The sequence below is a fragment of the Gastrolobium bilobum genome, unplaced genomic scaffold (genome assembly GCF_033153095.1).
Source record: "Gastrolobium bilobum isolate Gb01-03AN ecotype WA unplaced genomic scaffold, APGP_CSIRO_Gbil_v1 utg40273, whole genome shotgun sequence".
NCBI lineage: Eukaryota > Viridiplantae > Streptophyta > Magnoliopsida > Fabales > Fabaceae > Gastrolobium > Gastrolobium bilobum.
Genome location: NW_026899320.1, coordinates 1,147 through 73,235, shown reverse-complemented (window position 1 = coordinate 73,235; position 72,089 = coordinate 1,147). Strand labels below are relative to the sequence as shown.

The 72,089-nt window shown below is 35.8% G+C and overlaps 4 protein-coding genes across 4 annotated transcripts; 3 read left to right on the top strand and 1 right to left on the bottom strand.

Moving 5' to 3' along the window:
• The first annotated feature begins 26,117 nt into the window (after window positions 1-26,117).
• LOC133289618 (uncharacterized) lies at window positions 26,118-27,641 on the top strand. Its single transcript, XM_061487600.1, has 4 exons — window positions 26,118-26,188; window positions 26,275-26,540; window positions 26,654-26,978; window positions 27,077-27,641. The coding sequence occupies exons 1-4, from the start codon at window positions 26,118-26,120 to the stop codon at window positions 27,639-27,641; spliced, it is 1,227 nt and encodes a 408-aa protein (XP_061343584.1).
• Window positions 27,642-52,575: 24,934 nt separating this feature from the next.
• Window positions 52,576-61,787, bottom strand: LOC133289619 (cyanidin 3-O-galactoside 2''-O-xylosyltransferase FGGT1-like). Its single transcript, XM_061487601.1, has 2 exons — window positions 61,778-61,787; window positions 52,576-53,954 (listed from the first exon to the last, which is right to left on the bottom strand). The coding sequence occupies exon 2, from the start codon at window positions 53,941-53,943 to the stop codon at window positions 52,576-52,578; it is 1,368 nt and encodes a 455-aa protein (XP_061343585.1). The 5' UTR covers window positions 53,944-53,954; window positions 61,778-61,787.
• LOC133289617 (uncharacterized) lies at window positions 58,627-59,073 on the top strand. The gene has a single exon (XM_061487599.1). The coding sequence runs from the start codon at window positions 58,627-58,629 to the stop codon at window positions 59,071-59,073; it is 447 nt and encodes a 148-aa protein (XP_061343583.1).
• Window positions 61,788-63,299: 1,512 nt separating the features above from the next.
• On the top strand, window positions 63,300-63,869 carry LOC133289620 (dirigent protein 21-like). The gene has a single exon (XM_061487602.1). The coding sequence runs from the start codon at window positions 63,300-63,302 to the stop codon at window positions 63,867-63,869; it is 570 nt and encodes a 189-aa protein (XP_061343586.1).
• Window positions 63,870-72,089: the final 8,220 nt, after the last annotated feature.

Sequence of the window (72,089 nt, the reverse complement as noted above, 5' to 3'; positions counted from 1 at the left end):
ATTTTGTCAAGCCCGGCCTACAGCCTTGTAGGCTGGCCTATTTAATTTATTAAAATAAAATAATAAAAAAATATTTATTTTATGTGACAAAGACACAAAGTACCAAATACCAATATCTCTTACTTTTTGTGCTATTTTATTTTATGAAAGGAAAACTTGTATAATGTCTCCAAATTTTACATGTTGTTGCAGCTTAATACCATGGAGCAATGGGTACCTTGCTGGATTATGATGTTACTGATGAAGATCTTTCAATAATACTCTTCTTTCCCTTGTCTTGATGGTGGTTTAAAGATTTTTAGATGAATGACATTCTCTTGTAGACTTTATTTCAGCATCCAGTAATTGTATTTTTCTTATTTTTCCCATTTCTTTGACTCTATTCCTCTATGATATACATTCTAGAACAGAGGTATTATGTTGACTCTTTCTTGTTTGTCATTTTTTTCTTATGAGAAGTACTAGTGCATTCATCAATGGAACTTTCTTTGCTCTATACAATTTTTTTTTTTGCTTAGTATATATAGTGGGAGGCCTACAAGGCCTGTAGGCCATGTAAGGCTTTCTTATTTTTGATAATGGGCCGGGCTTGGCCTACAAATAAAGCCTTTAATAGGCCAGTAGGCCAGATAGGCTGAATTTTTTTTGACGTAGGCTTGGGCCAGGATGGCCAAAGCCCAGCCCAGCCCAGCCCATTTACACCCCTAGCCACAACCAACCTATGTTCTGAAAACGGTAAATATTGTATGAGTTTTAGCCATGTAAATCATCAGAACCTCACTTACTTGTTCATATATGCACTAGGAAAATACGATTGGGCAGTATGGTCAGCTAATAGTAAGTGAGGTTCTGATGAATTACACGGCTAAAACTCATGCAATATTTACCATTTTCAGAACATTGGTCGGTTATGACATTCAGTGTATCTCCTGGCTTCAAACTATGGTTTGATGCTTTAACAAGGATAAAAGTAGTCCAAAACTCCCACAAGTATGTGAAAACAAGCAAGAAATGAGATTTCCCTTTGTTGAGATATATGGTCACACATTAGCCACAGGACAATATTTACCAAGGCTCTGATACCATGTGAGGGGGCGTGTTGAGATATATGGTCCCACATTGGTTGTATGAGCAACTAATGTGGAGTTTATAAGGCCTTTGGCACTCCCACCCTTTGAACTAGCTTTTGGGGTGGTGTATCCCAAGGTTCTTTGGTTCTTTACATGGTATCAGAGCCTCGTGTCCCGGGTTCGATCCTCGCCGCCCTCCACTTTCTTTCAAGTGGAATTTCTTTGTTCGCATAGGTAGGTGGGCTTGTGCATTGTCCACCCTTCAAGCCCCGTGGGCTCTCGTGTGAGGGGGCATGTTGAGATATATAAAACCATTAATGTAGCCTCACCCAACAGCTTAAGCTTTTGGGTTGAATTGGTTCTTTACACCCTTGTTTACAATAGACCATCTTCACATACGGTAAGATCAAATTGCAAGATGGTTTGTATATGGAATGACAGTCTATCAAGAAATGAGACATGCAACGTTAAGACAAAACTAAGATAAATAGAAGACATTTTTGTGGATGCAGACAGTTTTGTTGAGGAATTTATGACTCTTGTCCTTGAGTCATAAGTGGAGAATTGTGAAACAATAGATTCGAGCACATTCCAGGGGAATTCAAGTACCAAATTTTCTCAAACGATAATGAAGACTACTTCACATTGACAACTCAAAATGGAGAGTTTACAAGATGGACTCTTCTAGAAGCTGGTCAGCTGATGACCACAGAAGGAAATTATGTTGCAAGGACTGATAAGTGTTATGCCTTGATTAAAATCACATAAATGTACCCAAGCTTAGAAATCAAATCCCTTGATTAAATCTTGAAGCTTCTGACAGAAACTATCAACACAGACCCACTCCAAATCGTGGCTTTGTAAGAAGTTCATCACCTTAGTATGATTTTCCTCACCTTATAAGAGGTTCCCCACTCCAAATCTTGAAGCTTAATGGATGAAAAGAATTTGGACAAAATATTTTTTGACAGAAATGTGTTCTGTTGAAAATTTTGTTGGAAATGTGTTTTATCAAAAAAAGTTGACGGAAATATTTTCCATCAAAAAATTTCGATGGAAATGAGTTTCGTTAAAAATTTTGACAGAAATTTTTTTTGTCAAAAGTTTCATGAAAATATTTTTGTCGAAAACTTTCGACAAAATTTAAATTCTGTAAAGAATTTTGATGAAATTTTTTTCCGTAAAAAATTTTCGGTGGAAATGTGTTTCGTTGAAAATTTTGATGGAAATATTTTTCGTCAAAAATTTCGATGAATATGTTTTTTTGTTAAATTTTTTGAGGGAAATATTTTGACGAAATTTAGATTCCGTAAAGAATTTTGACAAAAAAAAAAATTTCCTTAAAAAATTTTCACAGAATTCTTTTTAGTCACAATTTTGAAGGAAATATTTTTCGTCAAATATTTCTGCAAAAAATTTTGATGAAAGTTTTGACAGAATTTAGATTCTATCATTAATTTTAATTGAATTTTTTTTAGTAAAAAAATTTATGTCACTGATTATGGCAAAATCTGGTTCCGTCTCTAATTTCGTATTTAGTTTTGACGAAAATTTTTTGACGTATATGATTTTAATCAAAAATTTCATCACTATTTTTGACGAAATATTTTTTGTCGATAAATTCTGTCGGTATTTGAGACTTTTCTAATAATGTCACATTTAAAAATTATTCACATTTATGTAGTTTTCACATTTTAATGATAAGGGTAGATAAGTAAGTTTTAATATTTTCCCCTTCAAACCTTCCAATTTGGGGGAACTTTATTTTTAATAAGAATGAGGGTTTTGGAGGGTTTAGTAAAAATGTTCAATTCCTCCCCCTCTTTTTTTTAAACTCACAAAAAAGGGAACGGCTTTCTAAAATCCTTCCTTTCATTTTCTTCCCCTCTTAAAACCAACTCCCATACGAAGCCTTAGGCTTTGTTTAGAAGTTTAGAGGGGAAGGAAAGAAAAGCGTTTCAAGGGAAAGGGAGGGGAAGGAAGGGAATGTAATTGAAGGATATTTCATTTCCTTGTTTGGAAGTTAAAAAAATAGTAAGGGAGAAATTGGAGGGTCAATGAGATATTTTTACAATTTTACTCTTTTTTAAAAATTAATATAATTATTATATTTTACAAATAAAATTAAATTTAAAATTTCTAAACAAAATTATTTATGTGTTTTTCACACTACTAAAAAAGATTATATTTTCGACGAAAATTCTACGTTGCAAACGACAAACATTTTGTCAAAAAATAATATTTTTCCGTCGGAATACTTTTCATCGAAAGGCGGCAATTTTTATCCAATGAAATTTTTTACAAAAAAAAATTTTCGTCAAAATTTTCGACGAAATTTACTTTCTGTCAAAAGTTTTGACGAAAATGATTTGTTAAATATTTTTTACGAAAAAGATTCCATCAAAAGTTTTGACGAAATATTTTTCGTCCAAAATTTTCGATGAAAATATGTCACAATGAAAATTTTGACGGAAATTTTTTGTCAAAATTTTTTAGGGAAATGTTTCTGTGAAACTTTCGACGGAATTTAGATTCCAAAAAAAAATTTCACAGAATATTTTTTTCGTCAAAATTTTTTACAGAAATGTTTTTTGACGAATTTTTTTACGAAAATATTTTCCGTCAGAAATTTTTGATAGTAATGTTTTCTGTTGAAAATTTTGATAGAAATAATTTTTATCGAAAATTTTGTCAAAAATATTTTCGATTGAAAATTTTCGATGGAAGTTTGTTACGTCGAAAATTTCGACCAAAAAAATTTTTCGTCAAAAATTATGATGAAAATATTTTCGTCGAAAACTTTGGACGAAATTTAAATTCTGTAAAGAATTTTGACCAAAATTTTTTTCGTCAAAAGTTTTTAAGAAAAATTTTCAATGTATATGTGTTTCGTTAAAAATTTGGAGGGAAATATTCTTCTTCGAAAATGTTGTTTTGTCAAATATTTTGAAGGAAATATTGACAAAAAAAATTGTCAGAGTTTTTTACAAAAATATTTTTCGTCACAAATTTTTAAGGAAATATTTTCCGTCAAAAAATTTCATTGGTAATATGTTCCGTTGAAAATTTCGATTGAAATGTTTTCTGACAAAAATTTTTACGGATTTGTTTTCTTTCGGAAATTTTCGATTGAAATATTTTTCCTTGAAAAGTTTGACGAAAATATTTCCTTTGAAAGGTTCACGAAATTTAGATTCTATTAAGAATTTTGACTGAATTTTTTTTTAAAAAAATTTATGTCAGTTATTATGGTCAAATCTTGTTTCGTCTCTATTTTTGATGTAATGTGATTTTCGTCAAAAATTTCGTCACTATTTTCGGCGAAATATTTTCCGTTAATAAATTCTATCGGTATTTGAGACTTTTTCAATAATGTCACATTTAAAAATGATTCACGTATATGTAGTTTTCACATTTTAATGCTAAGGGTAGATATGTAATATTCAATATTTCCTCCCTTAAACCCCCCAAATTGGGGGAACTTTAATTTTAAGGATGAGAAGGATTTTCGAGGTTTTGCAAAAATTCTCAATTCCTTCTCCCATTTTTTTAAACCTACAAACAATGAAAGGGATTAATAAAATCCTCCCATTTCTTTCCTTCCCCTCCAAAAACCACTCTCAAACAAAGTCTAAAAGGACACAACTTGTGTCCTTTTGAATAACACACGCTAAACCCCTTTTTGTGTGTGGTGAAGGCACGCTAAACCCTTTTATATTATAAGGGAAAAGCATATTCTAACAACTATTTAGTGTTATTATCGATCGATTTTATCGTTAGATCGGTTATGTTGATTCAATAGTTATATTTATTTCCATCTTTGTATGGTTATAATTTTTCATATTTAATACTTTATATTTATTTTCACCTTTGTATGATTTTTTAAAATTAAATATGGAAAATCATAACATACAAAGATGAAAATAAATATAACTGTTAGATCAACATAATCGATCTAACAGTGAAATTGATTGGTAGTAACATTGGTAGTAATACTAATTAGTTGTTAGTTGTTACAATATCCTACCCCTATTATAAGATAATAAGATATTGAATATATTTCATAATAATTATTTTTATTTAAAATAATTATAATGACGTGGAAGATTTATAAAAGAATACATAATACTTATTAACATCAGCAACGATTAATAAGAAAACTAATAAGTATGGATCCGGATCCTCTAATGTGAAAATTCACATGACCATGTAATGTCGGGAATCATAACCATACAAAGGTGGATCAATGGTAAAAAAGGAGGAGAGAAAAAAAATGATAAAATAAATAGTTTCAAAATCATAACTGTTGATTTATCTTTGTATGGTTGTGATCTTCCCACATGACGATATCATGTTTTTTTGGAACATTAGAGGATCTATTTCCAATAAGTATTATGTCCTTTAAATAGATTAGTAATTAACTCAGGTAAAGTATTAGGTGCATATTAGTAACAATCGTTTTTTTATTTTTTTGGAAAAACAATCATTATTAAAAAATAGTTTAGTCTCAAAATTAATTAATTTAAACACAGAGTAGTAACTGGATTAATGGTTCAATTCATAAATTAATGATTAAGTCTTACAAATCAAATAAACATATAATAAATTTATATACGTGAACTAATTAGGAGTTGCCGAAACAAGATTGGATTTCAAACTAATAAATTTAAGTTACAATCATAGAGAATTTTTGATTTTATGTGAAAGATAATGTTGAAAAGGCTAGCTTTTGTTTCATGTTTTGTTTTTCTCCCTTTTGATTTATATTATTTATTTTCAACATAAAATAAATATCATGTTGACTAATTAAGTCAGGATACCAAACCTCCTCCGTGATTTATTTCTTCGTGTAAAAGTTTAGTGCTGGTACTCGTTGCTAATATTCGAAGGCATTATTCTAAGCAAAAGAAAAACCCCTACAAATAACTGCCTTTACAAAAAAGAAGAAGAGGAAATAGAAACACAAGAAAAGGGTCCTATACGGGGACCATTCTAGGCGTCGAGACACCCATCAAATACTTGAAAACAAGGTGATTGCATCATGGACCACCACTGCATTTCCTTCTTTGAAAGAATGGAAAATCTCCACATTTCAATGTCTACTGATAATGCTCTGAATTCTCCTCACTATGGGGAAGCAAGGCTTGCGTCTCTCACAGCCCTACTTGACCCAAATAAGTGCCTTTTGACAACTCACGTCATTGCACAAATTTAGTTGAATAACTTGGGGTCAGGTTCTGCTTTAAAAGCTAAATTGTGGGCCTCTTTTCTGGGATCGGTTTGGATGCACTTTCAAAAACGTATTTTTGTGTTTTACTTTATAAGTATTTTTTTATAAAAGTTAAAATTATTTAAATTTAAGAAAAAAAAAATTTGGTTTTTGGAAAAAAAATTTGGCTTTTGGCTTCTTCTTTATTGTGGATATTTTAAAAAATTGAGCACACAACCTGTTCTGGATAACCCAACCCCTAAGAAGCCCAATAAACCCTTTCCCCTAAAAGGGCCCAACCATGTGGGCAGCCCAATGGCGGGGGCCCAATGACCCCCCACTTGTACATGTCAGCCCTACCAGCATCGACCAAGCGCTGGTCCCTAGGTGGCTCGCGTTCCTAAGCGAGACACTAAAATCCCTCTCCTAAGAACCCCAACCCTCTGTAAGTCGCCCCAAATACCATTATAGGTAAACGCCCCTCTGTCCCATGCTGCCACCGCCAGAAGCAGGTACTGTATCACTGCCTACTACAGCTATGGGAGCTAATCATAGCAGGCCCCAAGGAGCGTTGACCTCCAGAAGAGGATCCCTCAACGGATCAGCACACAGGACCTCTATATCACTCCCCCCACACATAGTGAGATAGATTAGTCTCATTATTGCTCATTATCTGCCATTATTATTAGCTCACCAAACCCTTGGAACATTACTATTTAGCCAGGTCTTTACCGTGGCTGAAGGTATTATCCATATATTGATATTACCCTATCAGGGTACACAGTGGGCTTACTGATTCCTTCAGTACACAACCTATTACATAACTACTCATACCTCTCACCACTAATTAAGCTAAATCTAGTGGCTTCACTTCTGTTTTTATTTTAAATCTAAAATTTTAGCTTTCAAAAAAATGTAAGTTTTTGACTTTTTTTTATGACTTCTATTTTTTTTTAAAATAAAAATCCAAAACAGACTTTTTCTGATAAGTGATTTTTTTTTTTAAAAAATAGCTGTCTCTCGAAAAAAAAAACCTATTTAAACGAGCCCTTAAATCTAGCTTGAAGGCTTGGCTATTGCAAGGTGTGGGTTCATTGACCAAACGAGTTTTTTGAACTCTTAATTTTCCTATTTCGTATTTGTTTCCCACTTTTTATAAAGGGTTTTCGTTTTATCCTTTAACATAACACAACAAACTTTTCTACACTCACAACATTTTATGGGACCCACACTTTTTAAAACAAAAAAATAAATAAAAAATTAAGACATGCAAAATGAATCTCTATAACATTACACAATCACTCTTCCTACAACATAACTCTTGTAAAACCCTTTATAAATGGGATGCGTTTGATTCCACGGGCGTGGGGGCCTAGGGGATTTGAGTCCCGCCCCTCACCAGCAGAACGCTATTACTTTTTTTATGGTCAAACAGTCTTGCCCCAACCCTTTTCTCTTCTCGGTACACGTTTGAATTTGAATTTTCTTCAATTAGTACCGCCCCTCCTCTCCTAAGAAACTGTTTTAAATTTGATTTTTAATAGTGAGTGTCCCCCACCCCCGGAACTCGGACGGCGTGCCAAGTATCACAATCCGAGCCATCCGAGTCCCATTAAAAAATCTATAATACCCCTTCATTCCTCATTTATTCTCTCTTTGTTCTCTTTCTTCAATTCTCTACTCTTTTTACCCAAAATTTCTTCACAACTCATCTCTCTACACTAATCATTATCTCTACATTCTTCAATCCAAGTAAAGGTTAGTACTTGTTTAAATTTATTCTTTTAATTATATAGTGATTAATTCTTAGTTATTGTTTTAATTAGTTATTAGATGCAATAATTTTTTTATGTTATTCTAACATATGCATGCGTAATTAATTATATTTAGATATTTTACATAATAGTTATTCATTGACGAGTAATGTTTAATTTTTAATATTTTAATTTAGAATAATTTATTTGTGATTAATATTTAGGTTTATTTTAATTGGTGAATAGTTGTTATAATTTTTTAAATTAATTCTCTTGTGTTATCCTAACATAGACATGTATAATTAATTATATATAGAGATTTTACATAATTCTTAGTGGTTAATGAGCAGTTTAATTTAGAATAATTGATTTATGATTAATATTTAGGGTTTATTTTTATGGATTTGATATTTCTCATGTTGTAGAGATAAAATTATCTCTCACACACACACACACACGTAAAAGTGTGTAGTGTAAGAACTCGCACCGTTAATTTAGAAAATTAATTAATTAATTATGAGATTAATGGGATAATTTCATAATTGACCCTAATAATTATGAGAAGGCTTAAATAATTATGGTAAGTGATTAATAATGTAGAAAGTCACTTTTCTGACGAAAAGTGCAGATACCGGTTCTGCTCCACGGTATAAATGCGTACCGGTGAAGTATCCCGAAAAATTATAATAAGTGTGAGAATATTCCTAGAATAATATGTAAGACTATTATGTCAAGTTTCAAGTCAAAATAATGAGAACTGGTGTCAGAACTGATACCGGCTACGTAAAAGCGCGTACCGGAAAGAGTTGCAAAAAATAAAATAAAAATATGACAAATCCTAGAAAAATGGCTAGGTTCAGAATTCCAAGTTTGAGATTAAAACAATAAGCGTAGCTATTAGTGCTAATACAGTGTGTTTAAGTCTAAACGGGCTATAAATACCCTTTGGCCTAAAACCCTAGGCCATGTTTGAGTTCCTACGTGACTCTTATTTCAGAATTCTGAGTGCCTCTTGCCACCCTCTCCTCCTTTCAAAAATTTGAGCTTTCTTCCATGCAAAACCTTCAAGTAATCACCTTTTCTACCTAGTTGCTTCATCTAAACACTATCACTAGGTGTGTACCATCTTTGTGAGGGAGAGAGGCTGCTGTGTGTTGAGTTTTGTGGCTGTGAGTGGTGGTTTTGTGGGCTGAGTTGGTGGTCCTCTTTGGTTAGAGCCATTTCATTGTCTTTGGAGGCTTCAAGGAGCCACCTTTTGGTGTAAAGGATCCATCTTTGTGTTGCATTTTCGTGGATTGGCAAAGTCAGAGCCTTGGTGTTGTGTTGGAGGCTTAGAAAGACTATAAAAATAAAGACTACAATAATCCTGAAATAAATTAAAATTACAAAAACACTATGATTTCTGCCCCAAAACGACGTCGTATTGGGCTTATTGCAGATAACTTATCTGCAGTAACTGCAGAAAAAGAAAACCCATTAATAATATATAATTTATCACAATGATATAATCTATACTAGCAGATACCTAATACTAAAGAAGCAATTAAAGTTTAAAAATAAAGATTATAGAGTTTATTGTGTCGGGGTCTTGTCTTATTAAATAATTTTGCTAATTTTGAGATCATGTGGGTTCCTTTTTCTAATTTTGCTTTCTTAATTTGGAGTGCTCTCCACACAAATTTTTTCCCCATGATCATGACATGTATTGTGTCGGTGTTTTATCTTATTAAATAATTTTGCCTCCTACTAGTATATTTTCATAATTTAATATTTAAACTGTCATCTCCTTATATAGTTATAGTATTAGTTTTTTTTTTCTTCATATCAATCGATAAATTTCTAAAAAATATAAGAGAAAAAAAATTTTAATATTATAATTATATATTCTTCAAAATATACTTACATTATACTTATTTCCTGTAACATTATACTTACATTTTCCCCTTAAACTGTCATCTCCAATGTCATAAAGATCGAGATTTTATCTAAGATCGGGAGCGAATAAAAAAATTGTAAACCGTAAGATCGAAATGGATCGTAAGATCGTACATGTGCATATAAAATATTATCTAATTTTTAAAAGCGGTTATTTTTCTAAGAACATGGGTAACCTTTTATATTTAATATTTTAAGTATGAGAAATATTTAATTAACTAAAACTGTATTTATATTTTATTTATTTGAAAAATAGATAGAAAATATTTAAAATATATATAAAAACAAAAATTATATTATTCAAATGACTATTAATTTAATTAAAAACTTCAAATTATAAATTTTACAATAAATTTTTATTAGTTATATTATAAAAATTATCAAATAAAAAAAATAAAAAATGATTTAAAGTTAAAATTTGTAAAATTTGATAGTAATAAAGTACAAAGAATTCCGCTTACCAAAAAAAAAGTACAAAGAATTCCTATAGTAAAAGGCTCTCTAGGGTTTCGAGAAAACTAGATGTCTTCAACCGCCGACCATGCTCGATCACCGGAGGAAGCATATATCCTCTAAAGAAGTACCAAGAAAAGTAAGAGTGGTGATGATTTCTTCAGCAATGATCAGACTATAGTCCCAAGAGAGGAAGGCTGGATGTCAGAGAATATGTCATTCAAAGAAATGCTCATGCAGCACAATGGAGAGTGGGAAGATGAGATCGAGCAGATGCCTGAAGATGAGAAAGAAGAGAATCAAGAAAAGCAAGATGGGAGACCGAAAGTTGTTTTAGAAGAAGATACAGATGGAAGAATGAATTTTAAACTGTCAGCTGATTTCAAAAAGAAAGCTTGGGAACCATGGCACAAATCCATTTTCGTCAAACTAATGGGGAAAAAGGTATCGCTAGTATTTATGAAAAAAAGATTAGAGAATATGTAGGCAAGAGAGGGTCGAATACAGGTAACTGATTTGGAAAATGATTTTTTTCTGGATCGTTTTGAGAAGAAAAAAGACATGGATTTCGCTCTTATGGCGGGACCATGAATCATTTTTTATCATTACATAGCGATCAGATCTCGGGAACTTGGGTTCCAGCCTTTCTAGGCAACAATCAATCGAATTATGGTTTGGGTTCGGCTTCATGAATTTCCTATGTAATATGTGAACACTGTTTTGGTAAAGGACATAGGTAATTGGCTGGGTAAATTTATTAAATTGGATGCAGCTACTACTTCTCTTGCTAGAGGTAGATTTGCAAGAATGTGTGTTGAATTAGATCTTAGCAAGCCTCTGCAAGTAGAGTTCAAGGTGGATGGAAGAATCAACAAGGTTGAGTATGAGGGGCTGCACCCAATCTGTTATGAGTGCGGAAAGAATGGTCATAGGATGAAGAATTGCCCAAAAAAAAAAAGTAGTTGAACATGTTTCAAACACATATGATGGTAGTTTGGAGGATCAGAATAATCAAGATGATTCATCTGTAAATTTAGGGGAGGAAAAACCTAAATTTGGTCCCTAGATGCAAGTGATAAGAGGAAGGAAAGGTAGAGGTAATCAGCTAAATAAAAATGAAGTAGCTAAAGGGAAAGAAAGTCAGAGAACCAAAAAGGTGGCTAATAATTTTGAGGTGTGTTGGGTGTGAACTCGTTGGTTGCTTAAAATTTTATGATGAAGGACGTTCCTTTACTTTAGTTCATTAAAAGAAAATATATTCGTTCTCTTAACTTCAACCCAAGTGCGCAAGTGCACGCATCAAGTAATAAGTGGGACTATTAGTGCCCAGATTATCGTTCCCACGAGGATAGTACTATAATAAATGCCTTAAACTATTTTAAAAAGAATGAAAATGAAAAGAAAAGTTAGTAATTGACCTGTTTGGACAAACGTTCCCTACTGTCTTGACAACGTTCCTCAAGAACAATAGGTACAATCTGACAGCAAACAGCTCCTCGCGTCGTTATATATGAAATCCTTCTTGATGAGAGAAGGAACGAGAATATTCATTGGAGATTTGTAGATACAAGATTGAATAAAGCAAAAATAACAATAGAAATAACAATATTTAAGAGACAACAATATGGAGGGTTTAAAACAGTTTTAACACAAGAAACGGATCCACTATTCCATTCTTAAATAGTTATAATCTCCACTCAGGACTTAAGCATTCTGTATTTGTTTAGGTCTTTTCACTGCCAACTCTGATTCCTCAGCTCATGGACTAAATTGCTCATATGTTTTCATATTCCTATGGCTCCCTTGACTCCAACAGTTACTTAGCACAAGACCTTTAGTGAACGAGGTGGTCCCTTATTCCTAAGGCAACCAGCAGTGTTTTCCACAACACTGCCTTCCCCCTCTGGTTAAGCTGTCTAAAATCCCTTCCTTATGGAAGTTTCTTTCTCAGTATGCGTTCAATTTCCATTGATACACAATGAACATAGCACACTTAACCAGAGAAATACAAAAGCTTCAGTACAAGAGTTTTGAAAATAGTTCTTTAAGAACTTCCACAGTTTTTTCATTCCACAGATAGCTAATCCCATGGCTACTACTTTAAACATACTTATTCCAAACTGAAATCCCATAGACCCGAGATTCAGTTCAGAGATAACGAGTTAAAAAGAAGAGAAATAACACATTTACTTAACTGGAAACAAATTAGGTTATAATAAAATGAAAAGTGAAGAAGTATGGTTGCTGCTCGTGAGGAGTCTCAAGTGGGTGATACAGAATAAAGAAGAAGTTGTTGTCGCTTAACTAATGCTAACTCTATACAACTGAAATGTAAAAACTACAAAATAAACTAAGTGATCTCTTCTTAAGGAATTCGATAGTTTTCTTCGTGCTGGAACGTCCTATTTATAGGCAGAAGAGTGGATGGTAATGCTTGTAATTTCCCTGGAGTTGTTTTCTTGACTGCATGAAAGGGGCGGTGTGAACAGTGCTCAGAGGGACACAAGATGCAGGATGGGACACTTATTGTTGAGATTTGTCGTTTCTTCTGCAGTCCCCCATGCCTTGCTTTCTTCTTAGCCAATGAGAACTCTTTATTCCCTGCTGTACACGTTTCTTCGTGCTTGATTGTTGTACCCCTTATGCTTTATGGAAACGTCTTTTCAACGTTTCATGAAAAGTGGTCAGAAAGATAGAGTTAGTGGAGCAGGTGTATTTAATGTTCCCAATTCGTTCCCTTTTTTATATTTTCCAAAGGATTACGTCATCATCCGTTTCCCACTGTGTTTTTGTTACAAAGACATAAAATATGTGTTTTTAGTGCTAAAGTTGCTCATCAGATGAGGGAACAGATGGTATTTTGCCATCAAAATGGGCTTAGATAGGAACAAATTTTCGTCACATCAAACACCCCAAAACTAAAGTGTTGGTTTTCCTCTAACAACTCAGAAATAGTGGCTTAGGCTGCTCAATTTCAAAGAATAGCTCAACTCGGAAACGTATCCAATGAGTAATCATGATCTTTTCAAAAAATGAATTACTCTCCATAGATGACAAATAGAAAGAATTTGTTCCAAGGTAAGGGAAGTTTGCTGATCTTCTGTCTCACTATCACTCAGGACTTGATGTTTCTCTATCCATTTCTGGATGTGATTCTTCAAACTTGCTTATCTGCTGCTTTCCTATGTAGTACAGGTGACTTCCATTTCAAAGGATCTTTGTGGAGGAGAGTTGTGGAGCGGTTTAGCATGGAATGAACTTAGGTCTTGGGTTAAGGAGCATTTTTGCTTTTCTGTTAAGCTTTGACTTTTTTGTTTAGGGAACACCTTGTCTTTGTACCTTCTTTTCTTCCTTGGAAGGAATCTTGTCTGGTATTTTCTTCTGAATTCTTTTGAATGGTTGTTCCCATTTTCTTTGATTTATTTCTTCTTGTCCTGTTTGCTCCTGTTGTTGTTGTTCCTTGACCTGTTTAGTTGACTTGGTGATATTTAGGAATGTTTGTGATTGTGCTGATATATGGGATGGAAGTGTTGGTTTGACTGTGGTGGGGTGAGTGCTTGATGGTTGATCCTTGTCTGTGAAATTCACCTGTTCTTCTGCAGTACTTACAACATCAAAGCAAGGTCAGAAGTTTCATTATGGTTACACCTTAGGAACACTATCATGAGTAAGTGTTTGGCATTTTTCGTTCCTCACCAGTTTTAGCTCACACAGATCAGCATCCTTCAAAAATCTGAAGATTAAATTCACTTCTCTTTCTCTACTTCTAGCATTCAGAGGAAAAATAGTTCAGATTACTCATTGACTTTATGTTTCATGCCATTGGTTATCTAAATTTTTACAGCCACAATACTATAACTGAAGTGTGTGTTCCAAACAGTTTGAATCAAAAAGAAATTTTTCTATTAAAAAAAGGTGAAATTTACACTAAGGAACAGAAAAGAAAACAATTGGAAAATTGCAAAAAGAACTAAATAACAGAAAATAAAAAAAATAGGAGGGTCTTTCTCCTTTCAATGTGGACGCCTTTTGTCCAGAGTTGAGTTCCTCTCAGTATCCATCTCCTCTTGTGTGGGTGGTCTCCTCTTTAGCTGATCTCTTATCTTCTTACTTCAGCTTCAGGGAGCCATTTTTCAGCATCCTTCAGTAGATCGCTGATCACAGCAGTGAGGTGTTCAATGGTGGCCCTCATCATTATCCTGCCATTGTGGATGTGCACTAGCTGCCCTTCAACATCGAGCACTCTATTTTCCAGCTGGTAGATTCTCTCCTCTAGGTACATTCCAAAGGCCTTGAGAGCTTCTTTGGTTTCTTTTCGTTCTTGAGTATTTTGATTGAGGAGACGTCTAAGCTGTAATTCAGCTCTAGTGTTGTGCATGGAGTGAGCATGTTTCAGGGAGTCAGATGCATTTCTGATTTCGCTTCTGACAGCTTGTAATGTTGATGCAGAGATGGCAGCACTGATGCCTTTGATGCTGACTTTGATAGTGTTGAGGAACTGCTCTCTATCTTCCTATTATTGTTCCTGGAATTTGATGAAGGTAGATGAGAGTTGTTCTAATCCGTTCCTCAGAGCCTTCAGCTCTTCAGTAGTGTTGGTCATATCAATATGAGGAACGGATGGTTCTTTAGGCAGCAGCTTCTCCGTTTTCTTCCCTATCATTTCAAAAATCTCAGCAATCCCTATTTGGGATTTTCTCCTTGATGCAAGGGGAATTGCTAAAATGGGGGAGACTGACTTCTTCTTCTTCTTCTGGTTGTTGTTTTGAGAACTAGAAGCTGGAGGTTCTTCAGGTGCTTGCATGATCACAACCTCCTTTATTTTTGAGGTAAACGGGGCTGCTGTAGTTTGTTCCTCCATCAGTGGAGGAACTTCCAATCCCTCTTTTTCTGCTAGAGACCTAGCAAGGGCCTCGTCCCCAGAAGTATCAGGACGGTTAATGGGATAAGAGAGGGGTCCCCCCAGGCTGATTTTCCTAGGAATAATTGGCTTTTTCTTTTTAGGGGGCTCAATAGCAATCCCCTTTCCTTTGACAATCTTTTTCTGTGGTTGAGCCCCTTGCTCAACCACTTGTTCTTCTGCAGCAGGTGCTGCTTCTGTTTCTTTAATCCCCTCTCCTTGTTGTTGCCTAGGAAATGGTTGTTATGGTTGTGGTGGTGGTGAAAAATGAGAAGGTGATGCTGGGGGAGACGGAACTTCAGAAGACAAAGATGCTGCAGAGCTACTTGGGGACTTCTCCTTTGTAGCTGGTGGGGGTTTTGGCGTTCCTCCTTTCTTCGGCCTCTTTGAGATAGGCTCATTGTCTTCACTGTCCTCCTCCTTGTAAGAGAGGGTGATAGGTTTCTCAGAGGTGGCTCCTTCTGGTCTTTTGATGCTGTTGAATGCTCTTTTCAGCCTCTGACTGGAATGTTCCCCCTTTATGTGGGGTGCTTTGGCAAGAGATTTAGGAGGAGGTTTCTTGTCCTGCTTGCTCTCAGTAGCAGTAGGGACTTCTTTCTTTACCTTGGAAGGAGGGGAAACAGATTTTTTTGCCTGGGTGTGGGAGGAAGAGGTTGCAGATTTTGAAGGTGTTGCCTTCGTGGTTTTCTTTTGTGGGGCATCAGTGCCCTCTTCTTCATCATCCAACTCATCAACGTCACGTCTGATGTTGTACCCTGTAGGGAATGGAATGTCTGACTCAATGTAGGTGCTCCTCAGACCATTCCATGTTTTGAAATCGATGATAGACCCAACCACCAGGCCTTCATCGTCAGAAGTCTTTACTCCAGCTGATAAACCCTTAGTTTATAAGGTTTTAAAGCATGAATTAGCTTAATTTTTGTGATTAAATAGATGGAAAAGAGTGTCAATGTCCTAGAAAGACCTAAATACAAGTTCTGGAAGTTATGTTGAAAATTTACATTGTTCTTGTAAGAAAATAAAGCTCAAGAAGCAAAAGAGAGAAGGGAGAAGATTCTGAAGAAATTGGAGAATTCTAAGTGTTGGGCGCAAAAACGGCCAAAGTCAAGCGTTTTAGCGCTCTGCTGCAAAAGGAAGCCCAAAAGTGCTGGTGCTGAGCGCTAAAACGGCCAAAGTCAAGTGTTTTAGCGCTCTGCTGTTCAAAAAGATGCGGGTTTCGAGTGCTAAAACGGTCAAGTCAAGCATTTTAGCGCCCATGTCAGTTTTTGGATGTTATTTCAGTTTTGAAATTGTAAACTATAAATAGGGCAAGGGGCCTTCACACTTGGGGGGGATCTCTGATACTTAGGAAAGGGAGATCAGATCAGATCTTTTATAGACCTGATCTGACTTTTCATTCTCTGAAATTTCCAAATTCCTTAGGTCTTAGTCTTGTATTAGTTTAGTATATCTTATGTAATTGTGATTGAAGATTGAAGATTCAACAACATGACAATGGAGTTTGATCTTTCTTCTTCTCTTGTTATTTTTCTTTCTATGTCTGAGTAGAGTCCTTTGTAGTCTGATTTCAATGGAACTCAATGATGAATTTATGTATAGTTGATTGAATATTATGATTATCTTTTATGTGATGATACGAAATTATCTTTATCAATTCTTTCCATTAAAGGAGTAGTGTAGAACAGAAATGTTTACATTATTTCTGTAACTAGCAATTTCATCATCAGTGTTCTAGTCACCAAGGGATTGGGACTAGGACTCTGATGTAATCTTTAAAATCTTAGTGCTTAATGTATGTATTAAGAAGAGAATCACCAAGGGGTTGGGGTTCTTGATTAATGTATCAACCAGGATAGTAAGGGATTATATCTTGGTGATAAGAAAAAGGTTGATTGACATCACATGGGAGATAATTCATAATAGGATTGATTCTTACATAAGTTTATGGTTGAGGGATACTTGTTTTTAAAATTCTAATTCACATTTTAGTTATTTTGTCAAGTCTTAATACAATTCAATCCTGGTGACAATTATCAATGCTTTCAACAAATTATTGTTTGATTCAACTTAATTATAAATGGTTAGTTGGTGCTTGAACACAAATCCTCGTGGGAACGATCTTTTCTCATCATTTTATTACTTGTACGACTAGTACACTTGCTAAAGTTGCAACAAGTTTTTGGCGCCGTTGTCGGGTATTTTTTCTTTCAACATTGACAGACACCATTAATAATTGAGATTGAATTTTTATTATTTTTAGCAATTCTGGTCCAGAGCGCTAAAACGTTCAGACGTGACTGTTTTAGCGTAATGCTACGCAGATCAATGTGCACGTCTCTGGAGACCAGCGCTAAAATGCTTGATTTCAACGTTTTAGCGCTGGTCCGTTTATATGATTTACACGGTTATCTCATATGTTTCACACACTCTCATATTCTACTCCCTTATTCTCATTTCACACACTCTCAAATTCTTTTACCTCTCTTCTGCATATGTTAGGTTTTTATTGTTAATAACATGTCCATGGAATGTTGTATCAATCTGGGTAGTTTTCTTTTAGTTTTATTTTGCTATTAGTTTACTTTTGTAATTCAATTAAGTACATTGGGATATTCACTGTTTTTGCATGATGCATATTGCGATAGTACTGATGCTATTGGGTTATATATGAATGTGTTTCAGAGATCAATTGCTGTTTTAGATTTAAATTAGTTGCTAGGGACAACAACGTTTAAATCTAGGAATTGGGTGTGATTGAATGGCATGCAACTTCATGGAGATGTCACACAAATTGATGAGCCAAAACAGGGAAACATCTCAATCCTTTTCTTTTCTAAGTTTTCTTGTGTGATTTAGATTTTAGTTTTGATACAGAATTTGGATTTCAGTTTTGATATTGAATTCCATGAGGATTTGACTGATCAATATTTTAGATGATTGATCAAATTAAAGATATAATCTTATACCTTGCATGTTGAGTAAAATGAAATGATTGCATGACTCATTCAATGTGTAAGAGTAGAGAGATTAGTTTGATATATATAGAGAAAGTCAAGCATGCACTCTGAACTGTGAGAAATTGATCCTACACAGAAAATTTTGTTTAGAGAGCACTTCACTGCATGAACAACTCTAGAACTTGCCCTGTTTATTGCTTGAAATGGTTTATGATGTATAGGGTAGAAATGATTGAGGTACTTCCTTTTTGAACCAGAAAATTTACATGGCCAACCTTAATGTTTTTGTTGCATGAAACCCTTGAGCTTAAGCCTGTTTGTCTATAAACCAAGATCCCACAATCATTCCAATCCTTCAGATTAAAAGGTTCAGATAAGTGATAATGGATGAAGTGTTCTGTGGGGAGAAAGGTGTTCTTGCAATAAATGAATACACAAAGTGTTGGAAATATAGGAAGGAAGAAAGAAAAAGAAAGAAAAGGGTATTAAAGACACAAAGTGTATAGAAGAGACAGAAGGAAGTATTAAAGACACAAAGTGTCTGAAAGAAAAAGAAGGAAAAAAAAGAAAAAAAAGGATTAAAGACACAAAGTGTCTGGAAGAAAAAGGAGGAAGAAAGGTTTAAAGAAGGTACAAGGAATGAAAAAGAAGAAAGTTGGGGGAATTAAGAAGAATGTGATAAATACTGTGATCCTCCTCTTATCTGAATCTGATTCATTTAATCTGAACTCTTCTTCTTTAAGATAAATCCTTACCTCTTGTCAAGCCACATACCAAGCCATATTGCCAACTAAACAAAGACCTTTTTGATCTGCTCTATGGATCATTGTTACTGTAGAAAGTGAGAAAATAGGCAAGCCTATGGTAGTTTGAGTACAGTGAAGATTGAAGAATAAGTGCATCCTTAAACACTAGAGTGCAAATGAGTTAAATTCTCATAATTTTTGAGAAGTTCCTAGTGAGGGGGTGTTTTGTTTGGAAGTCTCTATATATCATCTCTACTGATCTGTTGAAAAGTCACAAATGATGTTGGGCAAATCATAAGAAATAAGAGATTGCATGGTTATAAGCTTGTATCATGAAATGTTGATATTTTGTTAACTGAAGTCAATCCTCATGAGTTTCATCTTTAAAGAATCTTAAGTCCTTCTCTGTTTTTAATTCATTACTGAGGACAACAATGTTCAAATCTGGGAATTGTGATAAATCCCTGGTTTATAAGGTTTTAAAGCATGAATTATCTTAATTTTTGTGATTAAATAGATGGAAAAGAGGGTCAATGTCCTAGAAAGTCCTAAATACAAGTTCTGGAAGTTATGTTGAAAATTTACATTGTTCTTGTAGGACAATGAAGCTTAAGAAGCAAAAGAGAGAATGGAGAAGATTCTGAAGAAATTGGAGAATTCCAAGTGTTGGGCGCTAAAACGACCAAAGTCAAGCATTTTAGCGGTACTGAGCACTAAAACGGTCAAAGTCAAGTGTTTTAGCGCTCTGCTGTTCAAAAAGATGCGGGTTTCGAGTGCTAAAATGGTCAAGTCAAGCGTTTTAGTGCTGAGGACAGTTAATAGTGGTTAGGCATCCGTCAAGTTGAGCGCTAAAATGTCCAACAATGAGCGTTTTAGCGCCCATGACAGTTTTTGGATGTTATTTCAGTTTTGAAATTGTAAACTATAAATAGGGCAAGGGGCCTTCACACTTGGGGGGATCTCTGATACTTAGGAAGGGGAGATCAGATCAGATCTTTTGACTTTTCATTCTCTGAAATTTCCAAATTCCTTAGGTCTTAGTCTTGTATTAGTTTAGTATATCTTATGTAATTATGATTGAAGATTCAACAATATGACAATGGAGTTTGATCTTTTTTCTTCTCTTGTTATTTTTCTTTCTATGTCTGAGTATAGTCCTTTGTAGTCTGATTTCAATGGAACTCAATGATGAATTTCTGTATAGTTGATTGAATATTATGATTATCTTTTATGTGATGATATGAAATTGTTTTTATCAATTCTTTCCATTAAGGGAGTAGTGTAGAACAGGAATGTTTACATTATTTTTGTAACTAGCAATTTCATCATCGGTGTTCTAGTCACCAAGGGATTGGGACTAGGACTTTGATGTAATCTTTAAAATCTTAGTGCTTAATGTATGTATTAAGAAGAGAATCACCAAGGGATTGGGGTTCTTGATTAATGTATCAACCAGGATAGTAAGGGATTACATCTTGGTGATAAGAAAAAGGTTGATTGACATCACATGGGAGATAATTCATAATAGGATATATTCTTACATAAGTTTATGGTTGAGGGACACTGATTTCTGACTACTTGTTTTTAAAATTCTAATTCACATTTTAGTTATTTTGTCAAGTCTTAATACAATTCAAATCAATTCTGGTGACAATTATCAATGCTTTCAACAAATTATTGTTTGATTCAACTTAATTATAAATGGTTAGTTGGTGCTTGAACACAAATCCTCGTGGGAATGATCTTTACTCATCATTTTATTACTTGTACGACTAGTACACTTGCTAAAGTTGCAACAACTCTTAGACAGAGCTCTGTAATCAGGCAGGGAAGGCAGACAGTGGTTTTCCTGATCTTCTTCTTCAGACTGCCATAAATTAGGGGTACTGCACCAATGGGGATATTTTTCATGATGCAGTATAACTGCACCTGTAGTGCCCACTTGACATTGACATCATGAGTTGAGGGGGTGAGGTTGGTGTTAGCAAACAAAGCCCAGAATCTGGCTTCGTCCTTCAGACTATCCTTGCAAAGAGCCCCTTTGGCGTATACAGGGTCACCAATGGTGATCAAGTTCTTGATTTCCAGTACGAACTCAGGGTTCTCCCTCTACTCTATATACTCTAAGTAAGGGCACTTGCTGATGGTTGGAAGGTAGAGTACCTCCTTGATGGCTTTAGAGGGGAAGAAGACCTTCTTCCCTCTCACAACTACCTCATCAACCTTGTAACCTTGAGGTAGTCTCTTTGCATGGTACAAGAATTCAGCCACCAAGGAGGGGTAGAACTCTCGTGCATCTGTGGCAAACCAGGTCCACTTGAGTTTGCTCAAAGCCTTCCGCACGAAGAATGGCAGAGGAACTTTGTCTTTCAAGAAAAGGTTCCTCTTTGGGTAGAGAGACACCTTCTCTTCAGTGATTTCTGGTTCCTGGCCACAGGGGTGACGGTTACTGAGAGTCTGGTCATGGTTATAGACGAAGGAAAGGTTAGGGAAAAAGTGCAGAGAAGGGTGATGAAGAGCAAAAAGTTTCTAAGTTAGCAAGAGAAATGGTAAGGTTCGAGAAAGAAAAGAGAAGAGCTTAAATATACATGCAGAGGAGGGAAGGTGAGGAGTTTTTGAGGACGTGAAGGTTAAAGAAAGGAAGTTGAAGAAGTAGTGGATGGGGGTTGTTACAAAACAAGTGGTCAGGGGTTAGTGGTGTGTACTGCTGATGATGATCTGAGGAGGTGGAACAGTTTAGGTTAGAATCATTGGAGAGAGAGAAAGAAAATGGGAGCAGTTGCATTAATGGCTGAGTGGACAGTTGCTTTTGCAGGGCACATTTTCAAATATTTGCAATGAGTGCAGATTTGATAACGGCTGCGTACCCTAGAGTGACTCAGTAGGGACAGGTGTCCCTTTCATTCTTATCTCCTAAGCCAGGGAACGTTCCATTTGTCTTTTAACTTATACCCTTAAGAAAATAATATACTAAGCTAATAACCATCTGAATAACTAAAATTTGACATGGAAAAGAAAAACAAAATATATTGAAAAACAATAAACATAAATATTTAAAGGACTAATAATTATGTATATTATTATTTATTATTATTATATATTTATATATATGTATGTATATGTTTTTTTTTGTTTTTTGTTTTTTTTAAGAAATGGGGGTATGTGGTTATTGAACCACCCCAAAACTACGTTCCTGTCACGAAACGTATTTCAATTATTTTGGATTTAGAGGTGAACATCAGACGTTTCCTTTCTTTTTGGGAGTTCTGTGATTAAGTTTAACCACCCCAAAATTTTGCTCTTGTTAGAGGGAAAAGGTATCCACTGGGTTGCCTCCCAGTCAGCGCTTAGTTTAGTGTCTTTAGTTAGACATGGTACTTACCTCTCATTCTTGTGGAGAAGTTGTTGAGAGAACTTCAGTGTCCCCTGGTAATTTTTCTGGTGTTCTGCTGCTGAGGCTAGCAGATATCTGTCCCAGATGGGATTCAATGTTTCTGACCACAACATCGTTCCTGGTAACATATTCCTTGACATAATTCTCCGAGGTGTTGATGCGTTGATCATCTCTGTGGAACGGAGCATAGTTGGGTCTTCTCTGTTGGTCATATGCTCCATTTCCCATACTGCTGCGTTGTTGGTATTGTTGCTGCTGGTTGTATGGTCTTTGGTTCATGGGTGGTCTCCATTGAGGGTTATGGTTCTGATCTTTTACTATGGTGCCTCCAGGGTTCTGTTTGTTGTTGCGTCCTGCATGTTGATTGTCCCTGGCCTGGGTGAAGTTTCTGTTCCCAAAATTTTCTGCATAACACACCAAGGTTGTGGATGGACAGTCTGTTGAATCGTGATTATCACCACAGGCTGAGCATGGTTCAATCTCAATGGCTGTGAGTTGTAAGACTTCCATACGTGGTTGTTCTTGGTTAGTTTTCAGATTCTTCACCTCGTTCATCAGTGTAGCCAACTGGGCTTCTATGGCAATTTGTTTGTCTAATTCTAGCATGCATGCTTCCTTACTGGGCCCATTCTTTCTAGTGGCCATTGGAGACATCTTTCTGCAGTGCCTTCTATTATTTCATACCTGGATTCAAGAGTTCCTGTAAAGAAATATCCTCCTGCAGCAAAGTCTAAATGTGATTGAGAAGTATGATCAATCCCTTTATAGAAAGACTGTAAAATTCCCCATTTCTCCACCCCATGGTTTGGAGATTTCCTGATGATGTCTTTATATCTCTCCCAAGCTTCATAGAGGTTTTCTCCATAAAACATTCTAAAGTTAGAAAGCTCTGCTCTAACATCAGCTTTGCGAGACATAGGGATAAATCTCTCTATAAACTTATTAGAGAGTTCCTCCCATGAGTGTATGGATTCATGGGTGAGAGTTTTCGTCCATATTTTGGCTTTTGAGCCCAAAAAGTGAGGGAACAGCCTCATTCTCACACTCTCTTCTGTCACACCCTCAGTTCTGAAATTGTCACAGATATCTTGAAAATTGGTGAGGTGTGCGTAAGGATCTTCTGCAGGGAGTCCAATGAAGACTCTAGCCTACCTGATCATGTGAAACATGATGGGTTTTAGTTCAAAATTGGGAGCAACAGGGGAGAGGATTACTCCTCTTTCTGGTCTGTTCCTTGAAGGAGCAGCCAGAGCTCTGAAGTTCTATTCAGGAGGGATCTCTTCATTGTTGTTATTGTGATCAACCATGTTTGTTTCAAAAATATTTTCCCTGAGATCTCTTCTTCTCCTGTGTAAAGTACGTTCTGGTTCAGGATCAAAGAAGAACTCAGGTATTTCAGTGGAGTGGTGAGAATCTGTTTCAGACTCTTCACTCATAAACCATAAAACACAGATAGTATGAACAACAGAATATGTGACCAAAAATTAATAAATGAAATATACACATAGTATGTACTTAAAATAGTAATAAGGACCAAATTTAGTGTAACTATCCCCGGCAACGGCGCCAAAAACTTATTGGGTGTGAACTCGTTGGTTGCTTAAAATATTATGATGAAGGACGTTCCTTTACTTTAGTTCATTAAGAGAAAACACGATCGTTCTCTTAACTTCAGCCCAAGTTCGCAAGTGTACACATCAAGTAATAAGTAAGACTATTAGTGCTCAGATTATCGTTCCCACGAGGATAGTACTCTAATTAATGCCTTAAACTATTTTAAAAAGAATGAAAATGAAAAGAAAAGTTAGTAATTGACCTGTTTGGTCAAACGTTCGCTACTGTCTTGACAACGTTCCTCAAGAACAATAGGTTCAATCTGACAGCAAACAGCTCCTCGCGTCGTTATATATGAAATCCTTCTTGATGAGAGAAGAAATGACAATATTTATTGGAGATTTATAGATACAAGATTGAATAAAGCAAAAATAACAATAGAAATAACAATATTTAAGAGACAACAATATGGAGGGTTTAAAACAGTTTTAACACAAGGAATGGATCCACTATTCCATTCTTAAATAGTTATAATCTCCACTCAGGACTTAAGCATTCTGTATTTGTTTAAGTCTTTTCACTGCCAACTCTGATTCCTATGGACTAGATGGCTCACAAGTTTCCATATTCCTATGGCTCCCTTGACTTCAACAGTTACTTAGCACATGACCTTTAGTGAACGAGGTGGTCCCTTATTCCTAAGGCAACCAGCAGTGTTGTGGAAACAACACTGCCTTCCCCCCTGGTTAAGCTGTCTGAAATCCCTTCCTTATGGAAGTTTCTTTCTTAGTATACGTTCAATTTCCATTGATACACATTGAACATAGCACACTTAACCAGAGAAATATAAAAGCTTCAGTACAAGAGTTTTGAAAATAGCTTAGCCCATGGCTACTACTTTTAACATAATTATTCCAAACTGAAATCTCATAGACCCGATATTCAGTTCAGAGATAACGAGTGGAAAAAAAGAGAAATAACACGTTTATTTAACTGAAAACAAATTATGTTACAATAAAATGAAAAGTGGAGAAGTATGGTTGCTGCTCGTGAGGAGTCTCAAGTAGGTGATACAGAATAAAGAAGAAGTTGTTGTCCCTTAACTAATGCTAAATCTATACAACTGAAATGAAAAAACTACAAAATAAACTAAGTGATCTCTTCTTAAGAAATTTGATAGTTTTCTTCGTGCTGGAACGTCTTATTTATAGGCAGAAGAGTGGATGGCAAGGCTTGTAATTTCCTGGAGTTATTTTCTTGACTGCAGAAAGGGGCGGTGTGAACAGTGCTCAGAAGGACGCAAGTTGCAGGATAGGACACTTATTGTTGAGATTTGTCGTTTCTTCTGCAGTCCCCCATGCCTTGCTTTTCTCTTAGCCAATGGGAACTCTTTATTCCCTGCTGTACACGTTTCTTCGTACTTGATTGTTGTACCCCTTATGCTTTATGAAAACTTCTTTTCAACGTTTCCTGCATAGTGGTCAGAAAGATAGAGTTAGTGGAGCAGGTGTATTTAATGTTCCCAATTTGTTCCCCTTTTTCTATATTTTCCAAAGGATTACGTCATCATCTGTTCTCCACTGTGTTTTTGTTACAAAGACATAAAACATATTTTTTTAGTGCTAAAGTTGCTCATCAGATGAGGGAACGAATGGTATTTTGCCCTCAAAATGGGCTTAGATGAGAACTAATTTTCGTCCCATCAAGGTGTTAAGGAACAAGGACGTCCATGTGGTAAATGGTAAAACAGTAGGTACAATGGTTGTTTATCAATCACCTAATCAGAGCTCTCTTCAATCCAAAAGCAGAAAATCTGAATCTCATGTTATTTCTTTAGTTGAAAGCAATTCAAAGTTCTTATTGGTGTGAGATAGAAAGAAGGGAGATAATATGAGGTTGCCTAAAGATGTTTCTGATAGAGGAAAGGTTGGGATTGGAAATAAAAAGTTGTCCTTGCAAATAGTACCAAGTCAGAGGAGTGATTCTATAGAGGGAGAAATCTCAAGAGAAGGAAAATCTGAAGCGAAGTTGCAGCTTTCAATTGGCAGCCCAAAACTTAATATTTTGAACTAAGGTTTGGGCAATGGGAATCTGGATCAAAAATTGAGTAAAGGGGAACTAGAACTGAAGCTTCCAGATATAATGATGGTGGATAAGCATCAAGAGGGTCAAGCAAGTTCCAGTTTAGAAGATATTGCTGGAGCAGAAGTCTCACTGCAAAAGAATGAAAAGGAGCAGGTATCCCTTAAACATGCATTTAACCAATTTAGTTATTAATGAATTTTCTGATATGGAATTCTAGAGGGGCTGCCAAAAGAGAATTTGGTGGAGCTCTTAAGTCAATGGTTAGGAATAATAATGTAGATATTATTGTTCTCCTTGAACCTAGAACCCAAAGTGGAGTTTGTAATAAGCTCTTAAAAATACTGGGATTTGATAGTTCAGCTATGGAAGAGGCTGTTGGTTTCGCTGGTGGGATTTGGGTTATGTGGCATAGCAAAAAGGTTGAAGTAGTTGTGTTATCAAAAACTTCCCAATTGATTCACTGTAATGTGAAAATTCCTTCGCGTCAGTCTTTTTATTTTACAGCTATTTATACTAGCCTATCTCAAATATTAAGAGAAAATCTGTGGATTGATTTACGCAATCTTAGTGTCTCTATTTTGAACCCTGGCTCCTAGGAGGAGATTTTAATGAAATTGCATTTACACATGAAAAAAAGAGAGGAGTAAGGGCTGATCCATCAAAGTGTGCTAAATTTGCATCAGTTCTTGAAGACTGTAAAGTGGTTGATATGGGTTGTGATGATTCTCTATTTACTTGGAAGGGTCCTAAATGGGCTAATTTAGATAAAAAATTTAAAAGGCTTGATAGGGTGGTTTCAAATCTGGGTTGGAGAGTTATATTTGAGGAAGCCAGAGTCTCCACTCTTCCTCGTTTATTATCTGATCATAATCCACTTCTTATCAAACTTTTTGAAGATGCCAGAGATAGTAGCTCTAGGCTGTTTCACTTTTTTGCTGTGTGGCAGGAGCACCATTCCTTTAATAATTTTCTGAAATCAAAGTGGGATCATGACTTTGATTTCCCATATATCTCCAAAGGCTAATACCGGATATCAAAGTGTGGAATAAAAAAGTTTTTGGCAACATTGATAGAAGGAAAAATAGTCTTATTAGTAGAATTGCTAAAATTCAAGGTGACCGTGAGCTGAATGATTCAGATAGCTTGAAGAGAATTGAGGAAAATTGTCAAAGCTTACTGATAAATGTCCTTAGAGAGGAGGAGCTTTTTTGGTATCAGAAGTCTCGACAAAAGTGGATAGTGGATGGGGATAGAAACACAAGATTCTATCACCTAAGAACAGTTGTAAGGAGGAGCTCAAATAAAATTTTTAGACTCAGAAATGATGGTGGTGGCTGGGTTTCAGAGACAAATGAGCTTAAGAATTTAGCCTGTAATTTTTTTAAAGCTCTCTTCACTGAAGATGTTAAGTATAAAAGATGGATTACTTCTGACAATTTGTGGCCAGCTCTCTCGAGTGGTGATATGGACTGTCTTAATAAGTATCCAATTGAAATGGAGATAAAACACATTGTTTTCAATATGGACAGTTTCAAAGCTCCAGGGATTGATGGTTTCCCTGCCATTTTCTACAAGAAAAATTGAGAGCTTATTAAACCACAAGTTTGCTCCCTAGTGCAGTATATTTGGAATTACCCTGATATGTTGGCTTCTATCAATTCCACTCTTCTGGTTCTTATTCCTAAAGTTCAGAATCCATCTCTGATTACTCAATTTCGTCCAATATCTCTTTGCTCGGTGGTCTACAAAATTATTAGCAAGATCATTGTTAATCGGTTAAAACCAATTATGACTAAAGTGGTGTCTCCAGCTCAAACAAGTTTTGTTCCTCATAGGCATATTCAAGACAATATTGTTTTTGTTCAAGAGCTTGTTCACTCCATGAGGAAAATGAGGGGGAAAAGGTGTTTTACGGCAGTTAAAGTTGATCTTGAAAAGGTCTATGACCGTCTTAATTGGAATTTTATTCGTCTAATTTTGGAGGAGATTAAGATACCTAGTCATCTTGTTAATTTAATTATGGTTGTTGTTTCTAGTCCAAGGACCAGTGTAATTTGGAATGGCAACTTGACAGAGGAATTTCAGCCAAGTAGAGGTATAAGGCAAGGGGATCATTTGTCCCCTTATTAGTTTGTCCTTGCTATGGAGAAACTTTCTCATATCATCGATACAACTATCAATGGAGGGATGTGGAATCCGATTAGAGCAAGCAAAGGTGGTCCAAAAATATATCATATTCTCTTTGCAGATGATCTGATGTTGTTCTTAGAGGCTAGTGAGGAGCAGATTCAAGTTCTGCTCAGATGTCTGAATTTATTTGGTGAAATATCAGGACAAAAGGTTAGTCAACAAAAAACAAGTGTTTATTTTTCTAAAAATACTCTAGATGATATTGGAAAAAGAATTACTGATGTGAGTGGGTTTAAAAGGGTCTCTAATGTGGGTAGGTATTTGGGTGCAATGATAAATCATGATAGAGTAAATAAAAATCTGTTTGCTGGAATTATTGAAAGGATGAAGGAAAGATTGAATAGTTGGCAGGTTCAATCCCTCTCTCAAGCTGGAAGAGTGATCCTTGCTCAATCTGTTTCAGGTGCAATTCCTTATTATCATATGCAGAAAACTATGATTCCCAAGAATATTTGTAATGAGATGGAACAGATGATGAGGTCTTTTATCTGGAATGACTCTAGTAGAGTAAAACACATGCACCTTATTGGTTGGGATGTTATTACAAAGCCAAAGAGTGCAGGTGGTTTAGGTGGTTTAGGACTTAAAAAACTATCTATCATTATAACAACCCTAAATATTGTATCATGATTAATGAAGAATTATGATAATTAATAAACGAGACATTTCAGATGAAATAGTTTATGATTAAGTAAATTAGAAGTATGGGTCCAATGGACCAAAGACATAAGCATTAGGGATCCAATGAATTCATCGATCAAAGTATAACCCAACAAAGGAAGTTTTAATTCCATTTAGTGTGGACAAGTCCAAGTGATACAAAGAAAGCTCTATATGATAAAGTAAAGTCCAATAAGGTAAATGAAACCCAAGTCAAGTTAAAGCCCAAAGTAAGGCCATGACATAATAAACCTAAAGAAGTACTATATGACTAGGAATTAAATTAGAATTCTTTCCCTACAAGCAAGAAGCCCACGGTTTTACTAGAGAAAACAAGCTCTAAAAAGTCAATTTAAAGTGTCATAAAATCATGGAAAAATAGGCACAAATTAGGTCAGGTTAATAGGTTAAAGGTCCATAATCTTAAGGAATAAATCATGGTCCAAAATTAAAGGAAATCTTTTCCTTCCAAGCATTTAAAATCCGCGGCCTAGGTGTAGGAAATGAATTTGATTTTATTTGATTTTCAAGCCATTAAATGCAAATCGAATTTCCTTAAGTCAAGCCAGTCAAATTCCTTTAAACAAGGAAGTTAGGATTATGATGATTAGTAGTCAATCACTTTCCCTAAATCAAGCAAATTGATGACAATATGTCAATCAATCAAATAATTCTGTTTCTTAAATCAAGGAAGCAACCTTTATGACGATTAGTCACACCTCATCAATCCCTTAAATCAAGGGAGCAACTTTTAATGACGATTAGTCACACATCATCAATTCCTTAAATCAAGCAATCACTAAATTTCCTTAATCAAGGAAATTGACATCATGTTCTTGTCCCTAAATTAAGCAATCTAACCTATGACAACAAATCACCACCTTACTCTCATTTAATGTGATCGAAACCTACCAGCAATCAAGTAATGGCAAGGCTTCTAGGTTGCCTATTTGAACAAGCTTTAGTCTCTCATTTTTCCCTCTATAGCCGCGGCACTACCAAAGGAAAGAACAAAGAGTTTAGTTCATTTTGTGAAGTCCATGAATGCTTCGAAATGGTGAGTGTGTTAGTGAGAAATACCTAATTGTTCCAAGATCAAATACAAGCCTGGATCTTAGTCCTTCTTCCTAATAATTCCACCAAAGAACCCTTCATCTCTAAGCAAGAAAATCCCTCTTCTCCTCTCTTTAAGCTTGCGGCCTTGTATGTTCAAGGAGGAAGGAAGTTCATTCAAGAAGATTCAAAGTAGTCAAAGGTCAAGAAGTGTTTCCTTAAGTCGTTGATCATCATCAAAGGTAAGCCTATGAACCTTCTTGGTTAGGAATGACATGTAAAAGCATGAAAGTGATATCCTAAGTATATGATCCCTAGAAGGCCGAACCATGTATGATAATTATAAGCATGAAGAGATGTTTAAATGATATGAAAGATGATGAAATGATGATGTTAGATTAGCATGTTTAGTAGCCTAGGTTCTAAATCAATTTTGCATGATCATAACCTTAGTTGGCCGAATATATAAGATGATGTTTTGAATGATGCTCTAGGATTTAAACATGATAAATTATCAATAATGTTAGAAGCATGTTTTAGAAGTAATCCCTTAGGTATTTTAGGGCAATAAGGCCGAATGGTATGTAGCTAAAAGAGGTTTTATTTGATTAATGTTGAAAGGATCTAACCATGTTAAGTTAATAATATAATTGAAAGCATGTTTTAAAAATTATATTCCTAGATGTTTATCTATGGTGGCCGAACCTATACATGCCTAGAATGAAATCTTTAATAATTCTATTAAGTGTTATGATAACCTAATAATGTCCTAAAACCTACACAAGTGGGTAAGTAAGCAAAACAACTCCTCTAGGTAATTAAACCTGCAAAGCCGAGACCTATACATGGATAAAACACAAATGTTGAATGTTATATAAGTTACTAAAAGATGATATGATGATGTTAGGGAGTCAAGGGAGCAAACAGGCAAGTAAAGAGATCAAAAGTTGAAAGTATACAAGTAAAGAACGACAAGTACTGTAAGTGTTTACAGTTGTTGAAGTAATCTCTCTATGTATGCCACCATTATGAAACTATGATAAGTTATGGTCTGACTGCAATATGTTTATAGTGCTTTACATTATGTGATTATGATATTTTTGAAACTTAAAACCATGCTATTAAATGTTGGCCTGTGCACTGATACTCCAGTTGCAACCTGACGAGGACTCTGGGTATCTCCGTAAGTCCGTAAAAGCCGGCAGGAATATGATGATGATGATGATGGCATGATATTTTTATATGATGATGTTAAATGTTCCATTTTGTATTGTTATTATAAACTGTTGCAGGAGTAAGCGTCATAGTTGGAGAATGCTCCAGCTGCGAACCTTACTGAGATTTTCCCCAAAATCTCACCCCCCTTGACCACCCATTTCAGGAAAAGATGAAAGAAAGTAATAAGAAAGTTATGTGGGAAAGAAAGGGTAAGAGACTGGTACGTAAAGAAGAAGAAACTCCACCTACCTGGGAAGAGAAACTAAAGGATCTAACAGATAGAGGCCTATGGACTGAGGCTATGAAATTATTAATAGAAGCTTTTCCACATTATGATTTCGATGAAGCACTAAGTACACAATGGCTAGAGGAACCACAACCACATTATGACTGGGCTTATGATGCGGCATAAATTATGTTTTTATTTATGATTAGTTAATCTTTTTGGGATTACATTAAATAATGTTTAGTGTTATTTATTTTGTATTGACGTTTTAACGCTTTGAATTTTATATGGAATAAGTATGGTTATGTGTTTCCATTCCGCACTCTGATATTTGCATTCGTAAAGTTTAAATTTAGACTTCCGCGCGTTGAATGCATGATGAAGGTGCACCCTATATGTATTTACACATTTGGGGTGTTACAATCATGAATGAAGCCTTTATTGGAAAATTAATTTTGGCTTTTGAATGACTCTGATCAGCTTTGGGTTAGATTTTTAAAAGCCAAATATATTCATGGTGGGAATGTTTATGATGGGATCAGCTATACGAATGGTAACTCACATCTTTGGAAGTCTATTTGTGCTGTCTAGAGCAAATTAAAACCTCGGCTGATTTGGGATGTTGGGGATGGAAAATCAGTAGCTTTTTGGAGAGAGAAGTGGGTGGATAGTGAGTGTAAGTTAGCCAACAAAGCTATTATTCCTATCCCTCCGGTTGAGTATGATAGAAAGGTTATCGAGTATGTCACTAGTGATGGAGATTGGGATTGTGGAAAACTATCCAATTTCCTTCCTCAGGATATTATCCAAGTCATTAGGAGCCATATTCCTCCTCATGAACCAAGTGGTGCTGATAGAATTGCTTGGATGCTTTCGGGTTCTAGTGGGGTTACAGTAAAAAATATTTACAATGATTTGATGAATCATATAGAAAAAGACACACAGGACAATGAAATATGGTCTTTAATTTGGAAGATGAAAGTTCCTAATCGTATCAGCTTGTTTTTTTGGAAGATGGCTCATTATAGACTTCCAACTAGGAACTTTTTGTCTAGAATAAATATGGCTCCTGCTACCTGCCCTTTGTGTAGCTTGGAAGATGAAACTATTTTGCATATGGCTAGAGACTGTAGTAATATTGGCAGGATGAAGAAAACAAGTTTTTTGCTGCATATTTTGATCTTTGGCTTATGAGGAACTTGAAGAATGATTCCCAGGTTCGGTTCAATTCTCCCTGGTCTATGTTTTTTATGTTTACTATTTGGAATGCTTGGTGGTGGAGAAATAAAATTGTTCATGGAAAAGAATTGAATTATTTTGCATACAAATTTCATTTCATTGAATCAAAAGTAAAGGAATTCTCTTTAGCTTGGGGGAATCATCTTAGTATGAGATCTACAAAACCTATGGGATTCATTTCTGTCAGATGGGAACCTCCGGAGGTTGGTTGGATAAAAATAAATACTGATGGGGCGGCTAGAAGTAATGATGGAGGGGGATGCTTGTGGGGCTATTTTAAGAGATAAATCTAGTTGCTGGCTTCATGGTTTGGCGTATCATATTGGCCAATGTTCAGCTTTTATGGCTGAATTATGGGGTATTCTCAAAGGTCTTCAAGCTGCTTGGAATGGGGGTTGGAGATGCTGCATTTTAGAAAGTGATTCGAGTTCAGTTATCACTTTGCTCACCAAAAATGGGAGAGCAGCTCGAGAGTCTCGGCTGGTGGCTCGTATTCGAGCATAGTTACATAAAGATTGGGATGTTCTGCTTATTCATGTCTACAAAGAAAGTAATTGTTGTGCAGATTGGCTATCTAAATATCCATTGGACCATGTAATGGAGAATAATATGTGTATTTTTAGTTTCCCTCCCTCTAGTATTTTGGGATTGTATTTGGCTGATTTTTCTTTGATCTGTAATTTTCGTAACGTTGTTTTGACTTGAGTTGTTTTTTGGGGGGTTTTCCCATTTATGCTTACCAAAAAAAAGTACAAAGAATTAAAAAAATAAATTGAAGAGATAAGATTTAAAAAGTGGACAAGATTGAGGAGTTTATATTTTCACTCTTTCTCTCTAAGTGATATTAAACTTTTGGCGAATTCAATTCTAGGGGTATATAAAGTTTTGTTTTTTCATATCTTTATTGAAAAAGGTATTCTAATCTATGTGTAGATGTCTTCCTATTAGTGTTATAATTGCAATAGATTGATCAGGGTAGGTAGATTCATCACCGGTGGCATTACAGAAACTGAAGCGGTAACCGTTAATCGTTCAATCCAGCTATCATTCTAAGCGGTGGATCCGCGGAGGGGACAAGTCGTGAAGGAGGAGAGAGTCGTGGCTTCAAGCTTTTCTGTGAGGATGGTGTTGGTTCCGATCTTCTCCTCTCTCTCTCTCTCTTTCTTTCTCTCTTTCTCTCTCTCTCCAATTCTCCTTCCCATCATTCTGATTTCTGACTTTTCTTTTTCACTTAGATCGCTGAAACGGATGAATCACCCGATTCTACCGATTTTACGTGTTTAACCGTCTATCCCATCCGATATGAGAAGAACACGATCCTACATATGATCCAACTCGTTTCAAAGAAAATAATGGTAAAATCGTACATTTTAACAATTTGGCACGCGATTTTAACAACACTGGTCATTTCCTTAGTTATAGTATTAGTTTTTTTTTCTCTTAATATCAATCAATAAATTTAAAAAAAAAATCAATATTATAATATATGCATTCTTCAGAGTACATAATTATATGGAGACGACATGACATAACTTATTTCCTACAACGTTATACTTACATTTTTCTTAAAAAATATATCAAATAATTTTTATATTACGAGATAACAAGATGTTAAATATATTTCATAATAATTATATTTATTTAAAATAATTATAACGACGTGGAAGATTTATAAAATAATACATAATACTTATTAACATCAGCAACGATTAATAAGAAAACACTAATAAGTATCATGTACTTTAAATAGATTTTTTTTATAGATTAGTAATTAACTCAGGTAAAGTATTAGGTGCATATTAGTAACATTCTTTTTTTCTTTTCTTTTTTGAAAAACAATCATTATTAAAAAAAGAGTTTAGCCTCAAAATTAATTAATTTAAACACAGAGTAGTAACTAGATTATTAGTTCAATTCATAAATTAATGATTAAGTCTTACAAATCAAATAAACATATAATAAATATATATATGAACTAATTAAGAGTTGCCGAAACATGATTGGATTTTAAACGAATAAATTTAAGTTACAATCATAGAGAATTTTTGATTTTATGTGAAAGATAATGTTGAAAAGGCTAGCTTTTGCTTCATGTTTTGTTTTTCTCCCTTTTGATTTATATTATTTATTTTCAAAATAAAATAAATATCATGTTGACTAATTAAGTCAGGATACCAAACCTCCTCCGTGTTTTATTTCTTCATGTAAAAGTTTGATGCTGGAACTCGTTGCTAAAATGTTTAGAATAAAAAAAAAAACAATTGGCACGTCTCGGTCTTTATTATTAAATAATTCTCCGCAACTATGGGTGTGCATGACAACCATTCTGTTCCCTGGTACTATTTCTAAGAAAAATAAATCTTTTCTATTTTTTTTGCCTTGGAACAATTTCTAATAAAAAAAGATGTTTGATAACATGTTCTATTTTTATTCTGAGAATGAGAATTGCGTTTGATAATACAAAAAATAATATAATAAAAAATGATTCCTATAAGCATACTTTTTTTTCGGATTATCACTTTCCTTTCCAATATGGTTTGGTGGTAGTGGTGGTGGCGGCAGTAATGGTGGCGGCGACAATGGTGTTAGTGGTGATGGTAGAGATGGTGGTGATGGTAGAGATGGTGGTGACGGCAGTGGTTGTGGCGATAGTGGTGGTAATGGTGGCGGCATAGTGGTGTGGTAATGGTAGCGATGGTGGTGGTGATAGTTGGTGGCGGTGGTGGTGGCGGCATGGCGGTGGTGGTGATGGCAGTGGGTGCACGATGATAGTCGTGGTTGGTGAAGGTGGCGGTGGCGATGGCGATGGCGATGGCGTGGTAATAGGATGATGGTGGTGGTGGTGGCAGTGGCTGCGGCGATGGTAGTGGTGGTTGGTGACAGTGGTAGAAATGGTGGTGGCAATTGCGTGGTGGTGGTGGTGATAGCAGTGGCTGCAATGGTGGTGGTGGTTGGTGACGGTGGCGGCGGCGACGATAGTGGTGGTGGCGATGGTGGCTATGGGTGGAGGTGGTGGCGATGGCATCGTCGTGGTGGTGGTGGTGGTGATGACGACATTGGTGGTGCATTGACGGCGGCGACGATGGTGGCGGTGGCGACGATGGTGGCGGTGGTCGTGTCGGGATGATGATGATGATGATAGTGGTGGAGATGATTGAGAGAAATAAGTGTTTCTCATTTTGTGTCTGGAAACAAAAAAGCAGAAATTTTTTTATTCTTTTTTCTGTTCTCCATCACAAAAATTAATCTTCTTCATCTCGGGAACAAAAAAATAAATCAATTTTACCAAACGAGTTTTCTATCCATTTATGTTCTTGGAAACAGAAATTAAAAAAATAAATTCCGAAAAGACTGTCATGCACACCCTATGCCTCCCGAAGAACGTAGAACAATAGAATATTCGAAGGCATTACTCTAAGCAAAAGAAAACCCCCTACAAATAACTGCCTTTAAAAAAAGGGTTTTATAAGAGTTATGTTGTAAGAAAAGTGATTGTGTTATGGTATAGAGATTCGTTTTGTGTGCCGACGTTTTTTTTTTTTTTGCTGCGGGCCCCACAAAATGTTGTGAGTGTAGGAAACTTTTTGTGGTCATGTTAAATGATAGATGATAAACCCTTAAAAAAAAGGAGGAAATAGAAACACAAGAAAAGGGTCCTATACGGGGACCATTCTAGGCGTCGAGACACCCATCAAAGACTTGAAAACAAGGTGATTGCATCATGGACCACCACTGCATTTCCTTATTTGATAGAATGGAAAATCTCCACATTTCAATGTCTACTGATAATGCTCTGAATTCTCCTCACTAAGGGGAAGCAAGGCTTGCGTCTCTCACAGCCCTGCTTGACCCAAATAAGTGCCTTTTGACAGCTCACGTCATTGCACAAATTTAGTTGAATAACTTGGGGTCAGGTTTAGGGGTGGCAATTCGTGTTAATGGGTCGGGTTCGGGTCAACCTGGTTCTGACACGAACACGAATAGGCTCAACCCAAACACGACACGATTAACAATTCGTGTTATAAAACTGAACCCGAACACGACTTGTTAATTAAACGGGTTGACATGATACAACCCGAATTTGAGCATAATCTATTTTTACACGGGTTGACACGACCCAACACGACCCGACAGTATTAGCATCCTCAACATTTGCATCTTGAACATCAATCTCCTGGTCCATCATTTCAGTGTTGTTTTGTGATTCAAAATCCATCTACATGTGCAAATAATGACAATAATATAGATAAGAAATTTTTATAACAAATAAAACCCAAATAACTAACAACTAGCACAACCATACGGTGGGTCATTGTGTAACAACTCCATAACAAAAGAATGTGATATATTATTCTATTTTTATTTTTAAAAAGAAAATTTTAAAATTGAAACCCGTGAAAACTGCATAACAATATACGGTGGGTTACTCAAAAATTGAAAATTATAACCCTTGAATCCGTGAAACATGATCCATTCAATATATATATATATATATATAATATTCAGTAAAGCAACGGTGGGTATAGATTTCATTCGCAGGAACAATATATATACAACGGTGGGTATATATATAAAACGACAAAAGTGAATAAAGCAAAAAATGAAAGAAGACTTAATAAATTTGCGGACAGTATGCGTACCTTTTTGGTTGAGGTGGAAGAAGGTTTGCGGATAGAGACGAGAGATCGCCAGCAGAGAGAAAGATCAGTAGCTGAGTGTTTGGACTTTGGAAGTGAGAGAGACAAGGGTTGCGGCCGCGGAGAGTGAAGTGAGAGAAGAGTTAAAACCCTAACATTTAATTTTTATATCATGAGGTAAAATGACCAGAACATCCTTACAATTTTGCGGGTCAGCAGGTTCGCGGGTTAACCTATAACCCGACACGAATTTTTTCGTTTTATTTTTCTTCAACCCGGACACGACCCATTTAATAAATGGGTTGACCCGAACACGAAAATTTCGTATCGGGTCCGGGTCAGGTTGACGGGTCGTGTCATAAATTGCCACCCCTAGTCAGGTTATGCTTTAAAAGCTAAATTGTGGGTCTCTTTTCTCGGATCGGTTTGGATGGACTTTCAAAAGAGTATTTTTTATATTTTAATTTATAAGAATTTTTTTATAAAAGTTTAAATTATTTCAATTTAAGAAAAAAATATTTGGCTTTTGACCTTTTTTTTATATTTTAAAAAATTGAACACACAATCTATTTTATAACTACTCACACCTCTCACCACTAACTAAGCTAACCCTAGTGGCTCACTTTTGCTTTTTTTAAAATCTAAAATTTTAGCTTTAAAAAAAAAATAGATTTTTGACTTTTTTTAATGACTTCTATTTTTTTAAAAATAAAAATCCAAAACAGACATTTTTTAATAAGTGATTTAAAAAAAAAATGTCTCTGGAAAATAAAAACCTATTTAAACGAGCCCTTAATCTAGCTTGGAGGCTTGGAATTGCAAGGTGTGGGTTCATTGACCAAACGAGGGTTTTTTGAACTTTTAATTTTCCTATTTCATATTTGTTTCCCACTTTTTATAAAGGGTAATACATCCATAATGTCACAGGAAACAAAATCAAATTTCTGTAGAGACAATGAATTAGGAGAGAGAAACGAAAATAAGAAGAGAGAACAAAATAGAAATGGGCCCACATCAATTTTGTGTCTGCAGGAACTTTCTTTAGTTTTTTGTGACGACATGATAGATGTATTACCCTTTTATAAATGGGATGCGTTTGATGTCGCAGGGGCGGGGGCCTAGGCGATTTGAGTCCCGCCCCCTCACCCGCAAAATATTATTTTTTTTTATGGTCAAACAGTCTTGCCCCAACCCCTTCTCGGTACACGTTTGAATTTGAATTTCCTTCAATTTGTACCGCCCCTCCTCCCCTAGGAAACTGTTCTAAATTTGATTTTTAATAGTGAGTGTCCCCCACCCCCGAAACTCGGATGGCGTGCCAAGTGGCACAATCTCAGCCATCTGAGTCCCTTTCAAAAATCTACACTACCCCCACCCCCCTTCCTCACTTTTTCTCTCTTTCTCCAATTCTTCAATTCAAGTAATCTCTTTGTACTCTTTCTACCCAAAATTTCTTCACAACTCATCTCTCTACACTAATCATCATCTCTACATTCTTCAATCCAAGTAAAGGATAATACTTGTTTAAATTTATTCTTTTAATTATATAGTGATTAATTCTTAGTTAATGTTTTTATTAGTTATTAGATGCAATAATTTTTTATGTTATTCTAACATATGCATGCGTAATTAATTATATTTAAATATTTTACATAATAATTATTCATTGCCGAGTAATTTTTAATTTATGATTAGTTGTTATAATTGTTTAAATTAATTCTCTTGTGTTATCCTAACATAGACATATATAATTAATTATATATAGAGATTTTACATAATGCTTAGCTATGTTGCACCGACACCGACACGGGACAAGGAATACGACACGACCCGACACTCCAACACGTTAATTCTAAAAAATGTTAAATTTCGACACGTTAGGACACGTTTTGATATTATACAATATTTTTACTATATGTAGTGTAATATTCAATAATTTAATAAAAAAAATAAAGCTAAACTTCTAATACCCATCAATTTTGCAAAAAAATATAAGATATCCCAAATATTTATATTAAACTCAATAAATAGTAATCGGAATCCAATGAATCTAATAGTTGGAACTCAAAATGAAATGCAACGTAACCTTTGAACTTTTTTTGAGTCTTTGCAACGAGTATTGGAGTGTCGGGAAGTGTCGGTGAGTGTCGGACACGACACGTCAGGAATTTTGAAGTGTCGGTGTTTTATAGATGCTTAGTGGTTAATGAGTAGTGTAATTTAGAATGACTGATTTATGATTAATATTTAGGGTTTATTTTTATGAATTTGATATTTCTCATATTGTAGAGATAAAATTATCTCTTACACACGTAAAAGTGTGTGGGGCCCATGCGGAGCCACATGAAGAGAAGAGAAAAAAATATGGGCATGACACACTTTCATGTGTGTGTATGAGATAAAAGCAGTGTTATTAAAACCGAACCAACCCGGCCGGGTCGACCCGGGAACCGGTAAATTAGTCATATAACTGGTCCGGTTCAAGCAACGGACCGGCCATGCATCAGAACCGGTGCGACCCGGCCGATTTTCATAAAAACCGGTGACCCGGCCCGGTCCAAAAAAAAAATATCATAATGGACATATTTAAATATATTTTTTGCTTATTGACTTACATAAGTTATGTACCTACAACACTAATATTATCTCAATTATGCACTATGCAGAAAATTTTGATTTGATTTATAGTTAGAGATGTCATTTTCTGAACCTAAAGCCCCGTATCACGATCATTATATTTTTGTTTGATCCTTTATTGTATAATAATATGTGATTTATTATTTTTTATATTAAAATATTTGAATTTTTTGTCATTTTTCTTATAAATTTGAGTATGTTTATAATTTTTTAATTTAAATTACAAAATTGCATATAATTATCGGGTTATGCAGTTGAACCAGGGACCCACTGGTTGAATAAATCTTTGGTGCTACTAATGCACCAAGATTCAGTGCATCCCATCAATGAAAGTATCACACATCATAGGAGAGAGAAAAAATTTGACAAAGAAAAAAAAACTTTAGCTGACATGTAATAATTTTATTGGTGTGATGTACTGAATCTTTGGTGCAACAGTAGCACCAAAGATTTATTCCCACTGGTTGAACCAGTGACCTAGTGACTCACCACCTCGACCGAGTCAATAATCAGGTCGGTTTTAATAACATTGGATAAAAGTATCTCTTACAACATAAGAGATATTAAATCATATTTTTTATTTTTTTGATAAATAGGATTTTTTTTAATTAGTGAACAATTATAATTTTTTAAATTAATTCTTTTATGTTATCCAAACATAGACATGTATAATTAATTATACGTAAAGATTTTTCATAATGCTTAGTGGTTAATGAGTAGCGTTTAGTGTTTTGATAATGTAATTCATAATTGTTAGGGATGTGACTTCCATACTCAAGGTGGGGTGGGGGGCGTAAGGGTGAAACTGGGCCGGGCCGGCCAACAGGGGCCTACGCCTCGGCCTACGTCAGGCCATGCCTGATATAGTATATTTCGTAAAATAGGCCGGACTTGGACTTTGAAAAAGCTTGTTTAATAAAAAGGCCGTAGGCTCACTTTCACAAGGCCTGACCTATAAGCCTACAGGTCGGCCTATATAATTATTCATTTTAAATAAAATTAAATAGAATAAGTATGACTTGAAGAAAAAGTAAAAGATATAAATTTAATCAATTGCAATTATTTATAACTTAATTATATTCGATTATATTTTAATAGACATCTGACTTTATTTCTTATGTAGGAGGAACCAACATCTCAGCATGTTAGATTGTGTATATGAATATATTAAAAAAAATTGAGAAATGTTATACTTATTACAAGCATCATGACGTGTTTGTTGGATTCATATAGTTATTTTTTTTTTGGTATGGAGTTATTTTAATTTACATAGTATGGATTTGTTTATTGGATCTGATGAAATATATGTTATTTAGTTTGAGCATTTTGCTTTTGAAATTGACTTAAATGCAGATTGTATGAGTTTTGTTGTGATTCATGATTTTGTTTGGATATTGAAATTACGATTTTTGGTTTAACAACAGAATTTGAGTATTTTGTAAAGTTGATTCATGATTCTGCTTGGAAGTTAAAAATTAACAGGCTAACGGGCTAGGTCAGGCCATTTGTTTTTTTATTAACGGGTCAAGTCAGGCTAACAGTTAGACTCGTACTAGGCTTGAGCCAGGCCAAATTGAAATTTTTTGACGTAAGTTTGGGCTTTTAGGGGCAAAGCTTGGTCCAGCCCAACCCACTTTCACCCGAGGGTGTGAATTAAGTATTATAAGATTTTCGCAAAATCTCCCTTATTGTTTCTAAATTAACATTTTATAGAAACTGTGACATATGATAAGCTTATAAATATATTCAAGCAATTAATAATACATAATTTACCACAAGGATATAATGTATACCAGCATATACATAATATCAAAGAAGCAATTAAAGTTCTAGAAATAAAGATTTTATAGTTTATTGTGTCGATGTTTTGTCTTATTAAATAATTTTGCTAATTTTGAGATCGAGAGGGATCCTTTTTCTAATTTTGCTTTCTTAATTTGGAGTGCTCTCTCGTCCACACAATTTTTTTTCCCCACGATCATTACCTGTATTATGTCGGTGTTTTGTCTTATTAAATAATTTTGTCTCCTACAAGTATATTTTCATAATTTAATATTTAAACTGTCATCTCCTTATATAGTTATCGTATTAGTTTTTTTTTCTCTTCACATCAATCGATAAATTTCAAAAAAATATAAGAGAAAAAAATAACTTTAATATTATAATTATATATTTTTCGAAATATATAATTTTAAAGGGGTAACATGACAAAACTTATTTCATGTAACATTGTACTTATATTTTCTCTTAAACTGTCATATCCAATGTTGTAAAGATTGAGATTTTATCTAAGATTAGGAACGAGTAAAAATAATCATAAACCATAAAATTGAAATGGATCGTAAGATCGTAGTTGTGCATATAAAATATTAAAATCACTCTAATTTTTAAAGGGGTTATTTTTCTAAGAACATAGGTAACCTTTTATATTTTATATTTTAAGTATGAGAAATATTTAATTAACTAAAATTGTATTTATATTTTATTTATTCAAAAAATAGATAGAAAATATTTAAAATACATATAAAAAAATTATATTATTCAAATGACTATTAATATAATTAAAAACTTCAAATTATAAATTTTACAATCAATTTTTATGAATTATACTATAAAAATATTTTGATAATTTAAATAAAAAAATAAAAATGATTTAAAGTTAAAATTTGTAAAATTTGATAGTAAAAAAGTACAAAGACTTGAATAAAAAATTGCATAGATAAGATTTAGAGTAAATACCCTTTTGGGTCCCTAACAAAAAACATGGTCCCCACTTTAGTCCCTTACAAAAATAAATTAGTCAGTTAGTCCCTAACAAGTTCAAAGTAGACCCATTTTAGTCCTTTTGAGGGACTAATATGAGTCTTTCTTGAATTTGTGAGGGACCACGATTTCAACTAAATGGGTCCACTTTGAATTTGTTAGGGACTAACTGACTAATTTATTTTTGTAAGGGACTAAAGTGGAGATCATATTTTTTTGTTAGGAACCAAAAAATATTTACTCTAAGATTTAAAAGGTGGATAAGACTGAGGAGTGTATATTTCCACTCTTTCTCTCTAAGTAATATTCATCTTTTGAAAAATTCAATTATTAGGGGTGTATAATGTTTGGTTTTTTCTTATGTTTGCTGAAAAAGGTATTCTGATCTATATGTAGATGTCTTCCTAGTGGTGTTACAGTTGCAATAGATTGATCAAGGTATGTAGATTCATCACCGGCGGCATTACAGAAACTGAGGCGGTAACCGTTAATCGTTCAATTCAGCCATCATTCTATGTTGTGTATCCGCGGAAGGGACAAGTCGCGAGGGAGGAGAAAGTCATGGCATCGAGCTTTTCTGTGAGAATGGTGCCAGTTCCCGTCTTCTCCTCTCTCTCTCTCTCTCTCTCTCTCTCTCTCTCTCTCTCTCTCTCTCTCTCTCCAATTCTCCTTCCCATCATTCTGATTTTCTAGTTTTCTTTTTCCCTTAGATAGCTGAAACGGGCGAATCATCCGATCCTACCGATTTTACGTGTTTAACCGTTGATCCCATCCGATCTGAGAAGAACACGATTCTACACACGATCCAACTCGTTTGAAAGAAAATAATCATAAAATCGTATGATTTAATGATTTTGCACGCGATTTTAACAACACTGGTTATCTCCTTAGTTATAGTATTACTTTTTTTTCTCTTCACATCAATTGATGAATTTTTTTAAAAAATTAATTTTAATATTATAATATATGTATTCTTGAGAATACATATTTATAAGGAGATGAAATAACATAACTTATTTCCAAAATATATATATCAGTAGATAATTAAAAACTTGTTTTTCAAAAGCCCCGAAATAATTTAAGATTTTAATGTATCAATTGAAAATAATTTGAGAAATTTTCTAAACTTTAATGTAATAAAACCCAGAAATTCAAATTCAAAATTTTCTTGGAATACTCAATAAAAATATACATATGATATATGATTAGAAAACTCTCATAACGTAGAACAAAAATTCCAAGATTTTCAAGATCAATTGCAAAAAATACCAAATTGATATTTTATCATGAACTTTAGGTTCTATATGTAAATTTAGAATTATTTTAATAAATAAATAAAAATTAGGTCTTATAATCATATATGCATAGCTCTGATACCAAATGAAGAAGATAATTTTTAATTCATTGGTCAAACCCAAGAGCATGAATGAGAAAATGTTAATGCATGGAGGACTAGTATAATTTTAGATATGTGAAGAGTTGTTGCTAAGTAATTTTGAATGTTATGTTAAAAATTGTAGGGAAAACTTCAAAAAAACCCTATAACTTTCCTCATAACCATTTACCCCCTTCCCAAAATTTTGAATCATTTATCTCCTGATTTAAAGTTTTTTTTATTCACCCCCTAAGTGAGGGGGGTAAGTGTTGCGACTTCGGCAAGTGAACCGATCGTAAAAGTAGTAAAAGTGTACTGAGTACGAGATCGTTCCCATGAGAATTGGGTTTTCAAACACTAGTTCACTAATTGTGGTTTAGTTGGACAATCAAGATTGAGATTAAGATAATTGAAATTGAAAACAATTAATAACATGCAATTTTAAAATTCAAAATAAAAAAAAAACAATTGGAAAGATGATTGATTTAAAGATTAAAAACAAACAGAGTTAGGGTTTCGACTTCCCTCAATCTCTTCTATATGCTATGAATTAAACTGTCAAGAATCTGTTCTTAAAATATTGCCAATCAATTCTTTCTAAGTTAATTAGGGCTCAATTTCTTGTTACCCTAAATCTATGTGATCTTGATTTATTCCACAATTAAGATCAATTATTCCACAAGAAAACATGCATTAAGATCAAGAATTAAATGATTGCACAATTACCCTATGTCTATCCCTAGATCACAAGGGTTGTGATAAATTTACCAAGTCAGGATTCATGCACCAACATCCCTATTGTTATACAATTCCCCTAAATCATTCTATAAGGAGCAAACTCATAGAAAGCATTAAAGACAGATAAATTTATTCAATTATAAAAAGAAAAGAATTCAAAGACAATTTAATTCAAAACATACGATTCAATTGGGTTCCATCTACCCCTAACTACATAAAAGTCTAGCCTAGCATACTGAATTGAAAAACAATAATAAAGAAAAGAGAACCTCAAGCCTCCATTGATGTGATGTTGACTTCGTTCCTCAGTGTTCCAATGCTCCGCAACAGGATTCCTCCTTCAGGTTTCTGTGTAATTAATTCAGTCAATGATGATTCAATTGGTCCTTAGGCCCTCTATTTATAGATGAGAATATATCTTTTAATTTCCCTTCTAATCTTCGTGAAATCTCGTTCATATCTTGATTTAGATACGAAATCTACCATGGGCCTGAATCTGATCGCATCAGGACATTTTAGCGCGTTGTTAGGATGCTAAAATGTTCTCTCAATGTATTCTTGTCTGCCTTAGGGCGTTTTAGCGCGCTATTGGGCACTAAAACGTCTCTTCGAATAGTGAATTCCTGCTGTCAGAGCATTTTAGCGCACTGTTGGGCGCTAAAACGCTCTCCTCCAGTGAGTTTTGGTTATTTTCTCTCATTAGAGCGTTTTAGCGTGCTGTTGCACGCTAAAACGTTCTCTTGCATCTTGTAAGTACTTGTAATTTCGCTTCTTTGAGGCTTTCAATCGTCTTGTTGCATTCCTTTGACACTAAAAAGCCTTGATGGATGTCAAAATCCCTTGAAATAAGAAATATTACAAGATGTTAGCTAGATATTCAATCTTTATGACTTTATGGTGTAAAACCCTAATTTCCATGCAATTCATGATATATTTCTTGTATAATTAAACCTAAAACCATGGTAAGCTAAAAGTTTATCAGTAAGTGATAAAAAAACTTAAAATCAAGGGGTAAATGATAAAAAAATTGAAATAAGGGTGTAAATGATTCAAAAATTTTGTGAGGGGGATAAATGATAATTAAGAAAACTCATAGGGAGATTTTTGAAGTTTTCTCAAAATTATATTATGTTTTATTGATTGAGAAAATTATGAGTTTTTACATTTTTTTTATTAATATATCATTGCATTCTTTGTTATTTTTTTTATTGACTCTTGTACTTTTGAATGTTTGGTAAAAATTCATATGATTTTTTAAAATTTTATAAATGCATATTGTCCTTTCAAATCTTATAAATTCTATTAAATTTTTTTAAAATCCAAACTTATAAAATCTTGGTTGTAAAAAATGTCTTTTAAAAAAGTCTTTAAAATTCGTCTAATTCTAAATAGTCTTTTAAAATCTATAAGATTTTTTATCTCAAATTTTTTTTTCAAAATTCTAATCCAATACGCCCCTTAGTATTATTCATGGCCATGATCAAGATACAAAATTATATATACATAATATAAAAAGTTAAAGTTTTTTTTATATATATATCGAGAAATTAAACACACACAGTCCCCTCAGTGCTAGAATAATCCTAGTTGCTTAAAAAGGTTAGTGTTTACACACGTCGCTACAAGTCTAGAACAATTTAAAAATGACAAACAATGGCACGACACAGTTTTTTTTTGGTTGAGTAAACACCCTTTTTAGTCCCTGTCAATATCTACGAAGTCCTTTTTAGTCCCTGGCAATAAAAAAGGACTAAATTGGTCCCTGAAATTACAAAAAAAAGGGCCATGTTAGTCCTTATGTCAACTCCCAAATATATAGAGTGGCCCTTTTCTTGTACTTTCAAGGACCAATTTGGTCCTTTTTTATTGTCAGGGACTGAAAAGGACTTCGTAGATATTGCCAGGGACTAAAAAGAGTGTTTACTCTTTTTTTTATATATACACAAGACACAGTCTTTACTAATAAACAATTCTCCACAAATATGCCCCACGAAGAACGTGGAACAATAAAATATTCAAGACCCCTACAAATAAGTGCTTTTTTCACAACGTATGCCAGCGCAACAAACTTAATTGAAATTGTCCTACAATGGCTGCCCCTCTTAGGTTCTACTTGTTGGATTTTTAATTCCTCTAAATTTTTTGGTGATAACTATCACTTACAAGCCAAGCTCCATCATACCAAATCATAAAGAAATCAGAACATAAAGGTGGAGGCATACCTGTCTCCATTGCAGCGGAATAACTTTGATCTTGTCTCTTGGGGTTTGTAGTCTTCCTCAGTCAAATCACCCTAAAACCGAATTCCTTAGTGTGTCGTCTCTCTCTTGACGGGAAAGAGAAACTAGGGTTGTTAATTTGACGTCTTGGGGACCATAACCTTTATAGTGTTTTTATCTTTATTATTGGGCCAATAAGCTCCCATTATACCTAGTTGGCCCAACACCGGTATCCACTCATTCAGCCTATACTTACTTAAGAATCTATTTGGGAATATTTAACTGATCACTTTAATTTACCCAATATATATAAATAGCACAATATAATTATTAATATAATATGTGACCCACAATGATTATTAGAAAATATAATTTCCTAACAATCTCCCACTTGGGCCACATATTAACTTGAGATAATTATATCATATAACTTTAGTGCACAACTGTATGCTATTTTTCTTTAGATTTCTCCTTAGATACAATCTGGTCCACCTCCTGTATCAATATGAGATCATGGCGGCTTTTGTCACTTTCAAGCGTAACTAAACCTTCCATGGTCATCGCACCAATATATTCAATGACATAGATCAAGTATGGATGAGTGGCATGGAAATTACATGCAATGCGATCTTACCATGCCTATTTCCAACTGGTCCTACTTTAATCTTTATGAGATCAATCCTAAATTTTCTGCATACACAAAGCAGAAACACAAGCACAAAATATAATACATTCAGAGGGAAAATATCATTGAATTCTTTATTCTGCAGAAAACAAACATAAGAATATTTCATTTATTTACCAACATAAAGAACTCCCACTAAACCGTAGTGTCATCGAACAAAACAACACCCATATGAGCAGTATGCTCGTGAAAGACCTTAGGCACTAAGCCTTTAGTAAGCGGATCCGCAAGCATGGAGTTCGTCCCTATGTGTTCTATGAAAATCTGACCACTCTGAACTCTTTCTTTAACAACCAGAAACTTTATATCGATGTGCTTCGATTTTGAAGAGCTTTTGTTGTTGTTGGAGTACAACACTATTGACCTGTTGTCACAATAAATCTTCAGTGGCCTTTCAACACCACTTACTATATGCATCCCTGTGACAAAGTTTCGCAGCCATACCCCATGGTTGGATGCCTCAAAACAAGCTACAAATTCAGCGGCCATAGTAGAGGAAGCTACGAGTGTCTGTTTAACACTCTTCCAAGAAATAGCTCCTCCAGCCAACATGTAGACATAACCTGACGTGGATCTTTTACTATCTTGGCATCCAGCAAAATCAGAGTCAGTATATCCGACGATCTCTAATTGATCTGACCTCCGATATGTAAGCATATAATCTTTTGTTCTCTTCAAATACCGCATAACCCTCTTGGCTGCTTTCCAATTATCCATTCCTGGATTGCTCAAGTATCTTCCTAACACTCCCACTATAAATGCTATATCAGGGCGAGTACAAACCTGGGCATACATAAGGCTTCCTACTGCCGAAGCATAAGGTACCTTTGTCATTTCTATCATCTCAAGCTTACCTTTAGGGCATTGGGCGAGACTAAAATTGTCTCCCCTAGATATGGGCGTATCTCCGAACGTACAATCCTTCATGCCAAATCTATCTAAAATCTTTTCAATGTAGGCCTTTTGTGATAACCGTAGGATACCTTGAGCGCGATCTCGAAGTATCTGTATTCCTAAGACAAAAGATGCATCACCAAGGTCCTTCATCTCAAAATTTTTAGTGAGAAGTTTCTTGGTTTCATGCAATAAGCCTATATCGTTACTGGCAAGTAAGATATCATCAACATATAGTATCATGAATATGAATTTACTCCCACTGAACTTGTGATACACACAATCTTCCACTAAGTTCACCTCAAAGCCATAGGAGATAATAACCTGATGGAATTTGTGGTACCATTGACGAGAAGCTTGCTTAAGGCCATAGATGGACTTTTTCAATTTGCAAATCATAGACTTTGAATCTCCCAATACAAAGTTTTTTGGTTGCACCATATAAATTGTCTCATCAATGTTACCATTGAGAAACGTTGTCTTTACGTCCATCTGATGTAGCTCCAAATCCAAATGAGCCACAAGCGCCATTATTGTCCTAAAAGAGTTCTTCGTAGAAACCGGAGAGAAAGTCTCTTTATAGTCTATGCCTTCTTTCTGAGTGAAACCTCTAGCAACTAGACGTGCCTTATATCTTTCGATGTTGCCATTTGAATCCCTTTTGGTTTTAAATATCTATTTACAACCAATGGGTTTCGCACCTTTAGGCAACTCAATAAGATCCCAAACGTCGTTGTCTTTCATAGATTGCATCTCATCTTTCATGGCATCAATCCATTTATGAGCATTAGAGCTTTCTAAGACTTGTTGGAAGTTGATTGGATCATCTTCCTTCAAGCTTAAAATATTTTCATGATCTTGAAGAAACACAATATAATCATCCAGAATTGCATTTCTCCTTTCTCTAGTGGATCTCCTTAATGGCACTTCTTGAGTTTGTTGAGTTTGTTCTATAGGTGGCATAGGGGGTGGTTCATTATTGTCTTGACCTAAAGCAATGTTAGGGACCAAAGCTTGTTCCATAACAATGTCATGAACAGGGACCTGATCATTAATTGCTTGTTCTGTAATTGCATCTTGAATGATGACAATATTAGGAAGAGAAATATAATTTTCTTCCTCATCAAAGACAACATTCCTTATTTTATCTTCCCCCCAAACTCAACATCCTCAAGGAATCTAGTTTCCCGTCTCAAAAAAAGGATCTTGTAGTGGGATTATAAAACTTAAAGCCCCGAGAACGTTCAGCATATCCAACAAAATAGCAGCTGATTGTTCTTGAGTCAAACTTTCTTTCATTTGGTCTATAAGGCCTCGCTTCTGCTGGACAACCCCAAATTTGTAAATGCCTTATGCTAGGTTTCTTTCCATTCCATAGCTCATAAGGGGTTTTTGTCACTGCTTTGCTGGAAACCCTATTAAGGATATAAACTGCAGTCTTTAGTGCTTTTCTCCAAAGTGATTATGACAATGAAGAATGACTAAGCATAGTCTTTACCATGTCTTCATGTGTCCAGATTTCTTACAAAAGAAGCAGGTGAATTCCTGGTCTTGCTTCTTTTGCTTCTTTGGCAAAGCATCCGCGTTATCCTTAGCTCTCTTTCTTTTCTCGTCTTGGGAGGTTGATGCCAAGTGAGCACTATCAGTCTTCTCTCGTTGTAACCTCTCTTCCTCTTGCACGCATTGAGAAATGAGCTCATTAAGAGTCCATTTTTCCTTTTGAGTGTTATAACTCACCACAAATTGACTGTATTGTGCAGGAAGAGAGATAATAACTAAGTATATGAGCAACTCAGAGGGCAGCTCTAACTTTAATGTCTTTAGTTTTCCAGCAAGATTAGACATTTCCATAATGTACTCCCTTATGTTTCCCTTTCCTTTATACCTCATGTTTATGAGTTTGGAAAAGGTTTGACCAATTTCAGCCTTTTCATTTCGAGCAAAGTATTGCTCGAGTTCCTTCAGAAACAACTTGGCATCAGTAGTCTCAACAAATCGAGCCCCTAAACGCCTCCGGAACGCAACGTTTCATGATCATCAGACACATGCGATTTGAGCGTTCCCACTTCTCAATTTTATCTGTGTTTGGATTTTCCTGAGTGGAAGTGGGTTTCTCAGTCCTTAGCGCATTGTCGAGATCCATGCAACCGAGAACAATTTCCACATTCTCTTTCCACAGCTTGAAATTTGCCCCATTAAGCATTGGAAGCATATATAAAAATCACAAAACTTAATTCCCTTATGATTCAGTATGATTATGGCTCTGATACCAATTGATGGAATTTTTAATTCCTCTAAACCTTTTGGTGATAACTATCACTTACAAGCCAAGCTCCATCATACCTAATCATAAAGAAATAAGAACATAAAGGTGGAGGCATACCTGTCTCCATTGCAGCGGAATAACTTTGATCTTGTCTCTTGGGGTTTATAGTCTTCCTCAGTCAAATCACCCTAAAACCGAATTCCTTAGTGTGCCGTCTCTCTCTTGATGGGGAAGAGAAACTAGGGTTCTTAATTTGACGTCTTGGGGACCATAACCCTTATAGTGTTTTTATCTTTATTGTTGGGTCAATAAGCTCCCATTATACTTAGTTTGCCCAACACCGGTATCCACTCATTCAGCCATACTCACTTAGGAATCTATTTGGGAATATTTAACTGATCACTTTAATTTACCCAATATATATAAATAGCACAATATAATTATTAATATAATATGTAACCCACAATAATTATTAGAAAATATAATTTCCTAACAGATATAGATCCAAGATTCTACTTCCATAAAGGAATCAAAATTGAAATTCCTTAATTTGATAGCACTTAAGTGGAAGAATGGGTATTCAAAGTTGAAGACTTCTCAAAGTTTATGACATTCCTAAGAACCAAGTAATCAAAATGGTTTCTATCTACATAATGGGGTCTGCCTATGCATGGTACAAATGAGTGGTAAGGTAAAATGTCAACTTTTCATAGGAGAAGTTTAAGATTCAGAACTTCTCTGTATCAACACTAAAACTGTGTTGAAGGTGCTGAAGCAAAACCATGGCAAGGGATACTTCCACTCAAGGACCAAATTCAACACAAAACCTTAATACAACGAATCTATGGGTCCTTTTATGTTAAATGATTTTCACTTGGTCCATTTTTAACCCTTACTCTCACTTGAATTTTATTTCTAACAATGAGAAAGCTATAGCATTGACCAGATTACATTATTAAAAGCACATAACCAGTATATTGTAAGGGTTACTTACTGTGATGACAAGAATATACCCTCTCATAGATGTAAGGGTCAATGTATATTGTTAGTTGGAGAGGGAGAAATGGAAGTTTTTCTACTGGAATGTGCTGAGCATGGAAAGGAGCAAAAGGGGAAAATGAGAAAGAAAATGAAGGTAAGAAACCAATTATTTCAGAAATCAGCTTTAATGCACTAGCTGACCAATACCATCCTAGTACATTGAGGTTGCAAGGAAAATAAAAGAGGAAGAGAAAATATGTCCATATCTTAGTGGACAATGACAGTACATATCTCTGTGGTTGTCCTAGATTGAATGTTGGATGCATAATGGTGCGATGCCTTGTTTTATACCTACAAGTGGGTATCTCCTCCCATTTTTGGCATCCTCCATGATTATTATACCCATAACACTTACCAACCCTTGCAACATAATTTCCTTCTGTGTTCATCTGCTGACCAGTTTCTAGAAGAGTCCATCTTGTAAACTCTTCATTTTGAGTTGTCAATGTGAAGTAGTCTTCATTCCTTGTGGACCCATCGGGGAATTCAAGTATCAAATTTTCTCAAACGAGAACGAAGACTAGTTCACATTGACAACTCAAAATGAAGAGTTTACAAGATGGACTCTTCTAGAAACTGGTCAGCTGATGAACACAGAAGGAAATTATGTTGCAAGGGCTGGTAAGTGTTATGCCTTGATTAAAATCACATAAATGTACCCAAGCTTAGAAATCAAATCACCTGATTAAATCTTGAAGCTTCTGACAGAAACTATCAACACAGACGCACTCCAAATCCTGGCTTAGTAAGAGGTTCCTCACCTTAGTATGATTTGCTCTCACTTCTCTGCCAAGCTCATTCTCGTCATCCATCACAATTTTCACTGCTTTGCATACACTTTCCTTTGTGAATAACCCATCTTCTTCACCCTTCTCTACTTCAACTCCAACCTTCAAGTTTCGACCCATCATCCTTGCATTAACAATGTGATCCCCATCTAGATGTGGTAGCAACACTATCTGACATTTATTTATTAGTGCCTCTGTTAATGAACCAGCCCCACAATGTGTTATGAAACAACCCAAAGATGAGTGATCCAAAATCAATTGTTGCTGTATCCATCCACTATGGACAATCCCTTGAACCCTTTCTTTGAACCCTTCTGGCATAGCAGCTTCAATTGTGTCAAATCCAATAGGAGGTTTAAGAACTGCTAAAAATGGAAGACCAGTTAACTCAAGACCCAACAACAATTCTTGGTATTGATCTTGTGGTAATATCCATTCACTTCCAAGTGCACAATAAATTACTGAACCATCCCTGAATCCTCCAAGCCATGAAGCCCATTTTTCCTCTAAAACAGTGCTGGGTGGCTCAGGTATGACAGGTCCTGAAAGCAGAACAAGCTTCCCAAACTGATCTTCAAGGTAATCAACAAAAGGCCCTTCAATTTCTCTACAACCTTTGAATCCTACCGCATCTGATAGGACTAAACCAGTGTTGAGGCGGTCATAAAAAAGAACACCACTACCAAACTCATAGTTCCTTTTCGCAAGGAACTTTGCTTCATGTGCATGAAGCTTAATGGATGAAAAAGGGTACCCTGCGGGTGGTTGCATAAGATCAATTTCATTCATGTTACCACTTTGGTGCATCCTCGATGGGGATCTAACGTAAGAAACTGTTGCTGGGCTAACAATATTGTACTGAAAAGACTTGATCCCCAAGCGGTGAGTTAAGTTTGGTAACCAATGTGTGAAATCAAAGAAAACAATTTGTGGCTTTAGCTCAATAAGGAGAAGTTCTATGTCCCTCTCAGTTTGATCCATAGCTGTCATAATGAGTGGAGCTAAAGAGAAAGAGACATCTGAAGTGGTCTCTGCACCATGAGGAAGGCCATCAATGTGAGGAACATTGATAGGGAAAAAGGTAATGAGATGTGGGTGTAGATTGAATTGTTGTAACTTGGCTCGTGTTCTTTTGGGGATGAAGAAAGAGATTTTGTGTCCTCTCTTTGCTAATTTGTTGGAGAGGTGGAGATATGGGGTTAGGTGCCCCATAGCAAACCATGGATACATTGCTATGTGCATTGGAGTTGCATCCATGGCTATGGCTGCTTAATTGAACTATTTGCTATTTCTCTGGCTCTGCTAATGAAATATAAAATCAACTTGAAATCGAGAGGGTTCCTTTTTCTAATTTTGCTTTCTTAATTTGGAGTGCTCTCTTGTCCACACATTTTTTTTTCATAATCATTACGTGTATTGTGTCGGTGTTTTGTCTTATTAAATAATTAATGCATTATTCGTGCGATGCACGGAGAAAAAAGATTAAAAATTTTGTCGACGATCGTCGTTGATTAATCTCTAAAAGAATAAACCTGTCAATATTACATATATATATATATATATATATATATATATATATATTAGTGTATTACTCATGCGATGTATTGGGGGATTAATATAAATCGGTTTATTTGACTCGTAAAAATTAACACAAATCGTAAAAATATATGGTTGCATTTTATGCAATTAAGATAATGAAAGGTCTTTTGAATTACCACATTTAACTTCAACTGTGAAGTGTTTATTGAAATATTAGACCTCATAACTCAAATATTTATCAACTCTACATGTACAAAAAGTTGGAGTTAGGTACCTCATAGTGTTAGTTAGACAGTAATGGCCCTCCGGACCGAGTCCATTTTGTCATCTCTAACTGTCAACATTTAATAAGACAAAAATGCACTGTTGTAAAACCCGGCCCGACCTGGCCGGGTCGACCCGGAACCCGATGACCTGGTCTCTAGACCGGTTCGGGTCAAGCATTAGACCGGTCATGCATCGACCCGGTTAAACCCGGTCAAAACCCGGCCAAACCCGGTCAAAACCGGTGACCCGGTGACCCTCTGACCCGGTCATGTCATGCATTTAAAAAAAAAATCAAAATTACTTCATCTTGTCAAAAAAAATATAACTCATTTTAATTTTTTTTGTAATTTTATTTGTTAGGATACTCTTCTACAATGACCTCAAATTTCAACTTCCAATAATGAAGCAATTTACGGAATAATAAATTAAGAGATTGTGACATATGTCATTTTTAATGTAGTTGAATTTGAAAAATATGAGTTCAATGTCATTAAGAGGTATGTTTATGCGGATTATGAGTTGCAATTTAAATTGACATAGTAATAGTATGCATTTTTATTTATTTATGCTTCATGTTTTTTAGCTTATTTAATGAACTTTATTTAATTCATTTTAGATATGAAGAATATAATTGAATTTATATTTCATATTTATATATATTTTTATATATCTATATATATATATATATCGATAACCGGGCCGGGTTTAATAACACTGCAAAAATGTGTTGGCGGGCGAACCCGCCTGTTTGGAAGGTGGGGTGGGCCGCCCTCCGAGCCGAACCCATTTTGTCACATTTAACTATCAGCATTTTATATCAACATGTAATAAATGAAGAGCTGTTTCTAAATTGACTTTTCTGAAGCGTGTGTATTTGTGACATATATATTAAATGAATTAGATGAAGAGTTGACAAATATTTGAGTTATTATGTTTAATATTTTAACAAACACTTAGTGACACAAAGACAAATTTGTTAGATAGTAAATATAAGAAGAAGAAAAATGTGCTATTTGAGATTGCAAATAATTATGTATTTATCCCACTTTTGTTAATAATTTGAGATTATTTAAGTAATATATATTTGAAAAATAATATTGATGAGTTATTTGTATAATGTTATCTCAACTCACATAATAAATAAGTTGTATTAGTGTTGAGGGAATTCACTTGAAAAATAACCATTTATGTCGTGTTTGTGTTAATATGCAGTTGGTCCTTTTAAATTAAATAGTTACATAATTGCGTATTTATCCTAAATTTTCTCTTTTTTGTTTATTAATTTGAGATTATTTAAATATTGTTTATTTCAAATATATTATTACACATAAATCACTATTTGTGTGATCTCGATGTTGAGAATATGCATGGTCGTTTTAAATTCTCACCAATTCAAACATGACTGGGCAATTCAAATTACCACCCATAACTGAACCAAATAGAAATGTTAAAGGCATATTATTATAGGGTTATATTATGTTGTTACTGTCGATTAGTGTTATTATCAATATCATTACCAGTTTGTTTCACCGTTAGATCAATTATGTTGATCCAATTGTTATATTTATTTTCACCTCTGTATGGTTATGATTCTCAATATTTAATGTGAAAGTATTAAATATGTGGAATTATAACTCAAAAAATCATTATTTTATTCAAATAAATCCTAAAAATACTAATCAAGAGTAACAAATAAGTGCAATAAAATATGAGTTATCACAGTTGTCGGATTGACTCCGTTCTTGTTGGGTTTTTCAGATAACACAGAGGGCTACAATTCTTATGAAGAGCTCGAAACCCAATTCGGACTGGAAGCTGGTCGATTTTTGACGCCAAGTTGGACGCGTTTTGCTGAAGTTTTATTTGATTATTGGACTTGTAATTTAAATTAAAATCCAATTACTTAAGTGGTCCAAAGCCAAGTTTTAGTTTTATTTTATTTATTTTATTTCGTATTATAGACAGATGGGCCGATCAGAACTGAGCTCTAACCCGATTTGGGTAGGGGTATATGACGGCAGAGTAGGAAACTTTTAGTCATTTTGTAATTTTCGAATTTGAGGATCAAAGCACTTTCTCTGAAGCGTTCTTCGCGTTCTTCATCTTTTTCTTCTTCTTTTTATTTTATTTTAATTTTTAATCATGCTTATCCTAGCCATGCTAGGCTAAAAAACCCCTTTAATCAACCTAAGACGAAGGGATTCCATGTACCTGTCTAGAGGATTTGCGATCATTCTCTAACCAGATTCGTCTCTTTTCCCTAACTCAGATCGATATCGTGCGATTATGGATATTCGATCTGAGGTTCGCGATTGCGATTATGGGAAAAGAATGATCATCAGATTTGATGATCAGATTGTTCTCAATTGAAAATAAGGATTCTGATTCAATTGAGATTAATCGCGAATTTCGTAATTTTTATCCAAGAAAGGACATCCTAGGAACCCTAACCTTAGGTTGGTTAATTTTTAATTAGAATTTTTAATCCCAATTTTTATATTCTGTCTTTTAATTATTCAACCAAAATTCAAAACCCCCTTTTTATTTTCTGTTTTCATAATCGATTTTTACCAATACGACTTAGGGTTGCCACTTTACTACAAATTTTCTGAACTCTAATTAAAAAATTAATTTTTAATTTGCGCGAGTTCGACAGCTCGTGTCAAGTAAAAATAAATATAAAGTATAAAATATAGAGAGAAAAAAGAAGGATTTTAGAAAGTTAAATCAGAATCGTTGGATCAACATAATCAATCTAACCGTGAAACAAACTGGTAATGACATTAATAATAACATTAACTGATAGTAATAATATCCTATCTGATTATTATGATTTCAATGAGAGGTATAACCGAGATAATGCATTAGTTGGGGATGGAACACCGATCAACTCATTTAGTGCAAAACCGAGAGTGAATTTAGGGTATGTTTGATACAAGAGAAATGATGTAGTGTCTAAAATGTCAACATCTCATAAAATACCACTCTTACATTAATATTGTAGTGTCTAAAATATAAACTCTATTAAACATTACACAACAGAATGAGAGTAAGCTGTCAACTTATAAATTTCTATATTTCGTATAGAGTATACCTTCACAACTTAAAGTACACAGCCGTCTTCCAAGATGCTTTGAATCTCCTTGAAGGTAAAGTTCATCTTATAAGACTCACCCAGAGACCATATGCAGCCAAAAAATGATGCTCAGTACTCCATCATACGACGATGACAACTCTTTGACAAACCTCGATATACTTGCACACATTCACATTCCCATTCTAATGGTCCAACAAAAATTCTTAATTGGAAAGGTTGATGTTGTAGCTCTTAAGATAAATACGCTTACTTCAAAAACATAATATGAGAAAAAACATTAACCAGATAAAGGAAATTCAAAGGAAACAGGAGCATCGTTGATGGATATCATCAAAGCATCAATTCGAAAGTAAGAAGGTGTTAGGAAAATGCTTTAGGATTATGTCCCACGTTCTCCTTATGTCAGTATTGCTTTCCTAGTTTTAAGGTGTCAGTTAGGAAGTTTTTTAATGCTTTGTTTCAATTCTATTCTCATAGCACATTTCTAGGAACATGATGTTAGTGGGTAGTTTCTCTTTCAGTTCTATAAATTGTAATGTCTCTGTTCTTATTTCACGAATGAAATTGGTTATTTTCTCATTCAATATATGTATTTGTTCTCTGTCAAACAAATACTGTTTTCGTTTTTATCACAAAAGTTCCAACAATTGGTATCAGAGCCCTGTTCTTACGGGACCTATAGAATGGATTCTGAAACCAGTTTTTCTCAAGCAGTTCTTCCAGTTTTCAATGGGGAAAGCTATGATCTTTGGGCTGTCAAAATGGAGGCTTACCTGGAGGCTTTGGATCTTTGGGAAGCTGTAGAAGATGATTATGAAGTCCTTCCACTGCCAGACAATCCCATCATGGCTCAGATCAAGAATCACAAGGAAAAAAAAACCCGCAAAGCAAAGGCAAAATCATGTCTTTTTGCTGGTATCTCTACAACCATCTTCACTAGGGTCATGACTCTCAAATTGGCAAAAACAATTTGGGACTATCTAAAGGCAGAATATGCTGGAGATGAAAGAATTTGAAGCATGCAGGTGCTTAACTTAATGAGGGAATTTGAGCTTCAAAGGATGAAAGAGTCTGACACAATCAAGGAATACTCAGACAAATTGTTGGGCATTGCCAACAAGATAAAGCTACTAGGCAGTAACTTTGCAGACTCCAGAATTGTTGAAAAAATTCTGGTAACAGTGCCAGAGAGGTATGAAGCATTTATTGCTTCGTTGGAGAACACAAAAGATCTGTCCAAAATTACTTTTGCAGAAGTAATACAAGCTCTCCAAGCTCAAGAGCAGCGAAGATTGATGAGGGAAGATCATGTTGTTGAAGGTGCTCTTCTAGCCAAAAGCCAACAAGCTAGAAACTACAAGAAGAATCATCCAGGCAGCAGTCATAGCAATGCAACTAATTACAAAGGAAAGGGTGAAAAGAAAAGTTACCCACCTTGTCAGCACTGTGGCAAAATGGGTCATCCTCCATTCAGATGTTGGTAGAGACCCGATGCTAAATGCACCATATGCAATCAAATGGGGCATGAAGCAGTCATATGCAAGAGCAAAAACCAGCAGCAAGAGGAAGAAGCTAAGGTTGCTGATCCAGAAGAGGAGGAAGATAAACTCTTTGTGGCCACGTGTTTTGCAAGCAGTGAAGAAAGTGAGAGTAGTTGGCTGATTAACAGCAGCTGCACAAATCACATGACCAATGACAGGGAGCTTTTCAAAGATTTAAAGCCAACCAACATCACCAAAGTCAGAATAGGCAATGGTGATTATATTTCAGTCAAAGGAAAGGGGACTGTTGCAATAACTAGTTGCTCAGGTACAAAGTTTATCCCTGATGTCCTTTTTGTACCCGAAATTCAACAAAATTTGTTGAGTGTTGGCCAATTGATTGAAAGAGGCTTCAAAGTTGCTTTTGAAGACAATTTTTGCTTGATTAGAGATGCAGCTAGTCAGGATATGTTTAAAGTAAAAATGAAAGGGAAAAGTTTTGCTCTAAATCCATTGGAGGAAGAGCAAGCTGCTTTTTCAATCAAAGAAAACATCACAGAAGTTTGGCACAAAAGGCTCGGGCATTATCACCACCAAGGGTTGCTGCAAATGAAGTCCAAGGGGATGGTAGCTGATTTTCCAGAACTTGATGATCATATACCAACATGCAAGGTCTGTCTATTTGGAAAGCAAAAAAGGAAGCCATTTCCGAAGACAGCAACAAGAGTCACTTGTAAGCTGCAGTTAGTCCACACAGATATAGTTGGACCTCAAAGAACTCCTTCATTAGCAGGTAATCGATATTATGCTGCCTTTATTGATGATTTCACAAGAATGTGTTGGATTTTTTTCTTAAAATTCAAGTCAGAAGTGGATGGAGCATTTTGGAAGTTCAAAAAATTAGTAGAAAATCAAAGTGGCAAGAAAATTCAGACTCTAAGATCTGATAATGGCAAGGAGTACACCTCAGAAAAATTCAATCAGTTTTGTGAGGAAGCTGGCATTGAGCATCAGTTAACCACTCCCTATACTCCACAACAAAATGGGGTGAGTGAAAGGAGAAACAAATACATCCTAGAGATGACTAGATGCATGTTGCATGAAAAAAATCTACCCAAGAAATTTTGGGCAGAAGCAGCTCATACTGCTGTTTTCTTGCAAAACAGACTTCTCTCAAAAGCTGTCAAGGATCAGACACCATATGAGGCTTGGTATGGCTATAAACCATCTTTCAATTTTCTCAAAATTTTTGGATGTTTGTGTTTTACTCATGTTCCTCAAAGCAAGCGTGACAAGCTTGATAAAAGAGCATCACCAGGCATCTTTATAGGCTTTTTCAGCCACAAACAGGAAGCATTGTTGTTAGCAGAGATGTCCACTTCGTAGAAGATGAAGAGTGGAACTGGGATGAGGTAAAGAAGAAGGATCCAACTGTGACAGATCTACAGTTTAAGTCTCTTGCTTCAACAACCGAAGAAGAAGAGGATTGGCAGAATGAACTGGTAGATGAGGCTCCTGCAAGAGGTACTAGACTACTCTCTGATATCTATGAAAGGTGCAATATTGTTGTGTGTGAGTCTGCAGATTTTGGAGCAGCAGAGAAAGATCAAAATTGGATGGCTGCAATGAAGGAGGAGTTGTCTATGATTGAGAAAAACAGAACATGGGAACTGATTGATCGACCCCAAGATAGGAAGGTAATTGGAGTCAAATGGGTGTTCAGAACCAAGCTGAATGCTGATGGTTCTATCAACAAATATAAGGCAAGACTTGTTGTGAAAGGCTATGCTCAAATCTTCGGTGTGGATTACTCAGACACCTTCGCACCAGTTGCTCGTTTGGACACCATAAGGATTTTGCTTGCTGTAGCTGCTCAAAAGAACTGGAAAGTGTATCAACTTGATGTAAAATAAGCTTTTTTAAATGGTGTCTTACATGAAGAAATTTATGTTGAACAGCCTGAAGGTTTTGTGAAAAATGAAGATAAGGACAAGGTTTATCTTCTCAAAAAGGCTCTTTATGGGTTGAAACAAGCTCCACGAGCTTGGTACAGCAAAATAGATGACCATTTGCTGAGCATTGGCTTTAAGAAAAGCTTGTCTGAAGCCACTCTTTATGTCAAACATCAGAGTAATGATGTTATGATAGTTTCACTTTATGTTGATGATCTTTTGATGACAGGAAATAATGCAGGGATGATTCAGGAATTCAAACAAGAAATGATGAAGGTTTTTGAGATGACTGATCTCGGGTTAATGAGCTTCTTTCTTGGAATGGAGATTAAGCAAGTTGAGTATGAAATCTTCATCTGCCAGAGGAAGTATGTCAAGGAGATTTTGAAGAAGTTTAAGCTTCAAGAATGCAAGGAAGTAAGCACTCCTATGAATCAAAAGGAGAAGCTATGTAAGGAAGATGGAGCTGATAAAATTGATGAGGGATACTTCAGAAGTTTGATTGGTTGTCTAATGTATCTAACAGCAACTCGACCTGATATCTTGAATGTTGTAAGTGTTTTATCTCGATTTATGCATTGTCCTAGTGAATTACATCTCAAAGCTGTCAAGAGAGTGATCAGATATATCAAAGGCACTTGTAACTTTGGCATCAAATTCACAAGAAGCATAGAATTCAAGCTGGTTGGCTATTCAGACAGCGATTGGGGAGGTTCCATGGATGATATGAAGAGTACTTCAGGTTATTGTTTCACCTTGGGTTCTGGTTGTTTCTCTTGGAGTTCAAAAAAACAAGAAATTGTAGCTCAATCCACGGCTGAAGCAGAATTTATAGCAGCAACTGCTGCTGTGAATCAAGCCATGTGGCTAGGGAAAATTTTAATTGATCTCAACTTGGAGCAGAAAGAAAGCATCAAGATTCTTGTTGACAACCAAGCTGCTATTGCTATCTCCCACAATCCTGTGTTTCATGGAAAAACCAAGCACTTCAACATAAAGTTGTTTTTCTTAAGAGAAGTGCAGAAAAATGGACTTGTGACTTTGGTTTATTGCAAATCTGAAAACCAGCAAGCAGACCTGCTTACAAAGCCACTCTCAGCCAATAGATTCGAGTTTCTAAGGGAGAAAATTGGAGTTTGCAGCTCCTAAAGCAAGGAGGAGTGTTAGGAAAATGCTTTAGGATTATGTCCCACGTTCTCCTTATGTCAGTATTGCTTTCCTAGTTTTAAGGTGTCAGTTAGGAAGTTTTTTAATGCTTTGTTTCAATTCTATTCTCATAGCACATTTCTAGGAACATGATGTTAGTTGGTAGTTTCTCTTTCAGTTCTATAAATTGTAATGTCTCTGTTCTTATTTCACGAATGAAATTGGTTATTTTCTCGTTCAATATATGTATTTGTTCTCTGTCAAACAAATACTGTTTTCGTTTTTATCACAAAAGTTCCAACAGAAGGACACTCTAAAAACAATAAGCTGACATAAAACAGAAGCTGACATACAAAACAAAAGCTCATAAACACAAATGAAACAAAGCAGGCGAACCACACAAGCCTTTCCATTTGTTGGGCAACAATGTACATGCATATCGAAGTGAAGACCAGACGAAGAAGCTTACTGACAACGAACCAAAGCAGCGCAAGACTAAATTTTAGGTAGCCGGACTAATGTGTGGCGGGGTATTTTAGTCTCAAAATTTGGTGTCCTGCTTTCCCTACGGGGTGAATTTCTGAATTATCACGTTATTTTAGGTAATCTAATATAGTAACTTTTCTTTGTAAATGACATTAGTGGTAATTGAAGATAACGGTAAAATGATTTTGATTACATGTACCAAACATGTCCATTGACGTTTACCAAACAAGCTATACGAGTAATCTTTCAAATAAGCTTGTGTCAAACACACCTATTATTCGTGGCCACGACCATGAAGCAAAATTATGTATACATAATGTAAACGGTTAACGGTTTTTTTTTTTTTTTTTGGATATATTAAAAAATTAAACATATAATTTATTACATAACTATCCACAGTCTTCGCTACGAGGCTAATCGAGGGGCTTAAAAAGGTTAAAGGTTAGCGTTTGCCCACGTCGCTACAAGTCTAGAACAATTTAAAAAAGACAAATAATGGCACGTCCCACTCTTTACTAATAAACAATTCTACACAAATATGCCCCGCGAAGAACGTGAAACAATAAAATATTCAAGACCCCTACAAATAAGTGCTTTTTTCGCAATGCATGCCACTGAAACAAACTTAACTGAAATTGTCCTACAATGGTTACCCCTCTTAGGTTCTACTTTCTATATTCTCTCACTCTCATCTCCAGTCACTTAACTACTATCAATGGATTGTTCTCAGAACAATCCAACATCATGTTACCAACAGATCATCACCCAACAGAGAAATTGACCCATTTGCACTTCTTTTACCATGACATTCTAGAGGGCAAAAACCCCACTGTTGTGGAAATTATTGATCCATCAACAAGTTCTAAAAGTGGGTTTGGAACCACTTTCATGATGGACAACCTTTTGACTGAAGAACAAGAGCTAAGTTCAAAGCCTGTTGGAAGAGCTCAAGGGTTGTTTGGTTTGGCTTCATTGCAGGACCGTGGAATGGTGATGCTGATCAATTTTGCTTTCAATGAGGGTGAATATGCTGGCAGCACCCTCAGCATGCTTGGTAGGAACCCTGTTCAGGACACGGTTAGAGAAATGCCAATTGTTGGAGGCACTGGTGTGTTCAGGTTCGCTAAGGGTTATGCCATTGCTAAGAGTCTTTGGGAAATTTCCACATCCGAACACTTTGTTGTGGAGTATGATATCACTATTTCTCATCCCTAGACCTTTTGCTAGTTCTTGTATTTTGAGGATGTTACTATGCTATTGCCAATAAATTTGTTGTATGAGTTACTACGTGATGGTATGAGTGCAGTTTGTAAAAGATAAAAATAATTTCTTCTAATAAAATATTACCCAATGATTCTACAAAGTGTTTTGGATAAATGGGCACGTGAATCACACTCAGGCTAATAGCAATGATTCTGCAAGCAACCAAAACAACGATCTGGATTCAGATTGAGGAGGAGAAGATATAGATCCAAGATTCTGCTTCCATAAAGGAATCAAAATTGAAATTCCTTAATTTGATAGCACTTAAGTGGAAGAATCGGTATTTAAAGTTGAAGACTTATCAAAGTTTATGACATTCCTAAGAACCAAGTAATCAAAATGGTTTCTATTTACATAATGGGGTCTGCCTATGCATGGTACGAATGAGTAACAATTATATTCACAAGACTACATTTAGATCTTCGATTTGGATATCACCATATCAGAATGTGTAACCAGGATGTTCACAAGACCACATTTAGAACCCATTTGGGTCACGTTGAGTTCTTAGTGATGTCATTTGGGCTAACCAATACCACATTTACATAACAATCCTTTATCAACTACGTTTTTCAACCTTATTTGAGAAAAAATTTACTAGTATTTTTTTATGACATATTAGAAAACAATAAGACACTACACGAACATGTTTATCAAATTAGTCTGGTGTTTGAGCCACTGCAGAAGCATCAGTTATATGCTAAACTTTCTAAGCGTGTCTTCTGTCAAATTCTGTTGACTATCTGTGCCATATTGTCAATAAGGAAGGGGTCAGTGCAGGTCCTAAAAACATTACTGCTATATAGTGAAGTGGCCTATTTCATGTTTCTTAGGGATCACTGGATAATATAGGAAATTTGGGAAAACGTAGCTGAGATTGCTCATCCACTCACTAAGTCGTTGCTTAAGAAAAATAGGTTGTGTGAGACACCAAAGTTCAGTTAGCTTTCGATAGACTCGAGTTAGTTATGACTGAACCACCTATGTTGGCCTTACAAGATTTCAGGAAGCATTTTGTGGTGGACTTACCGAGATAGCTGTTGTCCAGACACAGCAAGGTCACCCTATCCCAACATTTGGTCATTTTCATAAAGGAAATCATATTCTTATTCTTATTTTGGACGAGATTGATCTCTCGTATTACTCTCTCACTTCGAAAAATGTGTCTTTCTTTTTGCTTTTTCTTTTTCTTCTAAAATTTGGTGGGACCTACTTTATTTATCTCTTAACATAAGAGAACTTCTCTCATACTACACGAGAGAAGCAATCCCCTTTCCTAAAACGGATAACAAGTGAACATGTTATAACTGTTTAAAATAAATTTTCAAATATTAAAAGGAAATCATTTTCTTATGTTATTTTGGAGATTCATTTTTTTATATTGTGAGGCATCGAAATCTATGCTATTCTCTTTTTATTTTTTAGTTTTTTAATAAATGATGAGTTTCATCACTTATTGTGTCTATATGGCACGAGATATGCTATCTCATGTAATATAAGAAAAGAGAAAATCAATATTAAAAGGGAAAACAATTTCTACATTTACCGGAGAAATCTTTTCACACAAATCTTCATTTCTCTCTCATCTTGTTTTTTTTTTCTCTATCATTAGAATATAGTTTCTCTCTCAAATTTGGTGTCCGTGGCAGATGGAAAATTTTGCCGGAAATGCATAAATCATTTTTCCATATTAAAATGCTATAATTAATTACCATACTCTTATACACTTAGGCAGAGAACTCCTAAATAATCCCCCCACCCCCCAACCAAAAAAAAAAAAAGAAAAAAAAAACTCCTAATTGACAACTACCCTATGCTAACGATTACCAAATTTCAAGTTTTAAAGCAGAGTTAATCATCTATTATATATCAGCCAAGAGTAATATGCTACCATGTTCTTGACAAAAACCTATTAATAGTCATTTTAAACCATAGCCAATCCATTGTAATCGTTTAGCTCAAAAATGGAATATTGGTAATTGACATCACTCATCAAAAAGTGTTTCTAATGTCTATAAACACACTCAGTTTTTGTTAGAAAGTTTCCAATATCCTCAACATTGATTAAATTATTACCTGTTGCTCTATATAAGTGAAGTTTGAAACTATTACAAAACTTGAATACTTGAATACTTGATTTAATCTTTAAATCATCAAAATCATATATATATATATATATATATATATATATATATATATATATATATATATATATATATTCTGTCCTTGAGACAGAGATGTCTAGCCCAATAAGCTAGTATGTTGATATTGGATCTAGTGCCCTCTCCAAGGTATCTATGGAGAAGATACCCTTGAGTCAAGCAGATCACTGTGCACAGAATACTATAACGGTGTTAGCCAATGGGGTGTGTGTGTGTCGCACAGTGACAACATAACAGTAAGAGAGAGAGCGTACGTACCTTTAGGGTTTAACTTTGTATTTATAGAGATTACCTGTAGGCAGTGTGGATGGGCCTTTGGTTCCTCTGGTGAGGGTCCAGGCCTGATAGCTATGCTGTCGCATTATGATTAGTATCCTTGATGGATATCTATCCTTTATTAGTATCAAATCATATCTTGGATTGCCCCTTGTTGGGCTTGCTACTTAATGGACCCATTATACGGGTCCATAACAGTTGCCCCTCAGCCCGGCTACCGGGGTGTCCGAGTAGTCGGGGTGAACTCAAGTGTGCTGCATTTTTCCAGGTTTTTGCCCCTGGGGTGAGTTTGCGTTGTTGTAGATTTGCATGTTCTGATTACGAGCGAATGTTCTTTTTCCTCGCGGGGTGTCTCTTGCCCCCTTATGTCGACGGGTTGAGCATCAACCAGGTGAGATATTTTACGTGCCCCACTGTCTGAGTCGGGTTCAATCTCTTTCTTTCGGGTTGCATCCTAATGTCAACATGCGTGTTGATTTCGAGTTCTTGGCCTATGGTATGTGTTTCGCCATTTCCCTCTTGTTACTTTACTGGTTGAGCATCAACCATATTGCGCCTCCGGGTTAGGAATACGCTTGAGTTGTGTTAATCCTAATTGCGGGTTGCTCCCCAGCGGTATTCCTCATCTCGGACCGTATCTGCATGTTTATTTGGTGGACGGGTCGTTCATGAACCCGTCAATGCTTTCATGAAGTAACCGGGTAGATGACGCGTGATTTAACTGCTTAGCCTTCCCTCATTGTCGTCAAGTATCCGGGTTACTGGGCTATGCATGTATGACTGGTGATTTGTTGGTCGGGTTGCTGACAAACCCGTTTAAGTTTTTGTTGTGTGACCGGGTAGAAGCTGGGCTTTGAATAATCGTGAGTTCACTATTATCCCAAGCATCAGGTTCGAACGCAGTGATCAACTATTCGTATATATAAACCTTGTCTTATATGTAGTTTTTTGAATTGTACTCATTGCATTGTGCCACGTGTTCCAGCCCGCGTGCTTCAGCGTGCTGCAGCCGTTCTTATGTCGTCGTTGCATTTCGTGCGCATTTATTGCAGCATCGTTTCAGTTGTCAAATCATTGCTTTATGGAGTGAAGTGGCAATTTTTCCCCTGCCCCTTAGCCTCCTCCGTGTTGTGGTTTCCGCGCATGATGATTGCGGTTTCCACCCACGATCTGGCAGTTATGATTTGAGAGCAAAAAGACCTAAATAGCCTTGACCTTTGCTATGCGCCACTCAGTGGTCTTGGTCTTGCCTATATAAGTCCTCTCTTCCTCTTACCTAGTTTCGTTTTACTTCTGAGCATTTGGCATCAGCATTATTCCATTATTTTCATTTGTGGGCTCTCTGATCGTCGCACATCAACCTTTCTTCGTCTGCATTTTGACACTTCCGTTTCATTACTTTAAGAGGTATGTCGCACATTATCTCCTCTTTATTTCTTCTACTTGAAGATTTTGTATTTGTTTGTTTTCTAGCATTCATCTGTAAACGCGAAGTTGCATATCTCCTTCGTCAACTTTCTGTTCTATTTTCCATAATCGATGAATAGCTTGCATTTCTTAGAACTTCCTGTTGTCAGTTATCCTTTTTTCCAGAGTTTGTCATTCTGATGATTAGTGCCATGCCCTTCTTCTCGTCCTCCTTTTGCATTTGATATTTTTAGTCTTTTTCAGCTTTTTGGCCAAATGAGGAGAAAAAACACTCCTCCTTCAGCTCTTTGTCTAGAAGGGAAGAGGGAGGGGGATCCTGAGTTTTTGAAAAAGATTCCCCCTGGTGCACGTTTCTGGCTCTGGGGAATCCCTAGGACCGAGGAGGAAGAGCGGGAAGCTATGCTACGAGGTTGCCGTGGTGGCAAGTCTCGGAGGGTGTCCGGGTTGTCACATAGAGGGTTGCATCGTTCCCGAGATAGGAGTTCATCCCGCCAGGTTTGGGGCCGCCATAGTATTAATAGGCTTGCTTCACCCCCTGCTACCCAACTCGGAGTCGAGACTTCGCGTCAACCTCGCATACCTCTGAGATGTATGTCTCAGCCTTTAACCATGCCGCGTTCCTCTATCCCGATCAGTGGCCCGTGTTATTCTTGCGTTTACTTGAGTGCAGCACTCGTTGAGCAAGGTTGTGATTCTTTGGCGGAGTCCACGCTGGCTTCTTGCCGGCATGGGGTTGCATCTGTTACTTCATTAGGGAGAGTAGGCAACCCTTTAACAATATCTGATTCCTCGGCATCATCATCATGTAGTCATTCTGCTGATGTATTTCGCAATTCAGGTATTCTTTTTCTATCCTGATTCCTCTTTCTCTTTGTTTTAGGTATTTATGGCATCTTGTGCTCAGGAGGTTGTAGATGAGTCGGGTTCCGCAGAATCATGTTTCGATTCTCCCCCTGCTTCCCTCGTGTCTCAATTTCCTTGGGTGACATATGAGGTTCCCAACACCATTTCCGAGATGAGTTCGGACGATGTGGCCGGTCTTCCCATAGGTCAGCCGGAGAATTACGACATTGTTCCCCCGTCTGATGATGAGCCAGTTTGCTCTAGGGGACAGAAGAGAGTTCTTCGTTCTTTTACTTTTACCGGTATGTTATAAGTCTGCTAGGTATCCGGTTTCCTCCGACTGATTTTCAAGTGGATGTTCTCAATCATCTTCACTTGGCGCCTACGCAACTTCATCCCAATGGCTGGGGTTTTGTGAAGGCGTTTGAACGCTTCTGTGCGTATCTCGTCGTTCCCCCTTCTATTCCTGTCTTCTTTTATTATTTTTTGGTTGTGTCCTGTCGAACGGGTCGTGAGCCACCCGAACGAAAAGGCTGGGTTACCCTTCGCGGCATTGCTGGTCGTAGACTTTTCTGACCTTATACCGAGTCATATAAGAACTTCAAAAACCAATTCTTCAAGGTTTCAGCTCATTCCGGCAAAGAGGTATGGTTTCTCTATACCCGTGGTGCCAAGGATGTAGAGGGTAGGTTTCCTCTATGCTGGTCGTCTGACCATTTCCAATTCCCCCCTTCAAGTTACCGTTTCAATGAGTCGGACCTAAATCCGAGTGACATCAACACCGCCATTGCTATTGGTTCCTTTCTGCAGTCACGCCAACCTGCTAGTGTCGCCTCTCTGATTTATAAATCTCTAGAGGAACTGGACGCAGAATTAAGTACGGCATACTTTTTTATATTTGTAGTTTTTTGCTTTTACATTTTATGACTGTTTAACCTGGTTTGCTTTTCAGTTCCTATCATGGCCAACCCACAAAAGAATCAACAAATGTGCCAGCAAAACGATAAACCCAGCTGGCTTTCAATTCTGAGCCAAGGTGGGAAGGAAATGGCTTCTGATTCTGGTGGGCGAAAAAGGAAGGCTGCTGATGACGGGGTCAAGTAGACCATGGACGACTCCCAGAAGAATAAGAGGACTGCTAAGGATATAGTCAAAGGTAACCCGGACAAGGTTATCCCTGCCTCAACTGCAGCCATGCAGACCTCCAACAAGTCCCTACCACCTTCCAGGCTGCCAAAACATGCTTTGTGGAAGTCCGGGATTACTGCGGGTCTCCGGAACACAGTTTGCCCCCCAGAGATCTTTTCCAACTCTTCCCTATTTTCCTCCGAGCAAGTCAGGGAGCTGGAGGACATGGAATTGAATTGTATGAAGATGTCTACAATGGCGAGGCCAGTTATCGCCCTGAAGCAAAATTATCTTCGAACCCTTAATGATCTGAGTAACTGCCGGGATGAAAAAGCGAAAGCCCTTGCCGACTTATCCGTGGCGAAGGAAGAGAAGGATCAGGTTACCCAGTCGTTGTCAAAAGAAAAAGGGGATTTTACTGGCCTTCAACGTGAGCATAACGAACTGCAGGCTCTGTATGCATACAACCATAAATCATTGAGTGATTTCAAGATCATTTTTGAGAAGGCTGAGGACAAGTTGAAGGAGGCCAAGCTTTCTGCAGAGAGGTACCGTGCTGAACTCGAGAAGTCTGTAGTAGGCTCCTTCAACAATGCTCTGAGCCAACTGCAAATTATGAATCCGGTCTGTCTTTTACTACAGCCGGAATACATCCTTTAGCCTATGTCAGCCAGGGTGCCATCATCGGTCCTCCCCCCGAGGCTCCCCCATGTGATTTTGTGATACAAACAGAATGCAGGGACGAATCTATGGTGGAGGTTGGCGAAGAAGGAAACACGCAACGTGATACCCCTGCTGCATGAAGGTCCGGAATGCCGGTTACGTTTGTATTCACTTGGGGTCCTTTGGGCCCCTTTTTGATTCACTTGAATATTTCCGGTTTCACTCCGGTTTTAATTTTTCCTTTGATATATATAACTTCTTTTTGAATATCCGTTTTACGATATGATGTTTTCCTTTCTTTATTCCGAATTTTACCATAGATGCATTTATCTAGGCATCGAATTTTCAGAATTCAGCATGCCGTTGTAGGATTGCTTTTGCTTTTTGGGTGAGCCAACTCCTTTTTGCTTTGCCGAAGTGTATGACTTAACCATTTTTGGCATATGCATAAGCCCCTTTACGAGGTTGTAGTTGTCGGGTTTCGTAACCCGGATAGCATTCTTTTTCATACCCGGATTTGCCCTAAGCTTTAGGAATTCCTAAGTTGCTCATATTCAAATCCGATTTATTTAGATATATTTCACCCTCGCACCTGATGAGTGATATACCGAGTTTGCATTATTTTTAATACTTATTGGGTGAAATCTTCATCCCAATTTATTTTTATGAACCCGTGCATCATACGAGTTTTTAATTCATGACCTGGCCGAGGTCAAAGCATTAGACGGATTCCGCTTTATGTCAATTCGATGACGCATGTTTATTTAACTTACTCATTCTGGTAAGCTTTGCATAATGGACCTTGTCTTTGACTTAGCCATTTTTATTGAATTTGACTGTCATAACTCAATTTATCTAAGGTAAAAACAATAATGTCATCTGTCCCTTTTTGGTATCATGGCCAAAATAGGGGCATTGTGACTTATCAGAGTCATTACGACAAATTGTATTTGTACCTCGGATTTTGTACTGATGTATCAAAAGTAGACAAGGATAGATCTTAGAAAAGAAAAATTCCTCATTTATTGATATCTAAGTGCAAGCTACATGAATTTACCAGCATATTCGGCTTTAATCAAATCCCTAATAGAGGAAAATGTAATTAAAATAGCACTGCGAATGAATGAAGGTGGATCCCGAATTTAGCTATAGTATATCTTAAGCTTATCTGCATTCCAGATTATTTTTATTCATTTGCCTTCTGTTGTTTCTAGGACGTAGGCCCCCTTATCGAGCTTTTCTTTGACCCGATATGGGCCTTCCCAATTCGCAGCAAGCTTTCCATCTCGGGCATTCTTGTTCCCAATATCTGCTCTCCTGAGTACCAAGTCATTCTTTTCAAAATTTCTTGGTCTCACTCTCTTATTATACTTTGATGCGGTATGTTGTTTGGCCATCATATTCCGGCAGTGAGCTGTGAACTAACTTCATCCACAAGGTCTAGTTCTTCAGTAAGCATTCTACTGTTCTGTTGTTCACCTTGTTCAAGACTATTCAATCTTCTCCAGGAGGGTTCTCCAATCTCTACCGGAATTATGGCTTCACATCCATATGTTAGTCTGTAAGGGGTTTCTCCAGTTGCAGTTTGGGTGCTGGTTCTGTAACCCCACAAGACAAAGTATAGCTGGTGAACCCAGCTTTCTTTTGCATCAAACATTCGTTTTTTGAGACC

Bases quoted from the DNA above. Each gene is read 5' to 3' on its own strand.
- LOC133289620 (XM_061487602.1), top strand. From the start codon at position 63,300: ATGGTTACCCCTCTTAGGTTCTACTTTCTATATTCTCTCACTCTCATC.
- LOC133289618 (XM_061487600.1), top strand. From the start codon at position 26,118: ATGGTGGATAAGCATCAAGAGGGTCAAGCAAGTTCCAGTTTAGAAGAT. The intron at 26,189-26,274 runs GCAAAAGAATGA...ATGGAATTCTAG, and splicing joins GCTGGAGCAGAAGTCTCACT to AGGGGCTGCCAAAAGAGAAT. The intron at 26,979-27,076 runs GTTTCACTTTTT...ATATCTCCAAAG, and splicing joins AGAGATAGTAGCTCTAGGCT to GCTAATACCGGATATCAAAG.
- LOC133289617 (XM_061487599.1), top strand. From the start codon at position 58,627: ATGAGGGAATTTGAGCTTCAAAGGATGAAAGAGTCTGACACAATCAAG.
- LOC133289619 (XM_061487601.1), bottom strand. From the start codon at position 53,943: ATGGATGCAACTCCAATGCACATAGCAATGTATCCATGGTTTGCTATG.